At 42.3% G+C, this 72,089-nt stretch overlaps 2 protein-coding genes across 5 annotated transcripts in view; both read right to left on the bottom strand.

The window, feature by feature from the left end:
* zbtb40 (zinc finger and BTB domain containing 40) overlaps positions 1-3,580 on the bottom strand; it is a 33,975-nt gene extending 30,395 nt beyond the window's left edge. Inside the window, exon 1 of the mRNA XM_034224194.1 lies at positions 3,543-3,580. Within this exon, the coding sequence (XP_034080085.1) occupies positions 3,543-3,558 (16 nt within the window). The 5' untranslated portion in view covers positions 3,559-3,580. The remainder of the gene's footprint in view (positions 1-3,542) is intronic.
* Positions 3,581-43,080: 39,500 nt separating this feature from the next.
* On the bottom strand, positions 43,081-64,423 carry usp48 (ubiquitin specific peptidase 48). 4 transcript variants are annotated; one of them, XM_034224211.1, is made up of 28 exons: positions 64,237-64,423; positions 63,613-63,750; positions 63,012-63,132; positions 62,720-62,861; positions 62,469-62,596; positions 62,044-62,168; positions 60,735-60,843; positions 60,370-60,503; positions 60,046-60,131; positions 59,459-59,638; positions 58,781-58,918; positions 58,463-58,612; positions 57,766-57,966; positions 55,853-55,964; positions 55,407-55,546; positions 55,227-55,301; positions 54,846-54,970; positions 53,877-53,999; positions 51,258-51,319; positions 49,157-49,267; positions 47,467-47,600; positions 47,118-47,224; positions 46,897-47,022; positions 45,561-45,743; positions 45,204-45,329; positions 45,076-45,124; positions 44,964-44,990; positions 43,081-43,761 (listed from the first exon to the last, which is right to left on the bottom strand). In XM_034224211.1, exons 2-28 carry the CDS (start codon positions 63,744-63,746, stop codon positions 43,739-43,741), a joined length of 3,171 nt encoding a protein of 1,056 aa, XP_034080102.1. In that variant the 5' UTR covers positions 63,747-63,750; positions 64,237-64,423; the 3' UTR covers positions 43,081-43,738. The 4 variants fall into 4 exon arrangements, 1 of the variants encoding a protein (XP_034080102.1); XR_004569777.1 differs by lacking the exons at positions 43,081-43,761; positions 44,964-44,990; positions 45,076-45,124; positions 45,204-45,329 and having other exon boundaries at positions 45,718-45,743; positions 47,467-47,595; XR_004569778.1 differs by lacking the exons at positions 43,081-43,761; positions 44,964-44,990; positions 45,076-45,124; ... (8 more) ...; positions 54,846-54,970; positions 55,227-55,301 and having other exon boundaries at positions 55,437-55,546; positions 57,692-57,966.
* Positions 64,424-72,089: the final 7,666 nt, after the last annotated feature.

Genomic DNA, 72,089 nt, shown 5'->3' with positions numbered 1-72,089 from the left:
TGCCATTGTTGGCTGCGGCAACAGAGGTGATCGAAACAGGGGGCCGAAGTCATTTTACAGGCTGCCGGCGGTTATTATAACACACCAGGGTGAAGCAACACATGAACTTTCAAAGCGTCGCCAGGAAAAATTGCTCAATAGGATCGGACGGGAGGATCTCAAACCATCCAACCACAACTATACTCGCGTTTGTGGGGATCATTTCACGTCAGGTAAGTGTCGGGTTTTACATACAAACATTCAAAATGAACATATAACCCACATACTAAGACATGGATCTTAACAAGGAAATAGGAATCCTGGAGTCTGTCATCGATCGACATATCAGATTGTGGAGTATCTACAAAGTAAAGTCATCCCTTGGTCATCTTCACACCAGTCTGTCAATCCCCTGTAGTGCTTCGTTTAACTGCAATTTAAAGTAATTCCTCCCCCTACTGGCCATTTGATTATGTGTAAACAGTAAAGGCTGTACAGTCCCTGGCACCTTTTCAGAGGCTTTTGGTTTTCTCAATTATTTGTCATGTTCCAATGTCTTGACACCAGCATTTTAAATATATCTAAAGTCTGACTTGTCCTGTCAAAAGAGGTCAAATTTGTATTAATTAACAGTTCACCCAGGATATAACTGACCTACAAGTGGCACTTTTTGACAAAAATCATCCTGACTGGGCACCGTCTGTCAAATTGGGCCACGAGAAAATTACAGCACCTTCCCCTGCTACACATGCCAGTTATAAACGCGCCAGAAAAAGGTCATCCATCGCACTACTTGATCTCTACAGCATGATGTCTGATATACCATCTTTAGAAGAGCCCACACCAGTCCTGGGAGCCACTGGGGAAGAAGAAGGACTGATTAAACCAGAGACTGGCACTGCAACTCAGACTGATTAAGCTTGGGCAAATACATTTTGAAAAAAACAATTGAAAGGGCAAAGTATTATATTTATTACAGGTTTCCAATTTACCCAGTGAAAAACAGTTAATGGACCAGCACCAGAGGCGTTCCCATACACACAGGCATTGGAGCTGTTCTTCATGAAATCCCAGAAGGATGAAGTGACAAACAGTGCCATCTTTGCGCAAAATGATTATACAGGAATGAAAAGTCAATAAATAAACATGTTGTTAAAAAAAAAACAGAATCATATAAGTACATCAGGTTTCATAGAGCCAAACATTTCAAGTGCTACTCAACTGGCTTTAGATAAGCCAGTCCTTTATTAGTATATAAGTGCTTTGTTAATAGTTCTATTGCTCGAAGTGGAGTCGAAAGAGATGAGTTTTCAGTCTGGAAGGTGTCTAAGCTTTCTGCTGTCTTGATTTCAATGGGGAGCTCATTCCACCATCTTGGAGCCAGGACAGCAAACCCACGTGTTTTTGCTGATGGGAACTTGGGTCCCCTTCGCAGTGCGGGTGCAGCGAGTCGTTTGGCTGATGCAGAGTGGAGTGCACGTGCTGGGGTGTACGGTTTAACCATGTCCTGGATGTAGGAAGGGCCAGATCCATTCGCAGCATGGTACGCTAGTACCAGTGTCTTGAAGTGGATTCTAGCAGTTACCGGAAGCCAGTGGAGGGAGCGGCGTGGTGTGGGAAAATTTAGGAAGGTTGAAGACCAGACGAGCCGCTGCATTCTGGGTGAGCTGTAGAGGTCGGATGGCACATGCAGGTAGACCAGCCAGGAGGGAGTTGCAGTAGTCTAGGCGTGAGATGACGAGAGCCTGGACCAGAACCTGCGTCGCTTTCTGTGTCAGCTGGGGACGTATCCTCCTGATGTTGTAAAGCGTGTATCTGCAGCAACGGGTTGTAGCAGCGATGTTTGCAGTGAAGGACAGTTTGTTATCTAGGGTCACACCCAGATTCCTTGCAGTCTGAGTCGGGGAAACAACAGAGGTGCCGTGTACTTACATGTTCTTTATATAGATTTGATGTAAAAGAAACAAGTTCAATCAAATAAATATATACACTGTCATTCAGATTGATTAGTACTTCTGTTTCTTTTGAGAGGGGACGCCTTTTCCTGGGTAACTGTCTTGGCATCACGTATCCGTATGTTTCTATGTAGAAAAGGAGAGATGCAACATGGGTACATGTTGATCCCAAACCAGCCTTGCAGTTGCAGTTAGCTGTGATGACTGCACCATCCTTCTTCATCAGTACCCACGGACATGTTGACGGCAGCCCAATACTCTGAGAATGCAATATCTGAAAAATAAAATACAAAAATATTATTGGATTGTTGACTATTTAGAACCACCTTGTCATATGCTAGGTAGCACATAACAGAAGCTGACAACCAAGAATAGGTTCACAACTTTTGGAATTTAAATATATTGCAATATATAATAAAGCTTTATTTATAAAGCCCTTTTCATAAAGCACGTGTAGCTCAAAGTGCTTTACAATCACAAGTTAAAAATAAACCACGAGAAATTCCCCTCAGATCAGATGTTAAGACCTTTACAGCTACATAGCAACAACATATACATATAACATTTTAAAAGGTTAAGAGACACGGCGAGGTAAAAGGTATGATAATAAAAATACATAATAAGACACAAGACTAAGTTAATTGATGCAACAATATAAAACCCTATAAAATAAAGTAAACATATAGATACAACAAAAATAAAAGCTGGTGTTTAAAAATGTCTACTGAGTTGGCCTCTGATATTTCTTGGTAGCGTAGTGGATAAAAGCAGCCTCACCCATTTTATTTTGGGGGACTTTAGGGATATTTAAAAAGCCAGCTGAAGAGGACCTCAAGAAATATTTACTCACTTTTCCAGCTATTACAGCCACATCTCCTTGATATGCAACGCAAACGTCGCGGATCCACCCGGATGTGAACTCTTTATGTGCCTAGAGTCCTTTGTACGCCTTCATTTCCTCCATGGTGTACAATGGAATAGGCGAGAAAACCAGGTAGTTCACGATATCACAGTAGGAAAGTGAAGGCCATGAATTTATATCGGTGCTGTAATCCTTAACGGGAATCAAATAAGGGTCCACCGAACCAATCGACGTACATTTTTCTCTGTAAACGGTCTTATCCTCCGGGTTTAGTGATTCGTAGTAGCCTTTCATTTTCGCCATTTTTTAACACTGCCGCTGTTACCGTTTAACTGGTTACACCGGGGAACTCGTTACGTTACGTTAACGGTAGGAATGGGGCGTGTACTTTGAGGAGCCATTGTCGAATAACCAGGAAATACACATTTCGATCGCTTCTTTTGTTATTTACATTTATCTTTTGGTATATTTGGCTCCATAGGAACACTTTGATGCACATTCAGTACCAGCGTGTGAGGTTGTGGTTGCGATGCCGATATCCGGACGCGGACAGCGAGGACTACACAATGACAATGAGGTGACTGGGGATGTCTGTTCAAAACATTGCAAACGTGAATAAATCATTTCAAATATGTATTTGTCTCCGACTTTCATTTGTACATCGTTGTTAATGTGATGTTTAGTAGCTTTGATAGCTGTCCATACCTCCAGACAGCCTAAAAGTAAGACACAAGTTGTTTACTCACAGCCCGAATGCAGCATCGAGATCCGTGGCCAGCTGTGATCCTCTCCGATTAACTTGTGACAGGACTTCTTTAGCTATTCTCCAGCGAGCAAGGTTTTTATTACATACCTCCATCCCTCTCATCACAAGACTCTACACTGTGCAGAAAAAAAACAACATAAATGAAAATAACCTTGCTGGATAGTTTAGAATGAAACAAACAAACTATCTTCCATGGCTGATACTGATGTCACAGTAACGGCTAAACCACAGACAAGTCCAGCGGGGGGGGCACAAGTTGAATCCATATAATGAAATTGTTATTTTATATATATATATATATATATATATATATATATATATATATATATATATACACATGCTGTTATCATATATATATATATATATATATATATTTATTTCTATCCTACATTGTCTAGGCTATATAAACCGGCGGAAGTGTCACAACTTTCTTGGTTTGTGATTATAGAGAGAGAGAGAGAGATAGAGATACTGTAGAGATAGACAGAGACAGATCGGCTGTGCGTAAGTGAGTATTGTGTGTGTGTGTGTGTGGGGGGGGGGGTGGGGGGTGTGTGAGGGAGGGAGGGAGGGGAATATCTGTCGGGCTAACCAAGAGGGGATGGATTCAGGAGTTGTTAAACAACTGATGGATTTTATGATCCACGATATTTATGCTGATGGCTTGAAAAAAAGAAAATAGTTGACAATTATCCTTTATTATCTTGTATGAATATATCTGGTATATTGCTCATTTTCCATAAAAGAAAAACATTTATTTGAGTTTGATGCATACAAATACTGTAGATGATGATTGTTGAAAATTCACTTTTACCATAAAACGCCAGCACGACCAGTTAGTTGAGGCTCATAAAAACAAAACTGTGTAGACAGTAAAAAAAAAAGTAGTTTGTGTCCCATTTGATACAAAAATGCAAACAAATACTTTTTCCATAGATTTTTTTCTTGGTCTGCCAATTACAGGGTTAAGCCTATATGTTTAAGCAATTATGTCTGCCTTCCCCGTCTTGCACCATTAGGACCCACTGATATAAAATGCTTAACTGCCTAAGTTGCAACTATGCACTTTTTGGTGGGCTAAGCGCCAGCTTCACATATTTTTGGCTACATTTAAAGTGCCAAATGTAAGTTTAGATATTATGCAATGCAACGTTTTTCTTGGCCTACATCAGTGTTATAGAAGGAATGCTGATATCCAAGAGAGGGAGTTACAGTCACAAGATGGAGGAATAGAAAGCAGTATTCAATGTTTACTTCAGATTAGCTCCACGTCAGAAATGAGCATGCTTGATGTCAAGCTATCCAGCAAGGTTATTTTCATTTATGTTGTTTTTTTTCTGCACAGTGTAGAGTCTTGTTGTGATGAGAGGGATGGAGGTATTTAATAAAAACCTTGCTCGCTGGAGAATAGCTAAAGAAGTCCTGTCACAAGTTAATCGGAGAGGATCACAGCTGGCCACGGATCTCGATGCTGCATTCGGGCTGTGAGTAAACAACTTGTGTCTTACTTTTAGGCTGTCTGGAGGTATGGACAGCTATCAAAGCTACTAAACATCACATTAACAACGATGTACAAATGAAAGTCGGAGACAAATACATATTTGAAATGATTTATTCACGTTTGCAATGTTTTGAACAGACATCCCCAGTCACCTCATTGTCATTTTGTAGTCCTCGCTGTAGCTACGCGTCCGGATATCGGCATCGCAACCACAACCTCACACACTGGTACTGAATGTGCATCGAAGTGTTCATATGGAGCCAAATATACCAAAAGATAAATGTAAACAACAAAAGAAGCGATCGAAATGTGTATTTCCTGGTTATTCGACAATGGCTCCTCAAAGTACACGCCCCATTCCTACCGTTACCGTAACGTAACGAGTTCCCCGGTGTAACCAGTTAAACGGTAACACCGCCAGTAGAGTGGTACTCCAAGATGTCTGACGCGAAATCCCGCGACGTCATTAGGAAGCCTCTAGTACTCAAACATTTTTACTGATTCTGTCTGACGCTGGTCTGACGTCATCACGTATGTGCTCCGCCCCCGACGTGCCTAGACGTTCGATCACCCATGCCTTCACCACATGCTTCACCAGAGTCCGCCATTAGCCCCTTGCCTCTGTTGAAGTCGTTCAGACTTTTAAGAATACTTTGCTTACCGTGCTCTCACTGCCGGAATCGTGATCCTTTTTTTTGGCCGCACTACTCTGGTGAGTTACGTCTTGCATTTGCACAGTATTTAAATGATGTGTTATTAATTTCTGCATCTAATAGTGCATTAGATTGTGTCGCATGGTGTGTTAGTTTGATTTGAGCTCTTGTTAGCTAGCCTACATTTAATATCTGGCTCACTTGAAAAATGATTTAACTTACGTGTAAGACAGTATTTTTATATTGTTTTAAGTTATATCTCAAAGTGAAACGTTTGTGTTGCAAAAGTTTTCTGGAAAAGTCGAACCTAAAATGGCGGCAGGCGGAGCGTTTTCTTTCTTTTTGTTACCGCATGTTTTTATTAACTTAGAGCAGGGGTGCCCACACTTTTTTGGCTGAGTGGGTGATTCTCACGAACTTGGTGTAACATGAGCCAAAACAGTTCGATGCAGATTTTGAAAATAATTGTTCTCATTAGTATCAACCAGGTTCTAAATGAACTAGCCCTAGTAAAAGAAAAGTTCTGTATATGTTTTAAAACACATTTTTAGAGAGTTTTAACGAGTCATTGACCAAATAAATTCATTACCGTAACACATTTTCAATTGATGATAACTAAATATTTGAGTAAATGTTTGGCATTTTATTTTTTAACGTATGCTGCTGTCAATAGTCACAAGTAGTCACATAGTGTAATAATTCAGGTAAATATATAATAATATAATAATTTTAGTTATTAACTTCATTACCGTAACACAATGTTATGTTCCACACATTGACTTTTACTGTGGTGTAAATTGTACAATTGATTGAAAAAAGACAATTTTAAAATATGAACAGAACATTTCCTGTACAAAATGAAAATTTGAAGGTTTTCCATATTCCTATCAAAATATTAACTTATTAAGGAAGTGTTATGGTAATGAACAGAGCATGTCGGTAATGAAAAGCTTTTGTTATGGTAATGACCTTACATGGAGAAGAGATATACTATTGCTTTATAAATACTTTCGCTTTACGTATATATTCACACACACACAATTTTGAATTGCACCGTTACTTTTATATACTGTCTCTTTACACACACAATAGACAATAGTAACGTTTGTTACATGATACATAATGTACCTGTATAAAATCACCGCTGCCGGCAGGGACATCGCTCCTTGCAGGGTCCTTGGAAAATGCGGTAGTGTTTTTCCACTCTAAACTTTTCCAGGGCTCTGTAGAAGTCAAACTGTTCAATGGGTGGTCCTTCAATGCAGATTCAGTCGAGATTTTCTGCTTTTATTCTTGCCCTGCCCTTGGTCTTTATGCGATTTTGAATGCTGAATCCACGTCCGCACCGCACCATGCTCATTGGAATGACCGAGATTGCAGCCAGGAGCTTTGTGGTTTCAGGTAGGAAGCCAGCATGTTGTGTAGCCATGATCTTCACCAACTCCTGGAAGGAATTGTTGCTGTAGTTTGCATGGACCAGCTCCTTAAAAGGTGACCACTCTGCGCTGCAGGTGTCCGTGTCAACGATAGGTTCCCGTCCCGCTGGGCACAAGTGATCCAGGATGGTCTGCATCTCATCGCGTCCAAATCGCGCACGTTCAGTGTTGTCCCGTGGCAGACGCCATGGGTCAAATATGCGAAAAGCGGAAAAGAGGCCGATGTCGGGGAAACGATCTTCAATATTCTGGATGAGGGTGTCGAGGAAGCGCTGCCTTACACCATCCACGGCCTGCCGCATCGCCCTGGTGGCCTTTATCTTTTCTCCCTTAAAATACATCCCGCCGTTTTTCTCCACAATGTTGGCCAAGAATTCTTGGAATTTTAGGCCGCCTTCATCTCCAATCTGCATGGCTCACAGCGCATTGATCGTTGAGGTTACAGCAGGCTGAACGTCATCAGTGTCCAGGATGACATGCATTTCTTTAAGCCGTGCTTGCCGAGAGCTGCTGTTGGAGAAGTATCCATAGATGCTGCCCACCGTCCTCTGGTAGCGCTGGAGGGATGGAATCGCCACAGCAGCCTGCTGGGCACAGAAGTTTAGCTTATGTGCAGCGCAGTGTGTGCCACCGATGGCTGGGTTTTCCCTTTTTTAAAACGCGCCCCGAACCCATTTTCTCTTCCAGTCATAACCGCTGCCCCATCTGTACGGACGCCAGTTATGTCGTTCAGGTCGATGTTGTAATTTTGCAACTGCTCCTTAATGGTTTGCGTTACGGTAGCAGCGTTGCATGCAGTATCTTTGTGTTGCACAAGTAGTGGGTTTCTAAGTCACCGTCATTTATTAGGTTAACATATGTGCAAAGAAGCTTTTCCACCGAAATGTCCGTGGACTCGTCAGTCATGAGCCCCTTGAATGTTGAGTTATTTAACTTTGCAATGAAATCCTCCTTCAGCACATTACGGCGCACTGCATGTTCTGCACTATGTCGTTGTGAGGGCGTTCTCTGAAACTCGCAGTTCTGCCAAGGTTTCACATCCCTGCAGAATGCACAGTTCATTCAAGCTTTTGTTTTTGTGTGTCAGCAACAGTTCTTTTGCCAGGTAATACACGTTCCTCTTGGCCGCAATTACCGCCTTTGATCTGGCACAGACCATTCGATTAACGGCCACTTGAATGTTGTTTCTCCGTAAATGCTGTGCATCTAGCACTGCTTTGTGATCCACCCCCTTTATGTGCATCTCTATAGTCTTCACCCTGAAGTTGGACGTCCCCGAGGTGAACACGTTGTGCTTTTTTTCCCTTACACATAGTGTGCAATACATTTTATGACTTTGTTTATTATAGCACAACCACGGGAACTTCATTTTCCAGGTCCCGACAAACTTCCTTTTGTTGTGGCTGACCGGTTTCTCTTCGTGGCTTACGGGTGTAGAAGTGACATTGTCAGATGGCGTAGGCTCTGGATGGGGTGGGAGGCTAGATGACGACAACTCCGGCCCCGGGGCACCTGCACGGGCGGGGGATGCTGGCGGAGACTAGGATGGCGGCAACTCAGGCTCGGGCTGAGAGCCAACGGCAAGGCTCGCTGGCAGTACAATTTTTTTTTCCGTCACAAGAACCGGCTTTGTTGGCGGCGAAAAAAATCCCACCAGCCTCCTTTGCCCCTCCAACAGAGGGATGTCATTTTCCTTTTTGTCATTTAAACCAGGGGTTCCCAAAGTGTGGGAAGGTGAGCCTCCCCTCAGAGAACATAATCACAGCCGCGCCCACCCTCCCAATTATTATTGCTATTATTATTGTTGCTATAATGCAGGGGTATTCAATTGCATTGCAAAGAGAAAATGTAAGGTGAGAAAATGTCATAAAATGCTCTGTTTTCGCTACCTTCCTATTTTTTGATTGGCTGAGCGTCACCTCCTTAAAACATTAAACAATAGCTTTTTTAAACCTCTTTATCTTTATGTTTTAAACATGTTGAGGTTAAGGATGGCAGCTTCCTCATACGTTGCACTCGGAGAGAAATAGTTGAGACGGAGATGTCTTTAGCAGCAGGGAGGTAATGAATGACCATAACACTAGCTAGCATAATAGTTAGCATAGCCATGATGCTACAAAAGAAATATTTGCACTATCATTCTGGCTCTATAAAAGCAACTTTTCTATTGATTTTGGAATCAATAACTTTAAAAAAAACATTATATAATACCCCATTACGGTAATGACAGTTAGTAGTGTACACTGGGGTGTCAGTAAATTGAATCTTTAACATATCTATAGCTTGACCTTGAAAGGACATCTTACCTTGTAGCTATCTTGCATCTTCTCTTCCATGCAATGCATCATGGGTAAAAAAACAACTAATTTAAACAAACAGGAATTGTAATGGGGCCAAATAGGCAGTGCATCGGTAATGAACTTCACATGCTCCGGACACACATATTAATCCAAAAATATTTTAATTCATAAATCTTAGACCCAAAATAATTATATTACCAGTAAGAATGTACCATTTCAACAATTTTTTGTATTTATGTATGTATTAAATTGTGCAGATTTATTGTGATATTTTGGGGTTAAATGTAAAAAAATAAACTCCGGACGCATTACGGTAATGAATTTCTACATGGAAAAATGGTGAAAAAAATATGAATTACTACCTCAACTACAAAAATAGCAATAGTACCACATACAATACACAATGCAGTTTGATATAGAATTGATTATTTTGATTATTTTTGTAATTTTGTCTGTCAATTCCTCACAGACATGACCAAAGGTGGTTTCGTGAGAATCACCCTGGTGAGCTACTTTTGAAATGACCAGCTCACCGAGGTCTACCAACCAAAAATAAAATCCCAAATTGCTGAATAACACGTTTTATTTATACATGGGATAACTACAATAGGGCTGCAACAAACGACTCATTTGATAATCGATTAATGAAACGATTAATCGACTATTCGGACTATTACTGTGCCTTGCACAATTTCTCAAGCGCTCTTATTTAACCATCAACTTTTAGATGTAGCTTGAGGTTGTTTTAGGCATGTGGAAACTAACAATGAAGACAGTAAAGATGAATACTTGATTCAAAAATACATATATTATTAAATTAACAAATTGTGAACAAAATTAACATTGCTTTTTATTTAAATAAAATAAATAATATTTCACATCAAAAGAAACAACAACGTTTTAACAAATCGTATTAAATAATCTGATGACAGAACTGTGAACAGAATAGCTGAAACTTTAACAAAATAAAGAGTAACTCAGTTTCCTCTAATCATTAACCCATGCTTGTATAATGTAGTTAACTGTGTGTTGCTGCTAGCATAACACCTGACGTGGAAACGTTACTCGTGGATGGGGCTGCAGAGCTACTAGAAAGACAGTCGAGCCCGGTGCATTCCTCCGTCTGGATGTGGTGCACTTTTGCTAAATGTTTAGATAAATTGCTCGTGTTACCGCCCTTACATGCTAAACTCTCTTGGCAAGGAGCATTGTCCACCTCAAGACGGGTAACATTTAACCACACCTTGGAGCGCTTCTCTCCGCCGTGTGTTGCTGCATGTAGCAGCTGCATGTGTGTGAACTGCCCCGCCCCCTCGCACACAGACGGGAGAGAGATCTCGTCTGGATTGGAAAGGTAGAAAATACACCGACCATAGACGCATTTGTTTGTCTTTTTGCATGTTAGAAACGAGTTGGCGACACTAAGACTGCGAGATAATGTTTTTGTAGCAATAATACATGACCTTTCTCTTTCTCAACTTGCTACTCGGAGGGAAGTCGCTGTCATATGCCTTGTGAACACTCCGATCATAATTTTTATAAATGACTCGCGATCTACCAGCATTGTCGACGTACTGGGCGCCTCTGACTTAGAGGCATAGAGGATTTACGTTCATTTGATCCACTACAATGTACCATAACCGTGCGTTCTGCATGTTTTTAAAAGCAAGCTAACTTGAAACACTAGACTATTCATTTTACAAGGTAATTTATACCCACCAGCGTTTTCAAATACATGTAACTCAGCAAAGGTAATGATCGTGCAGTGATGATACTAATACTTCTAGAATCTGTGGAATCTCAGCTTTAATCTGATATCTAGTATGTGCAGTTACGATAAGTAGCCTATAATAAAGTATTTCCACCGTGAGTTCTGTGCGCTAATTTAGACGCTTCTTGTGAGACTTGTGTTTTGTTTCTGTAAAAATGGTTCGTATCTTCAGTTAGCTGAGTTTCGTTAAGTGGGTATGACACATTAATAGGTTTTTAAATGTTAAGAAGCCCTGAGACAAAGTTTCGTGAACAAGAAGCCCTCGGTACCGGGGACTGCCGGATTTAACAGATTAATAGTCTAGTGTTTCAAATTAGCTTGCTTTTAAAAACATGCAGAACGCACGGTTATGGTACAACGTTAGTGGATTAAAATGAACGTAAATCCTCGTTTTATTAATTTATATGCCTCTAAGTTAATAAAACATGCACAGACATGCATGCTGTAACAAAAAAGAAGAAAAGCGCGCCGCCTGCCGCCATTTTAGGTTCGAAAATAGTGTTTCTCATTTTGTGAAAACTTTGCAACCCTGCTAACGTTCAATGTTTTTTCTCTTAAGGAAACTGAAGCAACTGGCAGATATATGGCTTCTTCAATCTGGTAAGCCTCACAGTATAGAAACTGCCCCTACACATGGTGGCGTGCGTTGACGCTTCTGCCCATTCACTTTGAATGGGGTGACGTCACGCTTAGCCGAACTGCATTGTGGGAGCAAAGCGTAGCTTTCATGTGATTGGTTGTTGGTCTAGCTTCAGACATGCCCGCAGGCAAGCCGTTTGTAGGGTGCCTGTGAATATGGTTACGTTTTCCAATGGCTTGGAGATGCAAACTTTGTGCTGCTGTCTTTGATACAAGGGCAGAGTTACTTGAACATTATAACATTATTATTCCCTTGATTTAAAAGTTAATGCAGACTACCTTTGCCCTGCGGCGCAATGATATCATCAATGATGAGCTACCTGTTGGAGAGATCCTGGAACGCTGGCCTGCCTTGAAAATGGAGTCACAGGTGAAAATATTTTATTTATTACAACTATATAATTATTTTGTGTGCCTTTTGTCACTGATAACTTTGACATGTTTACTCAGATTTAGCATGTTATGTTTCCGTTTATCTCTGCTGCCTTCAGTCCACATATACATTGTACTGTGAATTAAATAGTCATTTTATATTTTGGCAGATTTGTGCAGAGTTTCACAGGATAACAAACCTCAACCTGAAGAACCACTTCTATGCGGAGTTGGATAATCCCCCGTCTTCAGAGCCTGTTCAGGAAGAAGGCGGCAAGCAAAGGAAAGGAAGCTGAAGTTCTGGATCAGCTATTCGCCTCCTATGACCTCCAGGTGAGTCGGTTATGCCTCTTGGTGTTTTATTCTCATACTAGAGTGGATTATTTTTGTCCAAATGTTAATCTCTTCAGTCATGGAAGAGCCCTTTCTTGTGATATCAATTGTTGTGTGGTAATACTGTTTAGCATCCAAAGTAAAACAAAGATATGTTCTCACACTCAAGGAGCAAGGTGACGTCCATAGCCGACGTGCTGCTGTCCTCCGTGCTCTGCCTGCATATCTGCATGAAGATGACTCCACGTTTCTGAGGCTGTGGCATGTAAGTCAGCATAATAACTGTTTTGAATGTATGTGACAGATCATCAAACAATATAGTTTATCTTGTTACATTGTTCAGGAGCTCTATCACAGGGAGACAATTATTTGAATTTTTATAATGAAAAAATTATAAGAAATGATAGATTTAGTTTGAAAAAGTATGAACTATCCTGGTGTCATCAAAGCTTGATTCTGTCACTCAGGTGTTGTTAATCAAACATTATCTCTTGTGTTGCTCACATCCCATTCAGGTTCTAGTTCCAAGTGTTGAATATTGCCATAAGAATTGTAATTATTGTGGAGGTACATAACAATGGACATGTTAAACATAATCTCCCTTTACTTCAACACTTCAGATGTGTTGAATATGATTTCTACTTAAGGATTTATTTGAAATTAAGCTCTAGGTTTCAGTGTAAAAAATGGGCTCACGTGATTTAATAAAATACACAATCAAGAGAGGGCTTTCTTTCCTGCAGCATCAGTGTTCAATACAAAATAATCTCTAGTGTTCCCCATATTTTTTTGTATGTGTAGTAGGGAGAGATTATACTGTAAATATATATTCAGTTGCCAGTTTATTAGGTACAACCTGCTAATAGTAACAGTCTAATACAGTGATAAAATAAATCCTACCCTTATGAAGGTTATAAATGTTTTTTTGTTGAAAGCATTTATGTCAACTGATTGGTTATTTTGGAGGCTGACGTTTCTGGTGCTGTAACATTATGTTGTGCAATGCTAATAGGCGTTTCCTTAAACCCACATTATGCACAAAACATAAGGTTATTTGATGTGATATGTCACTGATGTATTTTTAAGAAAACACATTTCTGAGAGAGGCAATTTGGGTAGCGTTTATCTGTTCTTGTCATCAGGTGGAGCAGTCTGATGATCCAGACACAGAGGACATCTCGGTCGGACTTCTCATGATCAGTGCCAGGTCAACAGACACCACGCTCTTCTGCCCAGAGAGGATCGCTGTTGTCATTGAGGGTAACGGAGTTATCTAACTCCCCACACTGGCTGAAGCATTCATCCTGCTTTTTGCACTGAGCTTTGCCCTGCATCTGAGCTACACTTTCGACTTCACCCAGAAAGTGTTGATGGGCCTGGATGAGGGGAACTTGAAGCCCAGGGTGTTGAGCCTGAAAAAGCTTTTGGCAGTTTAATCCTACCAACAAAGTTGCACTTTAACACACACACACACACACACACACACACACACACACACACACACACACACAGTAGAGTTATATTTGTATTTATTCATGTTAGCAAACTATGGATAAGCTTAAAATGGGAATAATTTGGGTAAAACTGTGAGCTGGATATGGGGCCTGTTGACATGTGTTTTTGAGGACAAAGGAAGATGGGAGAAGGTGAGAGCATGTCCTGATTTGCATTCAACTTAGAACGAGCTACAGTGGTTGTGATATTAAGAGAGGTCCCTTGGGTTTCTCTGGTGGTTATCAATAGTAGCAGTTAAGTGAATACTGTTCAAACAATACCTGTGTTTGTGTTTTATATTGATTTCTCTGTTTTATCCTTTCATAAATGTAAGGACTACAAATGGCTATAAACATTCTGGGCTGGTTGGAGTAAACAGGGTTTTATTGCTCTGTGGGGGAGGTGTAGGTATGCAGGTTCTTGAGACCTTTTGGTTTTGAAGTGAGCCTGTTTGGTTTCCTGCTGGCCAGCGTTGCGTCTCCCAATGAGATGACCGGAAAAGATGACCAGCTGACCTAACACCAAACCCCTCCTTCTTACTCTGGTATATATCTGGTGGATCCCTGGCGTTCGGTCTCTCTTCACATGCTGCCCCGCGCGAAAGGACCTCCGCAGCACGCGAACCAGGGCAGGAGTAAGCCGGCATTACTCCTTAAGCATTACAATATAACTGTAATATATCATGTTGTATTGTAATGATTGTATTGCATTGTCATATTGCCATTAAAGTAGATTATTGTTAACGGTTACTTTGTAGATATGGATTCCTTCCTGTATTATAACCAGCTTCATAGGAACGCGCGGAGATTTGAAAAGCGGACCAGTTATCCCTCCAAATCTCCAACAAAATGGTGACCCGACGTCCAAATATAACGAAGCTGAGGAAGAATTCAGACGCTTTCAAACATCTCAGACAATCGGCAGGACTCTGCAACTCTGCAAATAAGGTACGCAGACGTTATGAAATTCGACTGTCTGTAATTGGATACGCTAAAACTTTAGGATTGTCTGTAGGCGTTTCACAGTGTTTTTAAAGTTTAAATGGAATATACAATGCATATTTTACTATGTTAGGAAAGTTATATACAAAACGTAAACGTTGATCGACAGGTAGACGAAAGTCCTGCGTGACGTAAAATAGAGCAGTTTGGTGCGGATCTGCAGGTAGTTTATTCCTGAGTGGCGTGGAGACGGTGCAGTTTGTTTGGATGCGAGGTTTGATTCCTGCACGACAAAACCTGGAAACTCGATATATCAGATCGAGTCGCCGTTTAAAACTGGGGTTAAATAACAGACCGAGGCTTAAAGCTTAAAGCCAGAGCTCTGTTATATATTAAATCGAGGGAGAGCGTTTCCCTTTGTCTGTAAACTTCTGCTGCTGCCATCTAGTGGCTGAAAGGGGGTATCACACCCTTGAAACTTCTGCGAGCTTAGAGTTTAATCATTACATTGCTGGCCGGTATTGAAGACGGGAAGCACGTTCCCAGTATATTAATTATAACTGATTTTGGAAAACTGGTACAAAACAATAAGGGATTGAACATTTTTTACAACGACAGCACCAGGAGATGAGTAAACTCAAGAATCTGTAGAGTGTAAATACATTGTGCAAAACACATTTTGCACTCGAACTGTTTGCACATCATAGACAAGGAATTTAGACAATATAAATAAATGTTCAGAAAGAAGACATAGGCCTACACTTGATTCAAATTTCATTACTGCGATCCGATTGGTGTGCTCTGCAGGTTTACTATTGTTCGAAGTAACAGTGGGATTTAAAATGAGAGAAGATATGGAGATGTTCTTTCATAGTGTGTGGAATATGTGATGCTGGAAACATGTAAGTATTTCAGAGTTGTGTTGGGTAAATATGTAACAATGGATGAAACAATTTTTGGAGTGAGTTTTTGTAATATATTAGTAGACATTAATTATGTTGTTTAGATGGCATTTAACAACTAAGACAGATAGTATGATTAGAAAGACACAGAGTGGAAAGGATTGGATTTATTTAACATCAGTGGGCTAGACTTCTTATAGGTAATGTGTACCGGGACCTGGACTCCCCCTCTGAGTTAGAAAGGCTTCGATCCCGACCCTCCAAGCAGACAAAAGACCTAACCCAACAGGAGACTCCTCCTTCTCCATCGTACAGACAGAGAACCAGAGCTGAACCAACAACAACAACAAGACTACATCAAGACTGCAGCCAGAACTATCTCCACCTGTGGCATCCAGAACCAAACCAGCATGCTGACATACAGAGAGATACTCTCATCGGTCCCTCAAACAGGACATGAAGTTCCAAACTGCGCCGCGAGATTTGGCACAATGAGAGCAGAATCCGCCCTCCATAAAAACAGCAGAGAGACTGTAAAGGAGGAGTGCAACAACAGTGGCATGATGGGGCTGCAGATGTGACTGGGCCAATGGCTGCCTACAAAAGTTACAGCGGATGGATTCAACAGCTGATGGACTGAAGAGAAGACAGAATCAGAGGAGTTGGCATGGTCGATTAGAAGTGAGGAGGCCGGGGTCACGGCTTGAGAAAACCAGGGGAGGAGAAAAGGAGAACGGGAATGAGTGAGTTACACATAAACACACTTATTCACGAAACGCACATTTAAATAACTTGAATTAACTTCATAAATACGTAAAGACAGAAAGATTTATTAATCATTTGGTAAATTAAAAATAGCAGTAAAGAGGAAAATATTAAAGTAAGATGATAATCATCCTAAAACACACTGACAGAGTAGAACCATATTCTTCAATATTTTCATCATGTTAACAATTCATTCTTTAAGACATTTTTATTCACGTGTGAATAAAGTAGTGATCTCATTGGTTACAATATTGATCACCATTAAAAGGATAGTTTTAGGAACCACTCTATAAGACAAATCTTTATTTGTATTAATAATGTTAAAAAGGGAGCTGGTGCCAAGCCACATATTAAATTCCAATCTAAAGTGTTGATTTCACCATTGTGGCATAGTTATTACCATAGGACTTCGGTTTTAAATCCTTGATAAAGGAGGGAGTAATTGTTGCATGTTCGGACACCCAAGGTTCCACACACTGCTAAAAGACTTTAACATTGTTTTTTTAAGTAGACCAGAATTATAATGAGCTATGAAATGCAGAGCGACACAGATCCTAGTAATGTTTTGACTCAAGATAATAGTTATGTACACAAGTTTCTGAAATAGATCATTAGACATTTTAATACTAATTAGGTGTAAATGGATTGCAGTAGTAGTGGTACTCGAAGGAAGTGAGTTTTGTACCAAGTTTCAGGAAAAGTGGGAGGCAGAAGTCCCAATGACAAGTGAGAATCATCTTGAAAATTATAGTTGAAATCGTGACATATTTTTGTAGACAAAGGATACTGGCCTATGCTGAAATGTCAAAGTCTCTGCAGAGCACGACACATGGCCAAAAAAGATGGAGACCAACTGACCTTTGACCCTGACCGACAGTGTAACTTGACAAGGCACTGTGGATGACTGACTCTGGGGTGAACCTGACCAAACTTCACATGACAACCAGACAGTGTGAGTGTGAATGAATGCCGGCATGTGATCAGTGTAACTGCATGATTCTAAAACAATAACTAACCAAGCATGTTTTTGGACTAACATATTATTTTGGAGCTCCAAGGGAAACGAGGTTTCCTAAAAATTCCACAAAAAGGGGAAACCGCACATGTGATATTTTCCTCTCACATGAGTTGGCGGTTTGCAAATGTAAAACTAAAATCTGAAGATTCTGTTTCTTTTAGGCCTGAAGGACGGAGAGGAACACTTCTTTTCACTGAAGTGTTCACTGTGGAAATAATGATAATGGATGTCAAATTGAAAATAATGTTCGTTATGTCCCTAACCAATTACCTGACAGTTTTTGTTCCCCTCCCATTACAGGGTTTTGTTACACATGATTTCATGTGTAAAAAGGGGGAGTGAGTATAATGTATAAATCTCAACATGGCTGTAAAATTCACAATTTAAATTTTTCTTTTAAGGATTGACGGAAACCTTCCGCCCCAACCCAGATGTTCAAACTGAGCATTGAATGTAATTAACCTGCTCCATATCTGGGGATAAGATACTGTTTGATGAATGTTGAGATGTTTCTAAATATTGATTTGAAGTATAAACAGGTAACAAAGAAGTAGTGGCCAAGGGGCTACTGTGAAACCGAAGAAGTTGACCTGTGATAATGAAACAATTTTGTAATATTTTAACAGCCATTAGAGTAACTGAGGTTTGAAATGTAGAAAGAACATATTAGTTAAAGCTAAAACATAGTAGTGTATTGAGACAGAATTTAATTTAGACAACATCATGTAACTAGCCTGGTAAAGAAGTAAAAGCCATAGACTTTATTATTTAGGTCATTATGGGGATATACATTTCATCTAAATGTATAATAGAAAGACATTTGATGACAGTTTGTTGGAATTCTGTATTCATTTTTCAGCTTGATAATATCTAAGCACTGACAGGTAGAAGCAGTATCACCAGGAAATCATTCACTTTGTTAGTATCGTGATTTTGGTTGTTTTTGAATCCATAACATTAGTGTGTTTCTTTGCCAGAAACATTAGCAGTTCATATTATATTTAGATTTTAAATAGGATTTCATTTAAAAATAAACACAGATGCTTGTCAGAAATTCAGAGCTATTGAAATACGTTATTTAGTTTACCTAAAGATGTTGAGGTTCTTATTTAGTTGGCACAATCCAAGTATTAAGATTCTGAAGCTGCACTGGCAGATAGGAGGTCTACAATTAATTTAGAAAACCTGTTCACAGACGGCTGTTGTTTCAAGACACCCCACCAACAGGCTCCAAGTGGGTCAAAACAGCTGAGCGTAGGCTTGAGGGAGTTGTATCAGATTTCTCCACACAGGTCGCTGGCGCCAAAAGGGGGACCCGAGAAGCACGAGGCCGACAGCAGAGTTCGTCTGGCTGAAAGTCATCAGGACAAAGTGGCTCAACCCCAGGCTCTCCGACCCCGACCGAGTGACCCAGCGGACCTCTTATGCCGTCTGCCTGGGAGAAAAGGGGGACAGCTCGTACCACGGGAGCCAGTGTGCGGCGGGGAAACCACCTACTAGGACCAGGGGACGACATCAGGACGGACGTGGCCCTGGCAGACGTGGACTACTCGGAAGCAGCGGGCCGGAGGACGAGGAGGAGGAAGACATCTCTACAGCATCGACCCGGAAGCCGCCATCAGCGGGCCGGAGGACGAGGAGGAGGAAGACATCTCTCTAGCAGGCAGCCCAGAAGCTGCTGTCAGCGGATCGGGGGGACAAAGACACGGCAAGCCAGGACGGCACAGGGGACTTTTCGAGGCAGCAGAGGAGTCTACTTCGCTCTGATCAGTTCTACCCGTGAAGGGAAAGCTGCATCTCCCCCTCCCTATTAGCTGTCCTTGTGGGCTATTCCTCCGAGGGGGGGGGGGGCTGATGATTCTAGCACTCAGCTACCCCCTCATGGTTCCTTCACTGCCATGGAAAGTGGTGTTCGGTCTCCATGAAGGTTTCAAGTACTCTAAATACCAGCTTCGGATGGATTTACGGACACAGTAGAAAATAATGACAGTGGGTATATTTCAAAATGCCTTGTCTAAGTTTATCTCTGGAGAAGGAGATAAAAAGGGGGATTTGTAGAGTTATATTTGTATTTATTCATGTTAGCAAACTATGGATAAGCTTAAAATGAGATTAATTTGGGTAAAACTGTGAGCTGGATATGGGGCCTGTTGACATGTGTTTTTGAGGACAAAGGAAGATGGGAGAAGGTGAGAGCATGTCCTGATTTGCATTCAACTTAGAACGAGCTACAGTGGTTGTGATGTTAAGAGAGGTCCCTTGGGTTTCTCTGGTGGTTATCAACAGTAGCAGTTAAGTGAATACTGTTCAAATAATACCTGTGTTTGTGTTTTATATTGATTTCTCTGTTTTATCCTTTCATAAATGTAAGGACTACAAATGGCTATAAACATTCTGGGCTGGTTGGAGTAAACAGGGTTTTATTGCTCTGTGGGGGAGGTGTAGGTATGCAGGTTCTTGAGACCTTTTGGTTGTGAAGTGAGCCTGTTTGGTTTCCTGCTGGCCAGCGTTGCGTCTCCCAATGAGATGACCGGAAAAGATGACCAGCTGACCTAACACCAAACCCCTCCTTCTTACTCTGGTATATATCTGGTGGATCCCTGGCGTTCGGTCTCTCTTCACATGCTGCCCCGAGCGAAAGGACCTCCGCAGCACGCGAACCAGGGCAGGAGTAAGCCGGTATTACTCCTTAAGCATTACAATATAACTGTAATATATCATGTTGTATTGTAATGATTGCATTGTCATATTGCCATTAAAGTAGATTATTGTTAACGGTTACTTTGTAGATATGGATTCCTTCCTGTATTATAACCAGCTTCATAGGAACGCGCGGAGATTTGAAAAGCGGACCAGTTATCCCTCCAAATCTCCAACAACACACACACACACTGTTCTCCTCTGTTTACACCCTGCTGCTTTACATCTGTGTTCTGTATTGCATTGACAGATTTGTTACTGTTCAAGTTGAAGAACTGTTCGTAGATGTTGTTTTATACTTTTATATGTATTGGGTCTTTATGGTCCATGTGTTAAATTAATACGCAGAACTGTTCCTGAAAATTGTGTTCACTCATAAGTGATGGTTAAAATACACACGTATATTTCTCAAGGCCCTAGCACTGTTTTTAAGGTGTTTTTATTTTTATTTAAAAGAGTTAAATATATTGAGTTTGTATTGTGCTAAAATGCATTGTTCTTTTATAGTGGAAATGGAATGTTGGCGTACTATTTATTTTCTGTGCACATTACATAGACTAGCTAATATTCTACCTACTGCTTGGGACTTTGAGTCTTCAAAATGTCCAATGTCACAGACTGGGACTTACTTTAGAGTCAGTTGTATTTACATTCAGTATGACTTGTTATGATTCAATGTGAAAGAGTATACTGCTCAATCAATAATGATCACTTCACCACCTCTCTTGACATCTAGGCGCTTGAGAGTGAGTCAGAGGCAGAACACAGGGACAGTGGAGAGAGGGGATATTTCAGTCAAGGGGCATCATGTGGCCAATATAGACAGAAGAGCAACATTTATTTGAACATTTAAGTCAATGATACCATTCCTAGGTCAACTTAACATCTGTATGGAGTCAGATCAGTCCCAATATTAATAAATACTCAGAGAAGGATTCACAAATGTATTTTGCGTTTTATATATAAATGACACTCCACAACAATATCTCTCAATGCACTCACAAATATTTATTGTTGTATATAAATGTACAAAAAATGGGCATTTAAACTGCTTTTTATTAATTCAAAGACGGCTCTGAATTAATAATCAAATATGTTTCCTTTCTTTACTACTGGATGAAATTACAAAATGTACCCATCATTTTCCTCATGCTAGTATAGCCACATAAAAGTATCAAACCACCTGTTAAAATGCACCAGAATACAGGAAAACAATTTTTTTTTTTTGGGGGAGGACCCCACACCCCCCGTTAAAAATGTCCCCTTCACATTCAGGATGCTTCCTACGCCCATGCATTGAGTCATGATTAGATAACTATCCCCCGAGCCTACAGGTGGAAGCTGGGGTGGTGGGGGGGCAGGCAAGCAGCAGCAACATGAAACACAGCAGCAGGAACATGAACGTAGCAATAGCAAGTGAACACAGCAGCATAGTGAGGCAGAGGCAGGAAGACCAGGCAGCTTAAATAGAGCGGCATGTTTATGGAGACTGTTATTGGTTGGTTGTAAGAGGGACGAGGTGCGTCATGTGCTAATGTATCATTGGTGCTAGAGTTGATTGCCTGAACTAGCTCGCAGGCTTCGCCCCATTAATAGAAAAACAAATGGAAACATTTGGAATAACCTGCATTTACGTATACATTTTTTTTCTAAATGAAGGTTTTATCCTCACCTAAGTTACAATAATCATCAAACGCAATCCAATTTTACTAACGGCACACAAAGTGTTCTTGTCCATATTGAAAACATCATTCAAACATTCACAGTGTAGGTTGGCAAAAGTACTGTATGTGAACCCCCAGACTTGAACCAAGACCAACTGAGTTAGGAGTAAGCAAACCTTATTTTAATAATTTAATAATAAGTGTTGTTTGATCTATTTTGACTTGAAAAATATCACTCAAATATTTGGAGTTGGCTGTACAAAAGAAGCATTTGCTGATGTGAAAGACACAAAAAAATCTATATATAAAAAACAACAATAAAGATACAAATAGTGGAAGCTCAGGTGTTAAATAGTCTAATGGCCTGTGGGATAAAACTCTCTGAGTCTGGTGGCTTTTGTCCTGATGCTGCGGTACCCCCTGCCAGACGGCAGCAGACAGAACAGTTGGTGGCTGGTGTTGGGGAAATATTTTCCGAGGACCATAACTTTGACCCACTTTATCAGTTTGTACTGCCCTCACTGAGCACAACCTTGGCTGCTGTGCTCTCAGTGTTTTGTCTCCCTGTTCCTGCCTGTTGGCGTCAGCTGATAGAGGTTATAGTGCCTTATCTTGTTATACACAATGTTGATTATTCTCTCAGAACCAGCTAAATACATGGGTCTGGGGTAGAGTTCTTCAGAATTAGTTTGGCATCTACTGTGTCAACTTGTGGCACACGACATGTCTTGTGAATTCTCCGACCGAAGCTCCAAATAAACCGTCAGTGTTTGTGTTTGCCATCAAAGTTTCTGCTCTCTCTGTGTCTCCCTGAGTTTCGTCTCCATTGCTTTAGAAGTTTCCTTCACAAATTGGCGTTGTCGGCATGATACCAACACATCTTCAGTACTGGTAAGTGTGATTTCCAAAAAAAGACGGGGGAAATAAGCCCCATAGCCCCCGCCGGCTATAGGCAATTTTCCCCCCGTTTTTTTTTCATGAAACTGTGTCTCGGGGCTTCTTAAAAAGTAATAAACTATTACTGTGTCATACATACTCACTTAACGGGAAGAAACTCAGCTAACTGATGATATGAACCATTTTTACCGAAACAAAACACGTCTCACAAGAAGCGTCTAAATGAGCACAGAACTAGGTATACATACTTTATTACTTATCGGATATGCACAAACAAGCTTTGCTAGCATGCTGAGATTCCACAGATTCTAGAGGTATTATTAGTATCATCACTGAGCGATCAGAACTCGCGACAGGGACTGCGGTCAAGCCAGCCTCCACTCGGGAAAACCTAGTAAAGCCAGCCCGCACGTGATATTGCGGTGCGCGAATATCCTATGCATTACGGTAGAGTCCTGGAAACACTGCCTTCAAAATAAAAGCACTTACTCGGTCAATAACATATACACAAAAATAACATACCAAACATATTAAATTAAGAAATATGTATTTCACATACTATATAATGTGATCAATAATTATTTAAAACAAACTACGTATAACTACCACATTATAAATGAGTGAATGTAAAACTTAAGGAGTTTCAAAATAAAAGACCATATATGAGCTATCATCCCTCTGTGTTTAGATGAGAATAAAACAAAAACTGTCCAGTATCAAAGACTCATCTCACTCCAGGGTGATATCAGGACACCCAAAAGAGTTCAAAGGTATTTCATTTTGAAACTGTACATCAGAATGTCCTGATTTTTTCTAAGTGACTAGATGGGATGTCCTGCTATCACCCTGGAGTGAGATGAGTCTTTGATACTGGACAGTTTTTGTTTTATTCTCATCTAAACACAGAGGGATGATAGCTCATATATGAGAGTTCAAAGGTCTTTTATTTTGAAACTGTACATCAGAATGTCCTGATTTTTTCTAAGTGACTAGATGGGATGTCCTGCTATCACCCTGAAGTGAAATGAGTCTTTGATACTGAACTGTTTTTGATTTATTCTCATCTAAACACAGAGGGATGATAGCTCATATATGAGACTTCAAATGTCTTTTATTTTGAAACTGTACATCAGAATGTCCTGATTTTTTCTAAGTGACTAGATGGGATGTCCTGCTATCACCCTGGAGTGAAATGAGTCTTTGATACTGGACAGTTTTTGTTTTATTCTCATCTAAACACAGAGGGATGATAGCTCATATATGAGACTTCAAATGTCTTTTATTTTGAAACTGTACCTCAGAATGTCATGATTTTTTCTAAGTGACTAGATGGGATGTCCTGCTATCACTCTGGAGTGAGATGAGTCTTTGATACTGGACAGTTTTTGATTTATTCTCATCTTAACACAGAGGGATGATAGCTCATATATGAGACTTCAAAGGTCTTTTATTTTGAAACTGTACCTCAGAATGTCATGATTTTTTCTAAGTGACTAGATGGGATGTCCTGCTATCACTCTGGAGTGAGATGAGTCTTTGATACTGGACAGTTTTTGATTTATTCTCATCTTAACACAGAGGGATGATAGCTCATATATGAGACTTCAAAGGTCTTTTATTTTGAAACTGTACATCAGAATGTCCTGATTTTTTCTAAGTGACTAGATGGGATGTCCTGCTATCACCCTGGAGTGAGATGAGTCTTTGATACTGGACAGTTTTTGTTTTATTCTCATCTAAACACAGAGGGATGATAGCTCATATATGAGAGTTCAAAGGTATTTTATTTTGAAACTGTACATCAGAATGTCCTGATTTTTTCTAAGTGACTAGATGGGATGTCCTGCTATCACCCTGGAGTGAAATGAGTCTTTGATACTGGACAGTTTTTGTTTTATTCTCATCTAAACACAGAGGGATGATAGCTCATATATGAGACTTCAAAGGTATTTTATTTTGAAACTGTACCTCAGAATGTCATGATTTTTTCTAAGTCACTAGATGCGATGTCCTGCTATCACCCTGGAGTGAGATGAGTCTTTAATACTGAACTGTTTTTGATTTATTCTCATCTTAACACAGAGGGATGATAGCTCATATATGAGACTTCAAATGTCTTTTATTTTGAAACTGTACCTCAGAATGTCATGATTTTTTCTAAGTGACTAGATGGGATGTCCTGCTATCACCCTGGAGTGAAATGAGTCTTTGATACTCGACAGTTTTTGTTTTATTCTCATCTAAACACAGAGGGATGATAGCTCATACAATAGATATTTCAAAGGTCTTTTATTTTGAAACTCCTTAAGTTTTACATTCACTCATTTATAATGTGGTAGTTATACGTAGTTTGTTTTAAATAATTATTGATCACATTATATAGTACATATTTCTTAATTTAATATGTTTGGTATGTTATTTTGGTGTATATGTTATTGACCGAGTAAGTGCTTTTATTTTGAAGGCAGTGTTTCAAGGACTCTACCGTAATGCATAGGATATTCGCGCACCGCAATATCACGTGCGGGCTGGCTTGACTAGGTTTTCCCGAGTGGAGGCTGGCTTGACCGCAGTCGACAGGGGAAGCAAAACCAGACAACACACAACGTAGCTTTCGGTAGCAAAAAACGGAGATATGCTCACCTTTTGCTGTTATTCTGATCAAAAGTTGTTTTCAATGGCATTAAAACGATAAAAACGCGGCTGAAGGTTAATCCATAGGTTAATCCAATGTGTCAGTCACTTTGAAAATGTTTTTGATAATCCATAATTCCATTTTTAGGTAAAAAAACGGACTTTTCATATTAGCTGCTAATGATAGCTTCCAGAGTGTATGACAGCTTCCAGGCTTCTCAATTCTTAAATTTCCCCTCCTCGACTCCTATCCTTGATACTTAGTCCCGCCCACAGGAGATGCGAGCGGAGGACTGAGGAGTGGAACCGAGGAGAGAGGAGGGGAAGCAGCAGGCGGTTAGAGAAATGAGTTGTGGCAGAACAATGCATCGTCTTAAATTAGGGCACAATACCATCGTTTAAAAAAGCTAGGGAGGGACAGTTCACATGCGCCGTGTTATGCATGGCTGCTGCACCTCGCGGGAGCGTGCACAGCGTCAAGCCAAAACTCACAGACATTTCAATGATTTGTGCGGCACAGTTAGGTTTGGAAACGGTATGATTTCCTTTTTGGAGGGCATGCATAACACGGCATAACACCAGAGCCTCGCTGCGGGGAAACTTTGTCACTGTTCTGAGTTTGTTCTAATCTGTCAAAATGACGGACTGCTTTCAGATTTGTCCGTCATTGTTAAAAAAAATCTGTCATAGACGGAAAATATTCGGTTAACGTGACCTCTGGAATACAGTTACTGTCAAGTTCCGCTGGTTTTTTGCAGACTCCCCACTTGAAAGGGACTCGAGGCATCTACTGGACGTTAATAACAGGATTTCACTCCGCAGCTTTTCTTTTAGACTTTTTATTTAGTAGATTATGCAGCAGCTTAATTCAGCAGCTTTATTCAGCAGCTACCATATATGTAAATAATCTATGTAATAATTTAGCAAATGCTTCTTACCATTTTTATGCAGATGACACTGTTATTTATTGTTCCTCCGCTTCTATAGAGCAAAGTCTAGATTTCCTCCAGTCTGCCTTTGATGTCATACAAACCCATTTATATCAACTAAAGTTGGTATTAAATGCTGAAAAATCCAAAGTGATGATATTTTCGAATGGCAAAAAGTTACCATCTATTCTACCCAAGATTTGTGCTGCTCAAGGGACTGACATTGAGAGGGTCACTACTTACAAATATCTGGGATTTCTTATTGAACAGAACTTGTCTTTCAAGTTACACACGGAAAATGTTGTTTCAAAGCTAAAAATAAAATTAGGTTTCTTTTACAGGAATAAATCCTGTTTCTCTTTTCAGACAAGGAAACATCTGATATCTGCAACGTTTTTACCTGTATTAGATTATGGTGACCTGCTATACATGAATGCCTCTGACCAGTGCCTAAAGAGCTTGGATACTGTGTACCATTGTGCCTTACGATTTATCACTGGATGTGGATATCGAGTACACCATTGCACTTTATATGCTGCTGCTAATTGGCCATATTTGTCTGCTCGCAGACTTTCCCATTGGTTGGGTTTTATTTATAAATCTCTGCTTGGGTTGGTTCCCTCCTACATTTGCACATATATGTGTCAAAGAGAAAGTCTGTATGGCCTGCGCTCCCAAGATTTTATTCAGATGCTGGTCCCTACAGTGAGAACAAAACTGGGTAAAACAGCTTTTGGATATGCTGCCACACAGCTTGGAACAATGTACAGAAGGAGCTGAAACTCTCGGATTTAATCACTATGGGGGAATTCAGGTCCATCTTAAAGGACAGAGAACACGACACCATTGGTAGATGTGAGTGCTCGTATATCCTAAAATAGTTTTAAATTTTGCCAGTTTTGAATGATTTTAATAGTTTGTTTTACTTCGCATATTGACTGGCTAATGTGACATTTTATTTGTGTTTTACAGCTGTATTTGTCTGCCTGTCATGTCTGTGTTTTATCTGTTGTAACTTTGTACATGCTGCCCTTCTTGGCCAGGTCGCTCTTGGAAAAGAGATTTGAATCTCAATGAGTCTTTTACCTGGTTAAATAAAGGATATATATATATATTTATTCAGCAGTTTTATTCAGGTGAAAAACCTTTAAACAAGAAAGGTGCATTTTAGTGATCAAAACAAACAAAACATGTAAATAAACCTCACTATCAAATGCTTCTAACAAACAAAATGAACATGAATGAATAACTTTCTCCCCTTTTTAGCAGGACTCTTCAGTGGGTCAAAACAACAGGATTCTAAGTCAATCAAAAATTAAACTTTCCAAATATAAATCCCTCTCTCTCCCACCTATCCCTCCGAAGATATCCAACAGAGCGTCCAAGCACAGAATGCCCCCCACAACCAGCGCACCACACTGAAACCTACTCTCTGAGCAATGCTGCGCAGAGTTTTGACAAGACACGTGACACACACGCAAACAATCCAAACAGAACATAACATCAGCGGCTCTGCGGAGCTCTTACACAACATTTGTATCTGCTCTTACCGGCTGCCTGTCCTGACTTAGTAGAAAAATGCCTCCTGTCTGCATGCTTCCGTCTCCCTGGATCGCACAGCAACTATTTAAATACCTTCTTCCTACTGCAGCTGGGGCTCTCCGATTAGGGTGATTGCACCCAGCTTGCTAGAGGCAGGACTGCCTGCGATCATTTACACCTGTTGACTATCCCTACTAATTGGTGACTTGTTTTCTGACTACTTGTAGTCTGTTTTTACTCTTGTATTTATTAAAGCCTTAGGCTCTGTTTGACTTTACACCTCCCACTCGATCTTCCTGTCTCTTTTGGAATACTGGGAGATCGCTACTTTGAGGCAAACCATAAACCCTATCACTCTTTCTGTCCTTCAGCAGGTAACAAGACGACCAGCCGCCGGACGTCTCTGTGCAGAATGGTGACAGGGATCTTTTCACTTCTCTTAGAGGTTGGATTTAGTGTCTTCTGCTGGGCTCTTAGCTTGGGGAAATCCTGATGTTGACATCTCTCACTATTCCTTTGCTATCCGGGTTGGTATTGATGACTCGGCCAAGCTTAAACTGTCCTCATAGTGTGTTCTGGTCACACAGCCAGACTATGTCCCCAACAGTGACATTTCTCTGTGAAGTGTGCCATTTGTTCCTGATAAAGAGGTTTGGACCAGCTAGCTGGCTCCAGCTCCACCAGAATTTGGCTACCTCTTCTTGCATTGCTAGGAGTCTCTTGTAGGGATAGCTTGAGAAGTCGAAGGTCCTGAAGTCCCCGCTTTGAGATCCTCGGCCCAGGAGGAGAGTATTTGGGGTGACATAGCGGATAAAGTCTTCTCTGCTCTGTACTCTGGCGTCGATCGGGCGCTCATTCGCCAAGTTAGCCGCTATGCTAAGGGTTGTTTGAAACTCACTATAGCTGAGCCCAGCTCCCCCTCCAAGACTCTGGAGTGCCCTCTTCACAGTCTTTACAGCAGCTTCTGCGGCACCATTCCTGTGTGGCGAGTCACCCGGATGGATTTTCCACATCCATTCCGTTCCATTTCCTGCAGCTGTTTCTTCCAGGGCAACTTTGTTCTGGCTGTCAAGGAACCTATACAACTCTTCCAAGATCGGCTTTGCTCCAATGAAGTTGGTTCCTGGGTCTGACCAGATTTTCTTTGGGTTCCCTCTGATTGCAGTAAATCTTTGATATGCTATGAGGAACCCTTCAGTCGACACTGTGCTTACTAGCTCTGTGTGGATTGCTCTGCTGGCCATGCAACAGAAGACAACTCCCCAGACCTTCAGTGTTGTTCTTTTCTTGACGTCATCTTTCACATGATAGGGTCCAAAGAGGTCTACTGTTGTAAACTGAAATGGACAGGCAGGCTCTGTTCTTTCTGTTGGCAGGTCTCCCATAATGTGTTGACATATCTTTGCTTTGGCTTTTCTGCAGTCTATGCAGCCATCAACAACCTTTTGAGCAAGTTTTCTTCCTCGTATGATCCATGCCTTCTTTCTCACTTTAAGCAAGGTTCCAGCCACACCATCATGTCCAGCATTGTGCGCCTCTCGAGTCAGCAACATTGATACCCAGGAATCATAAGGTAAAATGGGAACACCACTTTTGTCTTCATTGAAACCTTGGAATCTGCCCCCACAAAGCAAAAGCCCAGAGATCTTGTCCCTGTAGACTACGAGTCTGTCTGTGGTGGTGTTAGAGAATGATACACCTGATAGGGCTGACAGTAAAATGTCTCGCAGGGCATCTTCTCGCTCCTTTACAGAGATGACTCCCGAAGAGGATACTGCCTCCCACTTTGACCTTTCCACAGATTTACTGGGTTTGATGAACTTTTTTGCTGCCCTCCAGATCCATGCAACTGTCTTAACCAATCGGCTCAGCACATTGAACTGCTTGACATTCACCAGGTTCTGGATAGCTGACCCTGCAGGTGGTCTCCTCTCTGTTTGGATCGGGTTCTGCTTTTGCGGTGGTTCCTGTTTCTCTGCCTTGGCCCTCGTTAGTGCAGCAACAAATGCCTTCTTTTGCATCCTGTTGATGCCTTCTCTGGCAGTGTCAGCGAGGTCCCTTGCAGATTTGATTGGCCACTCTTTCGCTGGCAAGTTCAGAAACTTTGGCCCATTTTGCCACTCTGGGTTCTCGTCCAGGTCTTGAGGGCTTGCTCCTCTGGTGATTATGTCAGCGATGTTGTATGGACCAGGAATCCACCACCAGTCAAGTATGTTTGAGTTGTTCTGGATTTCGCCGATCCAATTTGCAAAGAAAGTGTGGTAACCAGAGGTGTGGACTCGAGTCACATGACTTGGACTCGAGTCAGACTCGAGTCACAAATTTGATGACTTGAGACTCGACTTGGCAAAATCACAAAACACTTGCGACTCGACTTGAACACCAATGACTCGGGACTTGACTTGGACTTGAGCCTTCTGACTTGAGGTGACTTGATACTTTAATTCAGAGGTCTCCAACACGCCGATCGCGAGCTGCCGCTAGAAGAGCAGCCTCCCGTCGGGGAAAGCAGAATCTTCAGCTGCTCCTACACTTGCTGAGAATCCTTGCAGGCAGGGGCGGGTCTTTATTTAGCTGGGCCACCATGCGGCCAATCATATGCGAGGACACACTAGGATCATACCATTATGTGAAAGAAGGGTGGGGGGCACAGCATGTGTAGTGGTACAGGCCAGCTGCACAGAGCGACGGGGAGACCGGGAGCCGGATTTAAATGCAAGCACGTCGGAAAGAGTCAAGAAATGAGCGAAAACCGAAAAAAGAAGCAGCATCTGGCTGCTTTTCAATGATATTAGAGCAGTGGTTCCCAAACTTTTTGTGCCCAAGGCACACCAAAGGACAAGTAAAAATCTCAAGGCACACCTATTGTGCAAAATATCCCTTATAACACGTGTTATCACTCATATCATGTAAAATATCTGTAAATGTGCATAATTATTTACTAATGCCAAATAAAATGTGACAAAGACAACTATATTACTCATGAAATATTTATTAACGAAATATTTCAGAAATTATTTTGAAACTTTATCAAATTAGGCTTCATCAAAGCAGCAACACACTCATTTAAACCAGACAGGTCACAACATTAAAAATGAGGCAAAGGAAACTCAGCAGAAATTCAGCACAGAGAACTGTCAATGCAAGGAAGCTGCACTGCATGGTCCTGAACTACAAATTATAAATGTAACATTTCAGCAATCAGCATTGAAACATGTGCTATTGTAAATATTTTTGCCGACTTACAAATTAGTGAGATACATGTGCCTGTCGGGGCGCACAGAATTTTGTAATCCTTGGTGGCACTGAGGAGAGGGCCACTCGCAAGTCCTGTTCAACAGAGAGCCGTGACCTCCTGTTGTTCTTCATGTAAATCAGAGTAGAGAACGCCAACTCCAAAGATGGGGTCGTTACTAAAAAAATGTAATATATTACATATTACTTTTTAAAAAAAAGAAGTAATATATTACACTACTTCGTTACTATCTACATAAAGTAACTCGTTACTTTACTCGCCGAGCACGTACGAACTGCGCATGCGTGAGTGGCAATAACTTTCCTTACCAGCAGGCGGCGGTAGTGTGTATTTGTCATTCAAAATAGGCAAAAACCGGAAGACAGAGAAGAAGAACAGACTACGTGATATAAACAAACAACAAATAGCGTGTGCGGTAGCTTCACCTTAGCATGTGTTCTTTGCAGTAGTGTTAATTTTGTCAGCTATTTTTTTATTTAGTTTTAGTCTTAGTCCTGTGTTAAATGTCCTTTTTAGTTTTAGTCATATTTAGTCACCTTCATCCTGTTTTTATTTAGTCAAGTTTTAGTCGACTAAAAGTCTGAGCATTTTAGTCTTATTTTTGTCGACTAAAACAGTAACTATTTTAGTCACGATTTAGTCGACTAAAGGTCTGAGCATCTTAGTCATATTTTAGTCAAAGAAAACTAATTATTTTAGTCTACTTTTTGTCAATGAAAACTGTTCAGTCTTTTTTAGTCATCAGATTATAGAACATTTCAGTCAAAACCAATAATTTGTCATTTTAGTATATATAAATAAATAGGATTATATCTTGTCCTTATTTGATGAAAAACACAGGTTGAATGATTAAGAATGCAGCTTTGCAGAGAGTATCTGGTCAGGTGTGTGGTGTTTTTACCAGCTGTGTTATGGTCACATTGCTTCCCTTCTGATAAAACAATGCATTCGCTTTTTTTCTCCGCCTCATTGTAGCGAAAATGGGCCCAAATATCACACCGTTTCTTTCTCGCAAACAATGGTGGCTTTAGACTTTTTCGTTGTCAGTCATTTTGACGGACAGGATTGTAACATTTCCGTCATAATTAAGGATGCACGATATTGTTTTTTTCAAACCGATACCGATAACTTCCTGCTTCTCAAGACCGATACTGATAACAAAAAAATTGTTACGCCACTAATTATTTTAACGCGATTAACGCATGTGTATTTTTTTTCCTTGGCCGCCCCGTAGTTTCAGAGCGCATCGAGTTTAAATTACCATCTACAAGCTGATGCTGACAGCCCCGCTGATGCTGACAGCCCCGCTGATGCTGACAGCCCCGCTGATGCTGACAGCCGCTCCTGCCGCCCGCTTGTGGCAGGCACCGACTGGCCATCTGGAGGACCGGAAGGATGTGTGTATGTGTGGCCCGAGCGAGCGAGAGAGAGACCTTACGTGCATTGTTGTTGTGAGCATCTGGTGCTAGCTAGCTGCGCTAACGGATATAAGGAGCTGTTTAAATGAAAACAGAGGAGCGACATTTCGCCACAACTGCGCCGAGCACTTGACTTTATGCAGGAAGCCAGACAGTGGGACATTGTACGAAAAGTCAGCACACTCAGCACGGATAGTGCGCAACATGATTGCAGCGTCCAGGCAGCTCCGGTTCGAGCATATGCCTTGAGTTGCACATAGCTCCAACGCCCATACCACCGACGACATGTTTGTTTACTGTCCTGGCTTCACGGCCGCACACCATTTACGTCACAGCCAGGCATGAGTTAGGGAGCGCTGGATTTGTGAATAACTCCCCTCTTCCTAAACCACTAATACCACAGTACTGGCAAAACAGGAGGAGCCGAGTGAAAAACAAGCGCCCCTCATCCCAATCCACCCACACCATTTTTTTTTTTTTTTTACCCAAAAAATATATTGTATATTATCGGGGCTATTAATACTGGTATCGGGTTTATCGGGATGACGTCATAATTCCTAATATCAGACCGATAATTATCGGCCCGATAATTATCGTGCATCCCTAGTCATAATCCATTATTACCCGTCGAGTGCACAATTTATCACTCACTCGCGCTGACGGGGGGCTTTTCGGTTAACGCGAGTGCGACCACTGCTCCCAAGCAGTGGCGCCTCCAGACATTTTTCATAGGGGTGGCCAAATGGGCCACTGAAAATCTTGGGGTGGCCCACCAAAACCAAGCACTTAATTGTTGTAAAAGTATAGACTAGATGAAAACAATGGCAAAGAGAATCACCTACTGATATACTTTGGTTTCTTATTTTACATTTTCTGATACTATTCATCTGAAGTGAATATAATACGGATAGTTAACATTTGACTTCAAACAACATTTAAAAGAACCTTGTTTTGTGTTATGTATACATGTGTTGGTGATTTATTGTTTTGTTTTTTATATAGTTCTTTCCTTTTAAAAAGACAAATACAGCTTAATTTAAATAAGTTCCTTTATTGTAAGGCACAAAATGTTCAGCATTCTCAACACATACAATACACAACAGCAACACAACATGTTCTTCAGTTATATTACGTCTCTAGGTTATAAATAGTTTTAGACTGAACAAAGCTGTTTGTGTCACACTGGGATCAAAGATGATTGACATGACTTTATTAAATCAAGTTTTAAAACATGACTATTTTATTTCAACAGGACCCAAAAACACAAGGGGTATAAAATGGTAAATACATACTGTGATTGAACACAAAAACACCATCTATTATTGACCTTTATAGCAAATTCAAAACATTATAAATGATACAAAACACCACCTTTTAGTATTAGACAGAAAATAGGTGACGAGACATATTTCTATTTTTTTAGATTAGGCCACTGTGGTGAGAGTAATACATATAGCTTGTATTCCATTTGTTTTGGAAAATAATATTTATACTTTATAAACAAACTGGTTACCCTTTTTTAAAATTAGCATACAGAACATTATGAAAACAAACTTGACTAATGGTCGGCTCATAACCTCAGAACACAGAAGAGGAAAAACTGCATCGATTCTCGTTTCATTTTGAAGGAGCTGCAGACCTAAAGTGTGTAGAAGACTTAAAGGATTAAAAAGGTCACAATCACATTAATACAACTGTACTTAGGTTTTAGTTTCACTTTTACAAAACAGAGTTCCACATGTACTTTCTAGCATGTATGGCCATCTCCTCACTAGCCCTATGCTGCTGCTCCCCTGCCAGCTCTGTCTCTCCTTTACTCATCTTCTTCTTAAAATAAGAAGAGATGTCTGTTGACTTTCTCTTCATTTTCTGCAAATTGACATTACACACAGCAGTGATTAATAGTAGCCTACGCATTACACCAGCCCAGCATACCGACATCAGCTAACGTTAGCTTAGCAAGCTAAACTAACGCTAACTAGGATAGCCGCCAAAGTGTGTTTACAGACGAATTATACCTGAAGCCAAGCCAGCCTTTACTGAGCCCCGAGCATGTTTTCCAGGTCTTCTCGTTTTAATGCCATTGAACACACATTTTGATCAGAATAACAGCTTAAGGTAAGCATATCTCCGTTTTTTGCTACCTAAAGCTAACATACTAAAGCCTAAAGTGTTGTGGGGCTTAACAGGCAACGAACGTATACGACTTACCTTCTAGAAGTCTGGTGGATTTTTGTCAAGTCAGTAGAAAGAAATGTTTTGCTGCAACCTGCTGCTGTCTGTGCGAATCTCAGAGTGGTGCGAGCGAGTATCAGAGTGGTGCGCAGAGTATCAGAGTGTTACCATGGTAGCAGAGGGAGAGGGAGGGGCTGCAGTATGAGAGTTGGAAGCTCAAATCAAGCGACTCGCTGGCTGTGTATTTGTTGTCAAATATCAGATAAACTACTACGCATACGTGACTGGCGAGGCGGTGTGTGTGGTGGGGCCAATGGCCCCCCCGCTTCCGGCGCCCTTGCCTCCACCCCTCGAAAGTTATCGCTGACTCAGCCATGTTTATGCAGCACTGCACGTGGAGATGTGGACGCGCAAGTCGCGCAGATTACGTACATATAAACCTACAAAGTACTGATAGTAAATACAAAAATAATTATTTTTGTGTAGTTGTATATTGCAATAATAACGTATAGTTGTCACAAAATCCCACGGCACACCCGGACTTGTCTCACCGTTTGGGAACCACTGTATTAGAGAAAGCAAAGCTGAGTGCAGGATTTCTAAAATGAAAATAATCTTCAGAGCAGGGTTTTTTTTTGGTAATCACAGACAATTAAAAAAAGTTACAATCAGGGTTCCCGCGGGGTCTTAACAAGTCTTAAATTTGATAATCTGAATTTAAGGCCTTAAAAAGGTCTTAAATATGATTTAGAAGGTCTTAAAAGTTATCGGATTTGAAAGGTACTTCTGTGTCTAAATGTGTTTTGGGGGAAATGTCCGGGCTGCAAAGTAACCAGTACGGTAATAGCCTTTCAGTTCCCCCCAACAATTTGTATTGAATTAAATCAACATGGAACCAGTAATCATTAACTTTGTTTCCCCCGGCCCCTTATTGGAGAACACCCAGCTAGTAACCTCGCAACCAAGCTTCAGCTCATGTAGCCTATCTTCGAATCTACTTACAAATTAATATGGGGAAGTGTCAGTTCAACTGTATTTGGTTGGAAAACATCTAATTTAGTGATTGGTTGAAACCAGTGGAGGGGAACGTGTTTGAAGCCCGCTGCACCTTTTGCAAAATAAATTAGCGTTTGTTTTGCTAATGCAGCGTCAGCTAGTAGAGCGTTAGCTAGTGCAGCAGCAGCTAATGCAGCGTCAGCTAGTAGAGCGTTAGCTAGTGCAGCAGCAGCTAATGCAGCGTCAGCTAGTAGAGCGTTAGCTAATGCAGCAGCTCCCGCAACAACACCGGGGGACCTCCAGGCGAAGTTTGGGTCGACGTCAACCCTAAAAGCGGAGGTGCTGTAGACGCTAAATACCGCAGCTAAACACCAATCATACAACAGCAACGATGAAATAGTGTAGCCAAGGCAGCAGAGCTCTGAATATAGCTCTACACACACACACACACACACACACACACACACACACACACACACACACACACACACACACACACACACACACACACACACACACACACACACACACACACACACACACACACACACACACACACACACACACACACAGATTATGGCAATAATCAAGATTATGTTGGTCAATAATTAATATCATGATTATTAAATACGATTATTCATTGATTGAAAACATCCATTTATTGAACTTTTAAAAAAATTATAATTTGAACAGTATCTTTTTAACTGTTGATTACCCTGAACGTATAATTCAACTGAAAAACCAATACAAAAATTAATTAAATGATCCATTACTAAAAAATTAATTAGATCAAATATGTTGTAGTGCACTGTCACAACCTAGCAAAGCAAAATAATCGTTTTTTTCGATGTTGTTTTCGTAATTGTGGCAGGCCAAAATCGTAATTGCGATTAAAATATGATTAATTGCACAACACACACACACACGGGCTGCTCGATTATGGCAATAATCAAGATTATGTTGGTCAATAATTAATATCATGATTATTAAATACGCTTATTCATTGACTTTGAAAACATCCATTTATTGAACTTTAAAAATAATAATAATTTGAACAGTCTTTTTAACTGTTGATTACCCTGAACGTATAATTCAACTGAAAAACCAATACAAAAATTAATTAAATGATACATTACTAAAAAATTCATTAGATCAAATATGTTGTAGTGCACTGTCACAACCTAGCAAAGCAAAATAATCGTTTTTTTCGATTATGTTGTTTTCGTAATTGTGGCAGGCCAAAATCGTAATTGCGATTAAAATATGATTAATTGCACAACACACACACACACACACTTTTTGTCTAACACGCTAACACAGTTCTGTACTGTTATGCTGTTATGTTCAGTCATCGTTCTTATGTTGAACGTGAATACATTTACTTTGTAAGTGATTATGGGACGTATTTCTTCCTTCATACTTTATTGCCGTGAAATAGGTCTTCAATTCTATTCAAAGTGGTCTTAAAAAGGTGTTAAAAAGTCTTAAATTTGAGTTGGTGAAACCTGCAAGAACTCTGTACAATAAAAAGTCCTGCATTCAAAATGTTACAAGTAAAAGTAGAAAAGTATTAGCATCAAAACATAGTTAAAGTACCACCTGCAGAGGGATCTAGACTCAGGTGTTATTTTCCCCATAGAGACTGCCTGGCTGCACATTATCCCTTGCATAAAGATATATTGTGGGTCCCTTATAACATGTTGTACACAGTGGAAATAAACATTCTGGTTACCTTAACATCAGGGATCTTATACATTAAACTCCTTCTGAATCAAACCGTCACGGTTACCTAACTGATCCCTCTTCAAATAGAAAAAAACACGTTACTTTACCAGCAGAGAGAAAATGGATTATTACATTATTAATGTGACTAATAAAGAGCAGTTTGATAATTAAGTATTATTCTGTTGATCAATGTCATTACATTTGGTGAAAAGCACATAATGACTTGTTTAAGACTCGTTTTGTCAAAGTTTAGGACTTGGACTTGACTTGAACTTGCCCATCCTGACTTGAGACTTGACTTGGACGCAAAGACTTGAGACTTGACTCGGACTTGCAAAACAATGACTTGGTCCCACCTCTGGTGGTAACCATAGCTTTCCCTTTGTATAGCACCAAGGACTGTTTGGCTATCAACTAGATGATACCACCTTTTCATACTGTGTAACTCAAAGTACTTTTTCAGGCGAGTGGAAAACACGGCTCCACACATCTCTGCTTTGACTGCATCACCTCTGTGGTCCAAAGGAGTCAGTTTGGCTTTGGATTCCACCAGCCTGACAATCGGGCCTTCGTCCATGTTCCATCTCAGATACAGTACTGCTCCGTAAGCATGCTCGCTTCCATCAGAGAGTGTGATTCCACAGGGTTGCTCTGCAAAGCCTGGGGGGGTTAGTGCCCTGCTGAACTTGACTTTGCAAAGTTGGGCATACTCCTCGAAAAGCTTGATTGCATATTCCCTGAGCCCATCTGAGAGTGCCATGTCCCATGTGTTCTTTACTGCACAACTTTTGCCTCTTGCCTCCTGGAAAGCCCGCCGCACCAGAATGGCTCCTTTCTGTTTAGCAGGAGTTACCAGTCCAACTGTGTCATATAGTCCTGACACTTGGCTCAGCAGTTCTCTTCTCGTCAGAGGGTTTGGTGTCTGGGCTTGGATTTCCTCCTTTAGAAGGTTTTGACCAAGTCGCATCTTTTTCTTTCTCTTGGAAAAGTTTTTTCCAACCATGACATGGAGTTTGTCCTCTTCCACCATGTAGCCCAAACCAAGTGCCTTATTGTTCTCCTCACACATTTGGTTTGGTAGAACCATGGTCTTCCTCTGATCCAATGCCAACTCGTTGCCGCATTTCTTCCTCCCACTTTGACCAGAGAACGCCCATGGCTTGAGCTCAAACCCTCCGGCCTTTAGGATCTGCTTCACATTTTCTGTGATGGTATACAGCTGCTCACGATTGTTGTGTGAAGTGAGTATGTCATCGACGTAGCTGTCCTGATGAAGTACCTGCCGCTCCTCTTCAAGGTGGGTGAAAGGAAGCATGTTAGCTGTCTCCCGCATGGCTAGCTGTGCGATGCACCCTGCAGGTTTATCTCCAATGTTTACCCTGGTGACTGCATAGTCCTCCAGCTCTTGATCTTCGGAGTCTCTCCAAAACCTGCCGACAACCTGTTCGCTTGGTGGAGGCTGCCTTCCAATGACCTCTTTGTCTTGGACAGCAGCTGCCGTCATTGACCGGGCAAAATGTGTCTTGGACATGTGAGCCGACCCAGTAACATCCTCAAAGAGTTCAGGGTGAGTTCCTCCAACAGTCTTCCCCAGAGGTCCGTCCCATAGGACTAGGTCTCCAACAGCTCTGATTCTTTGAGGTGCCAGTTGACCTTCTCTGTGGCTTATCAGAAGACTTATTTCCCTGGGTCTCTTCAGTTCACAGAGTGGTATGTCTGGAAATAGTTTTTGCAGTTGCCCTGGGGTCACACTTCCCTGAACATCTGCTATGCTGTCTAGACCATAACAAACCAATTGATGTGATTTGAGGGTGCCCTTGGGAGTATTCACTCTGATCTTTAAAAGGTATCTTCGGGTCTCCACGAAAACCTTCATCCCTCCAATTCCATGGATGACAAGCGTGATTTCTTCACTCCTTAGGTTCAGTTTCTTTGCAGCCTTGTGGGTTATATAGTTTGTGTCGGAGGCCAAATCAATTAATGTCCCAACTTTTTGTCCAGCATTGGCTGTGACTTCAAGAAGTATCATCAGCACCGGTGGTTCCTTTAATCCACTCTCCTCTAGAAGTCCTAACTGGTCTTTTCTATTGCTGAGGGTTCTTGACGCAGCATTTGAGAAAACATCCTGACACTGTTTTGCCAATTCCGGAGGTAGCTTGTTGAGGAAGTCTTCTTGGTACCCTGTACATCTCCTGCTGTCTTTATTTCCCCCTGAACCAGGTCTTTATTCGGACTTTCTTGGCTTCTCCTGGCCTTGGTGTTGGGACATAGGTAGAAGTGAAGGTCGGGAACATGCTCATTCCTGCAGTCTTGATTCTTACACAGAAAGCCAGGTTTGCAGTATGAGCTTCCATCATGGACCTCAAGACATCTCCTGCATGCTCCCAGCTTCCTCACTGCACTCTTCTTCTCTGTTAGCTCCAGCGCTCTAAACTTTCTGCAGAAGTAGAGCTTTCTCCTGTGTTTCTCGTCTCCACAGATTACACACCCTGCCTGGTCGTCGGTCATTTTGGTAGACCTGGTCCTGGCATGCCTTGGATCCGCCTTGGCCTCCATTCTGCATGGTTCCTCTTCCCTCAGTTGCTCAAGCTGCTCATATATGCTCTCTTGCTCTTTAAGGAAAGTCAGGAGACAGTCAAACCGATTCTGCGTCGGACCAGAACGTTTTCTCTCAGTGCCATAGACAAGCCATTCTTTCTTGAGGGTATCTGGGAGTTTACTCTCAATGGATTTGGTTACGAGTGGATTTTTTATAGCTCCTGTGTCCCCGAGGTCACTCAAATCTTGAAGAGCTTTTTCAACAGTTTGGATCAACTCCACAATTTTACGTGGCTGATATCCTCTGACAGCTGGCATCTTCTGTAACTCCTCCACTATTTCGATGGCGATGGATGTGTGATTGCCATAGCGGTTCTCTAGGACACAGAAGATATCATCTGCAGTGTTGTAGCTAGTGAGGCGAAGATCTCTCGTCATTCTGTCTTCGAGACTGTCCAGCAGTTGGATCTTTTTCACCTCTCTTGATCCAGTAGGCTCACCTTGCCTCTGAAGTGCCTCCCAGTCCATCCTCCATCTGTGGAATTCGCATCTGTTGCCACTGAACTTGGGAAGTGCTGTTGGCTTTAATTTAATGGATGCCACAGAATATCTGGCTGAAGCAGCCGTTTGCATTCCTTCAGTGTCCTTCATTTTTGCGTGAATGAAGTCTGCCTTCCTGGAGAACAATCTTGGGAAATGGAGTTCAAACCGCTGTAGCTGGCTTTGCAGGTCCTCCCGCATTTCTGGAGGGATCCACTGCCTCCACCGACTGTGCATTTCTTTTGCAGTCCTCATAAACTCTTTCAGATGGTTGAGTGTGAAGTCATAGGCCTCCAGATTCCCACCAGGCTCTGCCGCAGCAGCACGTTCGCCTTCAGCCTCCGCCGCATGAAGCGCTACTGACAATTCATGTTCTCTAAAGTTAGTCCACAGAGCTTCTTGAATAAGTCTCTTCAACTCCTCAAGCTTCCGCGTACTCTCCTCTGCAGTTTCTTGTAGGTCGTCTTTTTGCTGACTCGTTAACTCAGCTTCTTCAGCTGTGTCCAGCTCTGCGATGAACCCCGCTTCCAAGTCGTCATTTGCTTCCATGACTTTTTCAACTTCTTTAGTGAATTTCTTGAAACTGTCTCTGAGTTCTTCTTCAGACATGTCCTTATAAGTCCTGGTTATGGTGTTGGCCAGTCGAGAGGCTAACCGCTTTGCCGTCGTCCTTTCCACCTTTAGTTGCTCCACAGCCTTTCCTCTCGCTTGATCCGCCATGATTTCCCCTCTTTTGGGCATTCTGCCCTTTGCCTGGGGAGTGGTGTGATTCAAGAACGAGGAACCTAGGATGATCAGGTCTCAGGTGTCTGCTTGAGTTGTTGTTCAGCGTCTCAGGAGTTCTTCCAGTTCTCCCGGTTTTTCACTGTGAAGTTCCGCTGGTTTTTTGCAGACTCCCCACTTGAAAGGGACTCGAGGCATCTACTGGACGTTAATAACAGGATTTCACTCCGCAGCTTTTCTTTTAGACTTTTTATTTAGTAGATTATGCAGCTTCATTCAGCAGCTTTATTCAGCAGCTTTATTCAGCTTCATGCAGCAGCTTTATTCAGTAACTTTATTCAGGTGAAAAACCTTTAAACAAGAAAGGTGCATTTTAGTGATCAAAACAAACAAAACATGTAAATAAACCTCACTATCAAATGCTTCTAACAAACAAAGTGAACATGAATGAATAACTTTCTCCCCTTTTTAGCAGGACTCTTCAGTGGGTCAAAACAACAGGATTCTAAGTCAATCAAAAATTAAACTTTCCAAATATAAATCCCTCTCTCTCCCACCTATCCCTCCGAAGATAACCAACAGAGCGTCCAAGCACAGAATGCCCCCCACAACCAGCGCACCACACTGAAACCTACTCTCTGAGCAATGCTGCGCAGAGTTTTGACAAGACACGTGACACACACGCAAACAATCCAAACAGAACATAACATCAACGGCTCTGCGGAGCTCTTACACAACATTTGTATCTGCTCTTACCGGCTGCCTGTCCTGACTTAGTAGAAAAATGCCTCCCGTCTGCATGCTTCCGTCTCCCTGGATCGCACAGCAACTATTTAAATACCTTCTTCCTACTGCAGCTGGGGCTCTCCGATTAGGGTGATTGCACCCAGCTTGCTAGAGGAGGCAGGACTGCCTGCGATCATTTACACCTGTTGACTATCCCTACTAATTGGTGACTTGTTTTCTGACTACTTGTAATCTGTTTTTACTCTTGTATTTATTAAAGCCTTAGGCTCTGTTTGACTTTACAGTTACCTTTCTTTTGTATCCTGATTACGTAATCCCATTATATTTAAAAGTAGCAATCAATACATTTCCCAATATAAGGAAGGTCCATTTAAGGGTTAACAGACCTTCTGGGGGTGGGATGTTCCAGTCTGAGTCGAGCTGGGGAACCCTGCTGTGTCAGGACAAGTTTGAGAAAGGAGATGCTTTTTCTCTAAAGCTAAAGTCAACATGTTCTCTGTCCAGGACAGCATCTATAGACAACGCCATTTGTTGAACTTGGAGCCAAACTTTCCAAAGTTCAAATGTTTACTTTTGTTCACTAGAATTGGGCACTTGGTAACAACATCATTCCAAGAGCAAAACTGTGCATCTTTCAGTCATTTTGGTGTGATTCCGTAATACAACAAAAGCATCTTTCCAGTCCTTTACCAAGTCATTTAGAGGACATAATAAGAGACGGAAATCAGGTTCAACAATTAAAAACAACTAACTGTTGGCACAGTGAACATTTCATTACAAAAAGGGTTAGGATGTTGCATAAGGTATTGGCTTCCAGTTAGTCTAATAAACACTATACGGCCCGGCGCCAATAACAATATTTGGCAAGTTGCTGAAACACATAATTACAAGTATGTGAGGAGGACAGAGTGCTTTGAAAATAACTTTATTGTCCATAAGAAATAACAGTGAAAAGAACAGGACATATCACTGCTTGCATTCTGTTTCTCACTCCCAACTCTCACCGTGTAGCTATGTCATTCCAAATGCCACATGGAGTATATGGATATAGATTTGCTGTAGAGGTAATTAATGTTGGAACATTTAGGAACAGTTATATTTGTAATACTTAACAGTTACTCGTGCATTCTTTTTTGACAAACCTGAAAACTCTGCAGTGAGAACACAAGCTTCCACGTAAAGGAAAGAGAACATTGGATTGATTTTGTCTGCCATCATTTAAAAGAGTCCAAAACAAAGCCCATTTTGGAGTAGAAGTTTACTGAAGCCAAGCCTCAGAATAAAACAGATCCATTTAGCTTCATTCAGATTCTATTAGTCAGGTAGCAGCGCTGCCACGTCCTTCAGAATCATTACCAATTTGAAATAACAAAGTCAAGCCTACCCTATGTAGAGAAAAGCATTGGCTTTGCAACATAGTCACAGTTTTATTAAAGAAAGCCTACTCAAAACGTAAAACAAACAAATGAAAGCACTTATTTATATATGGACCCTTGACAAATGTAAACTTTCTTTCCTTTCACATTTCCATCCGTCCAATTCAAGCATAGCTACGTCTGCGCTGTCCTCAGTGCCCGAGAAGCCCAGTGCCTGCAGGAACACAGAAACTCGGAGATTAAAGCAAAAACTAACTTTCACTAAAAATAAAACCAAATCATTCAAACGTATTACATAACAATACTGCACAATACAGTAAAGAGTTAACACGACCAATTGATTCAACCGAAGAGCAGGATCACAAATACAAACATTTGGTCAACTTTCCGTATTCCAGTTGTACTACATGTGGTGGGTATTCAGAAAGTGGCTTCAATGCTAAGGTGTCCAAACAGGCTCAAATCCTTCTCCTTAATAAAGGACACAGTGTGGATTGGAAATGTTATGAAGAGGCAAGACCCGATACAATACTAACATAAAGATGTAGTGTTGGGGACGTCACTTTCCCATTCCTCTGGATCAATGCCTGCATCTCACTTTGTTCAGAAATGAGATGAACTCAACTACATGGTACGGATATCCCTTTACATTGGAATGCACCAATGAAGAGAACAGAGATGCTAGCTTACTACTTGATACCAGTCAAGTTGCCAGCATAGTGAACTCTGAAATGTTGAGCACTCCTACGTTTCATGTATAGCAGGGTCCCCAAATGGTCTTGGCAGATTTGGAACATGTTGGAGTGGAAAGGGGGTTATTGAGGATACTGAATCCATTTCAAGGATCAATAACAGCAGTTTTAACCAGAAGATGGCAATATGTGTACTCTCTGATTCTGACTGCAATGAGTAGTGCTGCGACCATTGGATATAGAGAGCACAAGATTCAAATGACCATCTCTCCTGTGGACAATTGTTCTTCATGAAAATAAGCAATCTGACCAATCCAAATTATACAGAATCCACTAAATCTCCCAAAGTGACCCAAAATTCATCAAAATCAGCCCATAGTGTCCTTTTTCTGTTTAAAACTGCTATTATTGATCGGGAAATGTCAGATATGGATTCAGTATCCTCAATAACCCCCAAAGGCACTCAAGAATTCAGCCTTTTTAAAACTATTCTTTACATAGCCTATAATACTAATTCATGCTAATTAACGCAATATAATGCTCATTTTGAAAATTGCCCAACAATCATGTTAGCATCCGGCAGTTTCATTGTGTTGGGGACCCATACTCAACATTTCTAACATAACACTTTGGTGTAATCAACATTTCCGGGTTCACAATTGGCAAATAAGAGAAAAAGTGTAGAAGAAAACAAACATATCAAATGGAGAGAAAGCATGTTTACCTTTAAATCCCTCTTCAGGCATTCTCACTGTGAAGGAAAGAGATGAGACACAGTATTATTATAGATTATCTTTTATTAATGCCATATCTTTGAGGAGAAGATAATGACATACCCTGATAGACATCATCCATTGCAGCATAGTCTGCTATTGGCTCATCAGCCTGAAAGGGAACAATGAATGAATGTTGTGGACCAAAGGAAAGGATCTGTAGGGCTTGGGATTTCTATAGTAACAGGTACCTTTAGACAGATGATGCTCTCTGGGATGACGCCCAGACTACCCAGAGTTGCTGAGTCGTCCGTCAGACTTTCACCATTGATGGAGAGGTTCTGGTCGAACGGAGCCACGGAGAAGGCATGCATAATCTACGGTGTGGAGCACAGAAATGTTAGTTCTGTGAACACAGAACATTTATTGACTGTGGAGCACAGTCAATAAATGCTTTTGAGAAACTGTTCTGGTTAGCGCTTTCAGATACTTGAGTAGAAGGACAGATTGGGTTTATGTGAACCTACTTTCATCTATTCACCCTCTAGATGTCATTCTACATTCATCTGAATGCGTCAGGCTTGTATCCACTGATGTGGAGCCCTCACCTGTATTTTTAGCTCTTTAAGTGTCTGATTAGCGGAAACAATCAGCGCTTTCTCTCCTCTGAGTTTCCTGTGCCGGGTGCTCCTCCTGATTCCACCTAGTCTGGTCATTTTGGTCACAGGGACGGTAGCTGCTGATGCTGAGCTGCCGTCATCCAACTTTAGCCGCTTTGCACCATCTTGAGACTGAAACCAAGTACAGATTAATAGCTGCTAGTTGTAACCATGTGTTTATTTCTCATCTTTGCCAGCACAAACAAATGCTTAAAGCTTGGGTAGGTCAAAAGCCAGCACCAGTTAGTTACATTTTTTGTAATGATCCAACTGAAAAACCCAGCCCAATGTTGCCAACTCTTTTCAATTGAAAGTACCCGTGATCCAGTGGCGAACCGTGTCTCTCAACTGGACCTTCTGTAGACACAAGATCTGATTGGTTGCTTTCTTTTCTAACACAAAACTACTGAAATGCGTAGTGCATGGTCCGAGAAGGACAAACAAATCAACGTAACACTGTAATATTACAGATCAGCAACACAGATACCATTCTCATTTTATTACATTTTATTTATATAATTAAATCGATTGTTTGTTTGTTTTATCTGAGTGTTCCAGGGTATTGAAGGCCCTGACGGTTCGCCACTGCCGTGATCACAGATCACAGATCACTAGTGAATTTTAGTGAAAAAAATGGCTGAGTTGGCAACACTGACAGCCCGTCCCTCCTAAGCCCCTCCCCTCATTATGAACAAACACATGTCATAGTAAATGTAACCAGTGGACATGGCTATTGTTAGCACACAGCTGTCAAGCTAGCAGCTTGCAACAGTCAGAGAGCAGAGTGCAGGCTGGCCTTCCAATTATTGCATTTGGGGAGAATAAAATCATTTCATTTTGTATTGCCCTTTTACAGCCAGAGATAGTGGATTTGTTTTCCCTTTTTGCCAAGCATTTGATTTATAGATGACTTGTCTGACTATTGTTATTTCTTGTTGATTTATTTAGAATCAGCCTTCACATTGAAAGATAAGGATTAGGATTGAGGATTAGTCTCCACACGGCTTTCAACATGGCGCCTGCTGAGCCGGAGACTAGCAACTAACAGTGCTTACTACCAGCTACGAGGGGAACCAGAGGGGGGACAAGACGCTACTGTTAACAACTCAGGACTGTGTTATCAGCAGTGAGCGCTGTGTGAGCTGCGTAAACAAAACTCAGCCAAGACTTCAGCACACTATATCTTTCCAATGAAAACAGTTGTTTGGAGCTATATCAATGCTCTGATGTAGAATATATATACTTTTACTACTGCTGCTGTTGCTAGTCAGAGTAATGGACTCACCTGGCTGAAGTCTGAGTCTCTCTCTCCATCCACCTTTGGAGGCTCCTCCTTCTCCTCCTTCTCTTCCTTCTCATCCTCTGCCTCAGAGCTGCTGGCAGTCAGCTCCGGAGCACCCTCCTTTATTATCTATGCAGAGGACAAATATTAAGATTGTGGGCATCACATTCTAAACATTAGGTAACATTACTGTTTGGAAGTCCTAAAATGTCATTTTGTCATACCCTCTGGTCCTCCATGACTTTGCGGATGTAGATGGTTGCTTGGGTATACTCTCTGAGGTCCCTCTGCTGCTGGAACAGGAAGCTCTCTCTGCACTCCCAACAGAGATCTGAACACAAACAATCACACACATAAAGGACCATGAGCCAAAGCGTTTAAAGCAACACTCCCACTAAAGGAGCAAGGTATTCACAAAGCACACTTTTTCCCACAGGCAATGAGTGTTTGCTATTTAATAATAGATTTGGAGTATCAGTCAAAGTGAACAGAAAAGCATCAGAATAAACATTGTAAAGCTGAGCCATGCACACGGGAGGAGAAGCCTTTCCCCCTGGGACTGTGCACCCTTACCAGGCTGAGTGGTGTACTGCATGGTGGTGGCACCACTGGGTGTGGTCTGTTTGAAGCAGTGGATGGAGATGGGCTGGTCCACAATGAAAAGCCGGCTGATCACTTCCCACTCGCTGGGCCAGAGCAGGGCTACACTGTGCAGGACAAACAGCACAACATGAGACCACAGCAGAGTCAGTCGCTGTGTAGCGTCCAAAATCATAAAAATATAAGAAAGAAATATAAATCAAAGCAAAGTGCCGCTGAGGCACCCGTCAGCTAATCTTACGCATGGGAAAGAATCAAGATCCGAGCAAAAGTCATTTCAGTGCGATTTATTATACACACATCAAGCCTTTCTCTTCCTTCTTACCTGATGGTAAACAAACTATAAGCCTACCGGGTGCGCCGCTCACTACCACCTGTTTCCCATATTTATAATGAGCAGGTATCCCCTCCCCCGGGGCCCAAAGGCTGCCTTTACAAAAACAGAGGCATAGTACAACTTATTTAACTTAAATAAGAATTAAAAGGTAGATTTACTATAAACAAAAAAGAACAATACAAATAAATGGATAACTATTCAATAATATAAGCTCCTAGATATGGCTTCATCACGCTGATACATCACTTCACAATTATACACAGATACAAATATATCCATTCATTAATCACAGTCCCTGTAACATCCAGCATCATACTAATAATACAATGTGCCATCTTAGCCAATGACTACCACAAACCTTTGCATTTAAACATTTGAATAAAGGCTGAGTGCTTCACAATATATACAGCATCCCAAAATATGAAATGATGTTACTCAAGTGTATGACTATTGGCTACACCCCTTATTATCAGTATGAGCGCCGGGGCGGCAGGAGCTCAGCCTTTAGGGAATCCAATGGTCGCCGGTTGGAGTCGGAACACTCTGAGACATTTCTCTCTCTTCATTAGTGCATGTCTATGCTACCTGTGTCTGTCTGTGTGTGTGTGTGTGTGTGTGTGTGTGTGTGTATTTTGGGCTTATGTGTATAACTATAAAATAACACCAGAGTGAAACCTGGATTAATACAAGTTCATCTTGATTGACTGCAGTGATGTAAAGTAACTAAGTAGATTTGCTCAAGTACTGTAATCAAGTACAATTTTGAAGTACTAATTGAGTATTTCAATTGTTTGCTGCTTTGTTCTTCTACTCCACTACATTTCAGAGGTACATGGTGTACTTTTCCTCCACTACATGTATTTAATCCCTTTAGTTACTTCACAGATGTGGATGAATGATGTGAAATCTAATCAAGTGTTGAATCAGACTTTAGTTCCACCTGGAGTAAATCCACCAGCTACCCTGCAGTATACAAAGTCATTCAAACTAGCTGCACCTTCACCAGCTTTGAGAACACTTTCATGATCAATCATTATAAAACATATCATATATATTATTCTGAGATTAACCAATCTGCACAGTGACTACTTTTACTTGAGTAACATTTGGTTTGCAGGGATTTGACTTCTAACAGAGTATTCCTACACTCTGGTACTTCTACTTAAGTACAATATATGAGTACCCTCCCCACCTCTGAAGTTGAATTGTTCTTCCAGTTGTATTCTATGTCCTTGTCAGAGGTATGATTGTCATGGAAACACGGGTTATCTGGTTTGGTTGGAAGTTGAAAAGCTAATTCTCTTAAGTTGAATAAGCAAAACTCACTGTTGTGCATCTCCGTTGATGAGGGAGTCGTAGGTGAACATGAAGCCTCCGTGAGGACAGAGCAGCAGAGTGTTGCCTACATTAGACACTGGAGAGGACTTAGTGGGCCTCCTACAAAAACACACACACAGAGGAGAGACAAATAACCACTTCAAAACTCAACTTGCAATTACACATATTCAACATAAGTGACTGGCCAAATCAGAAATGCAAGGGACAATCTAAATGCAAACTAAATAAATTGGTTCAAGTCATTACTAAAAACAGACAACTCGTAAACTTCTGTTTTTAGAAACTCATGTTATGGAAGGATGAAGCTGTTCCTGAATGCAGTCCTTCCTTCTTGTTGTGATTACAAACGCACTCATTGCTCGGGTCTTGATAGATTGAGTGGGGAAGTTCATGAGATCTTTCTAGAGGGTTATCAAGAATAACTTTTATCCAATGACCTTTTCCCTCTCTGTCTGTGTCTGTGTATTCTCTTGTTCCGATTAATTATTTATTATTTATTTTGTATCTATATCTACGCCGGGATCCGGAGTCGAGGCTGATCTTCTTGCTGTAGTCCTGTGTCTTGGATCCTCTATCCTGAGTTCTGGATTAAGTCGTGGACTTCGGGTCGCTGCTGAACCTGTCTCTGCGGTCAGTACTCAAGTTGTAAAAAAAAATCAGGGGGGATGGTGGATTTTATCACATGGGGACATCATTTGTGCTGATAACCCACCGAGGGTGGGAGACCAACCAGCATAAAGATCATTATTATACTCCTAAAACAACATGCATGTTATGGATATTCAGATACTCCTGTTAATTAAACACTTCATAAAAAATTTGATTGCAGTTCAAATACAAATATTTTATGTCAACATTCCCAATGTTACTTTTTTTAACAGAGCATTAAGTGCAAATTGAAATTGTTTACAAAATATGAAAATATATTAAAAGATTATACTGATAATACTAAATAGGACCAATGTTGTCAATGGCTGCCTACTCCACTCTCCCCCATCTCATAGAAGTTTCCAAAGATTTTCATAGTCGTGCTTTTTGGTCTCAATTTTTCTGGCTCTTGCTTTCGGATTGTTAGCTAAGCAATGGCTTTGAAGCCAAGTCTTGACATATACCTCTGGTCTGAACTTGTTCAGTGGAGGGCCAACACACTTGATGAAAAGCAAGGCTGACATGCTTTTTACCTCTAGGGAGCTTCTAGTTGTGGTTCAAATGTTCATCTGACTAAACCCACGTTCACACTCAGCTGTGGAGATGACCAGAGTGTTCACTGCTTGAAGGAGGGGTTTCAGCTCTTCTGGTGCTGGTGGTATCATTTCATCAACAGTTTTGAGTCTGACCAGCTAGCTAACACGAGAGAAACACATATAACTCCAAACTAAGTTGTTATTGCTGCTTATGTCCATAGATTCCACCTTTGGTGACTAAAGTAGTGAGTAATGACTAGGGGTGTAACGGTATCTGTATTCGTCCCGTACCGTCACGGTTCGGACGTCACGGTTCGGCACATGCAGTCACACGGCGAAGACACCTTTTTTTACGAGTGGGAAAAAAGTCTGTCACTCAGGGCAGTATTACACTATATATAATCCAGGGGGCGGTATTGCACCTAAAAGCCAGCCGCCCGTAAATAACAAATGAAGAACAAGAACAAAACACAACAAAACGAACAAAATACATGAAGAAGAAAAGTTAGCTATGGCGAGTTCACACAACACACAGGAGCTAGAAGACCCACATGCTTCTTTTAAATCAGGTGTGTGGGAACATTTCGGGTTCCCTGTGGACTACAACAATGATGGGGTGCGAGTTGTGGATCGGACGAGGACGGTGTGTCAGCGTTGTTCGACAGCGGTGCGGTATGCTAGTGGTAACACGTCAAACATGCTCAATCTAAGGACAGAGGGTGTCGTTTTTTCTCATACTGATATTCTGAACAATCTGTGCTGTTGTATTTGCTGTAAAGTGTCTCTACTGTAGGCTATTTTTATTATATGTACAGCACTTTGGCTCGACCAAAAATCATTTATAAATGTGCTATATAAATAAAACTTGACTTGACTATTTCATTCATTTCTGCAAACAAACATACCTTATGAATTTTCTCCATTCCTCCACAAAAAACAGCGGGACTATGTAAAGTACATCGGTGTCCTAGAGAGACAAACAAGAGAGCAGTTGCTGTATTCACCTGAATCATAGTGTATCATGACATTTGCTGGATTGTCACGATGATATTAAAGGGCAATTCATGCTGCACTATAAATATGTGTTTTAGGGTGCATTCACACCTGATAGTCCGCTCTCTGGTGCGCACCAGACCACAGTTTGTTACATTGTTTCATTTTTCAGAAGGTTCGGTTTCCGTTCACACGGGCAAAACTCAAACGGACTATAAACTTTAAACACAAGTCATGTGCACGGAAATGCTGTTCAACCATTGGTCAGACATTAAGGGGGTAAAAACGCAAATCCCGGCAATTTCTACCGGAGCCTCCGCCATGGAGCATCGGCACTCTCGGCAGGTTATTCTCATGCTGCTGTTAATCTGGAGATCAACCGACACTAGCGGCCCGCGCATATGATTATATAATCAGACAACGTCCGTTAAAAAACATTATAACATAATGAGAGACGTTCTGCAGTAAGGAGGGGCGTTTCATCGACGACAGGTGTTCTTACTTTTATGTAGCTGACGGAGAATTTTTACTTTACACGACACTGTTCAACACTTAATTCCGCTTCACTCTTTCACTAAACAACCGCGAATGTCTTCAAAATCTTTAGCGAAAGAGTCTTTCGCTAAAGATTTTTAAGACATCCGCGTTCTTGTGACACGTAAATACTACGCTTCCTATGTTTTGGTGCAGACTGCTTTCACACCAGCAATGAACCGCTCCAGAGTTCGAAAGCAAGCGTTCCGAGACCACCTATGTTAGCCGACCAGAGTCCGGTTGTTTAGTTCACTTCAGAGGTCTCGGACTGCGTTCACACCGACCCAAACGAACCGCACCAAGCGGCTAAACGCACCAGGGTTAGATTCAACCGGACTATACAAGGCAGGTGTGAACGCACCCTTAGTCTAACATGTCCTGCCCATTGAGCCTCTATTGCTCTATTCTTTATACAGGGATGCAAACTCATCAGGTATGAAAAAGGTGACAAGGATTCGAGCCCCCCAACCCCACGGAAGATCGGCTTTAAAATGAGGAATAACAGGATGTTAGCAGTCAGAACAACTAAAGCAGCAGTTAGTAATAACAGAAACGCCAAAGAGTCACATCTAATAGAAATATATAAAAGCATTTATTTTAATTGCAGCAGTCCGTTTATAATTTTGGCAGCACTGTTGAGCATTTTGAAAATATATTTTCATGCCTCTGTTCAAGGCTTAGTCTTTCTATCTTTATAGCCACTGGTGTAAAGTAACTAAGTTCAAAAACTCAACAAGTACTATACTTGGGTACAATTTTGAGATACTTGTACTTTATTTAAGTATTTCAATGTTTTGCTACTGTGTTCTTCTTCTCCTCTACAGTTCAGAGGTAAAAGGTGTACTTCTCCTCCACTACATGTATCGAATCCCTTTAGTTACTTTACAGATGTGGATGAATGATGTGAAATGTAATCAAGTGTTGAATCAGACTTTAGTTCCACCTGGAGTAAATCCACCAGCTACCCTGCAGTATACAAAGTCCTTCAAACTAGCTGCACCTTCACCAGCTTTGAGAACACTTTCATGATCAATCATTATAAAACACATCATATATATTATTCTGAGATGGACCAATCTGCACAATGACTACTTTTACTGTCGCTACTTTCACTATATTTAGATGAGAATACTTTTCTACTTTCACTTGAGGAACATTTTGAATGCAGGACTTTGACTGTAACAGAGTATTCCTACACTCTGGTACTTCTACTCTTACTCAAGAACAAGATCTGAGTACTACTACTTTGACTCAAGAACAAGATCTGAGTACTTCCACTTTTACTCAAGTACAAGACCTGAGTACTTCTACTTTTACTCTAGTAGCCTACAATATCTGAGTACTTCTACTTTTACTCTAGTACAAGATCTGAATGCTTCTACTTTTACTCAAGTACAAGATCTGAGTACTTCTGCTTTTACTCTAGTACAATATCTGAGTACTTCTACTTTAACTCAAGTACAAGATCTGAGTGCTTCTACTTTTACTCAAGTACAAGATATATACTTATACCACCTCTGTTTATAGCCTATGAAAAAAACTATTAGAAAACGAAGGCTAAAGCTAACGTTAGCAGATAGTGACAATGTATGCTAGCTAGCCAGCTCAACGATAATATTGCGACAGAAACACTTTTCAGTGCACATCACGCTCTGCCGCTCCGACAGGGAGCCCTGCTCTCAACACCTGAACGGCCCGTTCTAACAGCTGTTCACCAGCGGTCCAGTCTGTGCCCGGACCACAGTTAATATTAACGAACGCACCCGTAGGTAATGTAGCTGCTGAAGCTAGACCATCATCGCGGCCGCAGATTACTCCGGGTCCCAGACCCCAAAAATATTTTGATTGCAGATCTACATGAATCACACACACGACCTATTTTGGATTCAAAACGGCGAATTTCGCCGAAAGGTGACAAGTTTGCATCCCTGTTTATAGACATGTGTCCTCTTTTCAATAAGTGTATTATGTGAAGAGGTGCTTGGCGGTGTGTCTACCTCAGGCCACTTGTTGAGGATTGGCCGGTTCTTCTCATTGAAGAGGTTGAGCAGCTGGTTCTTCTGGTCCGTGGCCATCATCTTACTTACCGCCTCGTTGTCCTTTTCTTCCTGCTCTAGAGTCTGGACACACAAGAAGGAAAAGCTTTGTTTTTACAACTAACCCAATGTTTCACTCTCTTAAGATTTGAAAATACTTCAAAAAGCTCTAGCCTGGCTATTTATCCTTTTAATCATATTCAAAGACAAAACAAAGACCTTCGGTGAGGCTTCTTTGTATTATTGCGCACGATTGTGGAACAGCCTCACAGAAGAGCTGAGGTTGGCAGGGAGCGTGCATACTCTTAAGAGCAATCTCAAGACCCACATTTTGGATTTGGCTTCCAAATGTGAAGCACTTTGAGTTACCTTTGTGTATGAAAAGTGCTATATCAAATCAGCTTGACCTGATTTGAAGATTAAGAGAACAGTGTTTTTGTATGAATATCTACAGTCTTTATTTGGGCTGATTTTGAGTTCAACATTTAGGTTACAGGGCTTTAACAGAGCCTACGCACATGGCCTTCGTAGCTAAGGTACACTTCCTTCAAAATGTAAATCTATCAGCTTGTTTTCTCCTAACTTTCTGATGCTGGTCCAGATTGTTGATGGTGAGGACAACATGAAACATGTCAAACTAATCTTAGTGATGTTACACATATAGCAAAGCCATCTCCCTTGCAAAACGTTGTCTGATTGATAACTGGATCAACGAACATACAACAGCAGCAATTGACAAACACCATTACTCTGAATAATTAAAGATGGATGACTGAAATGTCCATATAGTGTAGCAGTTGTTCTATAAAGTTCCATCTTTACACCTGCAACCGCTAGGCTTAGAGAAAACACTTTCAGAAAGTAAATGTGTAAGGATGCAGGTGAGGTATCAGTGTGCTTCAGCACTGGGTGTAGTGTCAGTTCACTCACCAGGCACAGCTGGCAAGGCTCTTGGTTTTGGGTGAATTCTGGGGCTTTGGGGAAGTATTCCCTTAGCTTGGCCCAAACTTCAGAGGACACCAGCTTCCGTTCTGTCTCCAAAATACTCAGACCCCCTACAGCAGGAATACACAATTAGGAACCAACGATTGGAGGTTGTTATATAGAATAGATAGAATTGGAGGATGAAGCCCTCTTCAATGGTCACACATGCAGAGCACACAGGGAAATGTGTTCTCTGCTTTGAACCCATCCTAGTACTAGGAGCAGTGGGCACCTATCGTACAGCGCCCGGGGAGCAGTGTGTAACAGTCAACAGAATTGAAGGTCATTGTTAAAGTATTTCATTAAGATCATTCTGGATGTTGGTACCGTGAGTGCAGACAATGTCTTCATTGAAAGTCTTCATGTCATCCTCGTTGCCCTCTGAGAGCTCTGAGCCAAACTCTACAATCAAACAATACATTACTGTTATTTATATGTTTTCTGACAAACCTTTCCAAGGCCAATTGTATTTCAAGACAGAAACAAATTGGCATTCATGTCTCTCACCTTTGCTGTTGCTGTGTGGTCCCTGTCCATTCGTCTGGCCATTGCTGTGTTTGGTTTCCTGTTCGTCTTCGTCCAGCTGCTCTAATGCCAACTGCCTCCAGCTACGCAGAGAGGCTTTGCCCGTCCAGTAGCCCTCACCACTGACGCACATCCACACACACACCATTCATTTAGATATGCAATTCTGGATTGCTCATTGAGGGTTCCATCTTATGAAGGAACTGCACTGGTTCTGAAATAGCTTTCTTTAGCTCTTTTCAGAAAGGGAATACATAACAATAAAGTCTTCTTTACATGATGTTCCTTTTGGCTTGCACAATAAGTGTGTGCGCCAGAGGAAGATATATTGCTGCTGGAGTTTATAGTTCAAGTTCATGACAATTCAAATACATTTTGATCTAAACTTGACTTACTGCACCACCAACTCTTTCTTTGAGTGTGTTTACCTGAGCGTGCGTTTAACCAGGTTGGTGATTTCCTTGTAGTCTTCATGGAGCTGGTTCTTAAGGCGCAGCACTCTGCACCGCTGGCTAACACACTCTCTGCACATGGAGGAAGCTGAACATACACAGATTAGGATACGTGAACAGGTAGAAGACAAACATTGGGGTTTTAGGATGATATGCTTTCAGAACAAAGTGTTTACTAAACATGACAGGAATACCGGCAAGCAAAATCAAGCCCTGCTTTGCTTTCGTGAGACGACTAGTGATGTTAATGATTCGTCAGTGATGCAGGTAAGTCTGCGATCAATCAAGATCAACAAACTTGTTTCTCAGCTAACCTCTTTAGTTTGCTGTGGCTGTTCTTTCAAAAACTATTCATCTAATGTTTATCACTTGTATTTTTTATAGATAAATTAAAAAGAAGAAAACTGGATAAGCTTAGATAGTGCTCACCAGGTTCAGTCTGATGTAGTGTATGGCTGATGCGGCTTTCACACCAGCGCTTTTCCCTTTCTAGCTCCGAGCTAGAGCTTTTCTGGTTCAGCTCCGGTTTCCCTTTTCTGCTCCCGCTCTGTTCACACCGCCCAGCACCCGACTGGTGCTGCCGCTGCTGCGTCATGACGTCACCGTTTACATCGCTGATTTGCTCCCCAACGGCATTACGGCGCTCACAACAACGGGGAACTGCGTCGGGTCGATGATCGTGTTGCTTTTAATCACACGAAGCCAGATTAAATTAAATAACGACTTCTCCAACCTTATACTTTGCTCCAGAGTGCCGTGGTTCATTGTTTATTAATGTGTTTCTGCAGCATTTACCGACCGCTGCAGTGTTGGCTGCTCTTCCACGGGAGTTTATTCTCCCGTTAGCTCCCGGTTAGCTCACACTGCAGCGGCCGCTCTAAAGTATTCACTGTCCGACTCACACAAGCAGCTGATACATATCCCCAGTTCCCCTTAGCCTAAGTGAATGTGTGTCAGTCTGAATTTACGCTGTTTGGTATCACAACGCTGTTATGAAAGTTTCTCTGGTATAAAATGGGTGATGTTAGCATAGCAACCGAAGCTAAACTGACTACTTGCTATTGCTATCCTATTGTGGCATAAACCGTTTTCTACAGGCACATTTTACCGGCGTATTTTTATTATGATTCTACTTGTGATAGTCGGACACGACAACCTGTGCAGCCCATGTATTGATTCCATCCGATAGCTGCTATAATACAAAACAAAACGTCTGCCTCTCTCCACAATGATCAATAACAGTGAACGGATGGTCAAAGTAAGGTACAAATAAACAGAATCACACGAAGCCTGGTTAGTGTTGCCTGACTTTATAAAGTGTGTTTATAAGCACTACTGCTAGTAGGCAGGCATGACAGTCGACCCATGTTCAGGGGAGGAGGGTTTAGTTTCCTGCACGCCTCGACGTAAGAGAGACGTAAGCGACGCCACCTCTTAGCTCCGAAGCTCTTGCCTCTAGACCGACAATTTTTTGGAGCTGGAAGTGAACCGGATTCCGGAGCTAAGAGCCGGCGCCGCTGCGGTGTGAACAGGAAAAACCGGCACTTTTCAGCTCCAGCTCCGAGCCGGTGCTGAAAACGCGTTGGTGTGAAAGGGGCATTACAGGAATACCTTTAAGTGCAAGCTTACTGTTGTATTTAACATTTGGAAACATGCAAAGTGCTATACTTCAGGCTCACTCTTTAAGTCTTAAGCAGCCCTCCTACTACTATAAAGTTGTTTAGAGCTGCGCAAAGTTGATTCCATGCCAACATATTTAGTTTGAAGAATTTCAGAATTGTTCATAGTTTTAGAATAGTGATTATTGATACCTACTTCTGTGTAACTATTGAATTTGAGAGCACTAAACTCTCATGATTTGAGAAAAGATCACAGCCTGTTTGACTGACCGTCCAGTCTGGGCCCTCCGCTGTAGCGCTCGTAGAGGACCTGGGCTGCTTGCAGGGAAACCCTCTTGGTGTCTCCCACCTTGTCTGGGTGCAGTTTGCCGTGAGAACAAAGGAAGCTGGCGTTGTCGATCTCTCTTGTTGCAGTGGAGTCCTCTAGCCACTTCTTCAACCAGTCCATTGGGATGAACTCATATAACTCGCCTGAGGGGGGAAGAGCAAAGAAACACTTCAAACATAAAGACACACAGGAGTTCTGGTTGTAATGGAATACATCCAGGCTGTTCTGTGATAACAGTCTTGATGTAAACAATCCCTCAAATATCCATATTTAAAAACATATGTACAAATATTGAAATCGTAACACAACTACTAGTTTTTTATCAACACCTGACTTCTTTCGTTACTCGGACACTGGAAAATGTAGATATTATTTTAATAAACAAAACCAAGACACAGTTGTTGCTTTTGGCAAACATTCCTAATCCTATTGGTTCATCGGGGTGTTATGTTATGTACTGTACGAATAAAGGTATTCTTAGGTGGTACTTGCAGTGTTACAGGTTAGTGTTGCACAAGTAAAGCAATCTACATCCATTATTCAGCCCTTCCCTTAATTACCCTGTCTTTACTGAAAACAAACATGTACATTTTTGTGTGTTTCTGTTTCTGTGGGTGATTAGGGAATGTTTTTACCGACCGTCTTTTGCGGGTAAAAGCTCGTAGAGCTCCTTCACCTCCTCATGCTTGGCCTTGCCCTTATCCACGCTCTGTTTTCTCATTTCCGCCATCTCAGTGCACCACTCCTCAAATTTATGGTTGTCTTGGTCCACCAACCTCTGAAGGAAGGCTGCAATTGAGAGGTAAAAGAAACCATCAGACCAAGTCACATGGACCATAATAATAAACCAGACCAGAAATGCTTGCTGCTTCTTTTTCTGACTGCCATCTTTGTTTGTGTCAAGAAGTAAGTACATGTTTCTCATAAACAAACTAATGTGAACATTCTTCTTCTCACCTGGCACCTCGACATTGGTACAGGAGGAATCAGACTTCTCCTCCTCCTGGACCTTATAAACCAGCATGTAGGCGTTTCGGGAGCAGTGGTAGCCTTTGCTGCACTTTGGCTTTCGTGTCTGGGACTTCACCGTCTCAGCTGGGGACGAAGGATCCCAAAAGGAAGAGCAACAACTTTGAGAAGGTGAATAGATGCAGACCTGACCATCAGGTGGGTAAAAAAGGTAAGAGCATTGTGATTTTTGTTTTTACCCAAGCCCCATCATGGTGACCAGGGCATGCGGGATATGCACTTTTTAAGGTAAACATTTGATACATTTTATGAATCAAAACATAGCTTTACCATGTCATATGATATTTGTTTTAAAAAAGGGGAATCTGACCTCTGTGGCTTTGACCTACTGAACTTCAAAATCAAGATATACATTGCTGATTCAGTATAAACATTTGGAGATGGAATTGACCCAGCCCGAGTGACTGCTTTTATACAAGTAATCATCATGCTGCATCGTTTTATTTCACCTGGTTTTCAATATGATGTTTTTTAACAGTAAGGAATGTTATTCAACATGCAAGCTTACACTGGATAACAGAAGGACTGCTAGAACCTAATACAGCCTACACCAGCTAAGAATGTCACCAAGGTAGAACCATACAGCGTGTGTTTAGTAATACTCACCAATGTCTTCCTCAATGCCAAGCTGCAGCTTCTTGCCTTCCATCTTCTCAATTTCCTCGTCATTGAACTTGTACCAGTCACCGGTGCTGGCGTCCTTCACATGGGCGATGTAGTGGCCAGAGTAGGCACTGATTCCCCGATGGATCAGCACCGCACTCAGTTCATAAACACACTTCTGGTCTGGAAGAACAGTCCGTCCGAAGACGTACAAAAATCAACACACTTCATTTTCAAAGAGGCATAGAAATGTCTGCTGCTGCTGCTGCTGCTGCTGCTTGGGGAGAAGATGTAATGTAGTCAGCAAGTATTGCAATTGAAATACTGATATACTGTATATTGGAGTAGAGCAGTGCATTCCTTGTGACAGCAATCCATCACCACATAGAGCTACCCTGCTTTGACATTGTGGAACATGTCCCCCAGTAGACTATTGAAAATGTCCCTCTTGTTTCTTTTAATGCAAAGGACATGGTCTCAGTCTTTTGAATATAAAATACATATATTTAGTTTCTTCTGTAGAACTGACACGTCAGTATGCATTGATTGTTAAGGGAAAGTGCAGAATGAGTGTGTCGTAATGCTAATACCTTCTTTTCCTTCCAAGAAAGGCCCCATATCCAGCTGCTCAGGAAAACTGATGAAGGTGTTGAGCTTCTTCTTGTGGCCTGTTAGTCTAGGGAAGACAACATGCTTTAGTTGACCTTTTCCCCTCATACCAGTACAACACATACACTGACGGTAGTGAGGAGGCAGTAGCTCAGTCTGTGGGGACTTGACAGAAACAGAGGGTTGCCTGTTTGTATTCCAAACCTATGAATGGTGTAATGATTAACAATATAGGGAAAACAGCAATTCCGCAAACATGTGAGGAATTGATCAAGTGCTTCTTCATCAGAACTACAATGGCTGACCTATCAAAGACGAAGCGCATTAGCTGCAGGTTGAGGGTTGGAGGAATGCTGTGCAGTCTGATCCTTCGAGTTGCATTCTGTTTACTCTGACAGCTCTCACAGAAGTAGCGGTTGTCTCCATCCAGCTTCTCCTCCTGCAAAGTGTAGAGGCTCAGCAAACAATCTGTGTTTTACATTTGACTGACCAAAGCATTTCAACTCATCTTATATCTCATTCTCAACTACATGAAATTCTGAAATGAATGCTGAGTAAGACATTTGCTTTTGTTTGGATTCAAAGGATCTCCTGGGAAATGAATACAAACATAGGAATTGTTGTCCAATGAAGTTGGCATAGAGGTCTGAATGTCAGGAATGAAAGCTACCTTCAGGAACTCTGTGACACACTCTGTGAGATTCTTATGGCCCTGGATGTTCAGCTCCAGCTCGTAGAATCGGGACGGCAGAGCAGATGATCGTCCACACTCGTTACAGCTGAAAAACAAAAGGAAAGATTCCAGCACAGGATAGAAAATGTATTTTTGTTTTGGCAAATGCATTTGTAATTCAAAACACCAACGATGACTTTTCTAATGCAATTTCAATGAGTCTAATTCAATATGGTGCCAGTCCTCAACTCACTTTCTTTTGGCTCAATATCTAATCAATCCTATTCTTCTTATAAAAGCATAGTCAACCTACAAAACAACTTTCTGCCTTTTTCATCATTATTGTCCAAATCCAAATGATGACTCTTATAAAAGCATTCTCCTTATTAAACCCAGCATTATGAATAAGTGGTATAAAGTCACTTGTATCTAGCTCTGTAAGAAGAACAAGGCCTCGACAACAGACAAGGTTTAATGAATGGCTGTTTGAATGAATGTAACCTTTGACTTGCACCTCATCTGATAAAAGTGTAACAAAAGCAGACATGGAGGTTCATTTCAAACATCTTCTGCGTCACTGCTCTTAACTGAAAAATGTGCGGAATAGGTGTATAATATACATTTTGACTGTGATCATTTGTGGGTGGGAGGAGTCAAAAGCATTGGCAAGCAGGGATAAATGTTGTTGTTGATCATAATTGTATCAATCATATCATATATACTTTTTAGTAGATGATCAGTGTTTTATTTGCTTGAGTCCCTCGCAGTACAGAAAGACCATACGCCAACACTTTTGCTGGAGATCAGATCCAGTGTGAACAGGCTGGTTGATGTTGGCGATGAAATGACGCGGACCATGCTTCTCTTTACCTCACTAACAACTGAGGGTAAACTATTTCTAAGGCTACCAAAGTGATGTTTTTTATGCTTTGAAAAGCATTTATGTAAAGCCAGCACATGTTTTGCATCTGCAACAGATGATGACACATACTATTATATGGGATGTCACAAGTCATCGTCAGTACAGTGAAAACACAGTGAATATGGAAAGTGACGGCAAACACATTCTTCCAGACTGTGGCAATAAGCTGTTATTATCATTTTATCTTGCACTATAAAAAGGGACCTGCTGGCTTCCTTCTCAACATTCTTTGTTGAAAAAGTGCTATATAAAATGTCCTAATCCAACAATAATTAATCAAACGTAGGCCTTTAGTTGAATGTCACACAGTTAATGAAATACAAGTTGTGAAACACTTTGTACTGAAATACAAAGGTGTCAAATTAGAGTGCTGAGTGGTCTTACACAGTAACGTAGGAGAACTGTCCAGAGAACTGCCGCTGGATGACATTCTGCAGGTTGGGGTTCTTTTGCTTAGACAGCGTGTCCTCCAATACAGACAAGAAAAGCTTTGAAAACTCCTGGGCATCCTAAAAAGAGAGGGGTTGGACTTAATGCACTGTGAAAAGTCCCCAAAAACAATAATAATAAAACTAATAAACATGCCAGAAATCCAATTATGTGTGTTCATTCTGTAATCCTGAAATGAATGGTTTTTTTATTGTTAAGTTGCACAGCTGAAATCACATTTTTGACAGTTGGTCATATTTTAAGACATCATTTTGGGCTCTGGCAAAATATCCACAAACATCTTCCAACAAACTGTGAAATCAGTCCTGAATATCTAAAGCATTGTGAAACATTTCTGACAGCTTCATCTAAGGACTTACCTGCTGCTGTCCTGTGTCCAGGCCCAGTGCTTTGACCAGCCCTGAAGGGTCAATGTATTTCCTGTTGCTGTTCTGCAGCAGTGCAAACAGATACTGCAGATGCTCACATATAGACTCAGGCTCGTAATCTGAAAAAGGAAATGCTTTCATCATATACAAAAAGGTACAAAGTGTCAGCTTGTAGACATTGTGTGTTGATAACTGGAAGGGGAATGCACTACTTAAAGTATACACAATAAAAGTGAACGCACCAGACTCAATATTGTGTTCCTGGGCTCTGGCATTGTGGCACTGGTAGAGGCTCCTACGCAGCTCAAGGTTGTGGAACCACACTTGCAGGAATGTGTTGACGTAACATGTTGCACCCAGGTTGGTCAGGCCAACAAATGTGTTCTGGAAGGGGGCAGAGACAGAGAGATGAATCAACTGCTTATTTAGATATCTTCCATCTCTGGCCTTTTGATCATTTCTCAGGACCTCATGACTAAAAATAACACAGATGAGAAAAAGTTTTGCAAAATGTGTGGCTGATTAAATAAATACCTTATCGCGACGCTCTGAATTTGGGTCATCGATATTGTGGAAAGCATTTTCATCAATATCCCCAAGCCACGCCTGTTCACCAATACCCACAAGACAGTTGGGATTCCCTTTGCAATTCCTCCTGAAAGAGCAAATCAGGGTTATCCACCTTACTGTTTCCATTTCTGCTGAGATGTAACTAACTCTTATGAGTTGGGGAAATACTTCTTCAAATCTTGAAGTTTAGTTTAGTCTGTAATCAAAGCTATACGCCCATTGAAGTTAGTTTTTTATAAACAAATGAGAGCACAGATCAAGATAAAATGAGTAACATTTCAACTGCACAAACTAGTGCTCACTGCTTACCATCGTGTTGATTAACTCGTGCTATTTTGTGGTATGCCTAAATGAATATCCCCATGACCTTTCATACTAACTTAACAGGGCTCCACAAGCACGGAAATCAGACACATTATGAACATTAGCATCATTCTGACAATCTGGCCATTAGGCCTCCAAGTTTAAAATGTAATTAAACAACTAATACCGGAATTGTTTCCTGGCCTATTGCTAGCACAACAGACATTCTTCGGTTAAACATGTTTTAATATCGTAACGTTACCTGCAGGTTCCTCTCTTGCAGGCCAGGAGACTGACGCGATATGCTAGCTCGATGTGCTCCTGCCTGATATCTTCTGGCTTCACCGATTCCACCCAACGCCAAGCCGCTTTCTCCAACTGTAAACGGGGCGCCATAATCCTAAAATGTAACGTTAACCACACAGTTATGTATGATTCGAAAGAAAGCAACCCAGCTAATGGTTTAAGGTTAGCCAAACTATTTCATAAATGCTAACATAGCCGGCTAAAAGGCTAAGCGAGTTCTTACAGGTCATAGCTTGGTTCTTACGAAGCAACCTTCCGTTAGCTGTGTGATGCTACTTAACATAGCCAGCTAATATTAGCTTACTTCTTACCATACTATCAAATTAAACTTTAAAAGTTTGCATTTTACTCCAGACATCGCATCAATAAATATAGCACTGAAATAACAAATTACGACGAAGGTAGTTGTAGGGTAACGCCAGGAGTAGGGACTACCCTTGTGCTAACGTTAGCTATCTTGCTAAAAAATGTAGCTAGCCCGACCGGCAGTGTTAGCAAGTCATTTCCCCAGAATTTTCGATTTAACGCTATCTTACGCTAACGTAACGAGTTTATTGTGTAAAGTCAACAAGTATCGAACCTTTCATGCGTGCAGCTGCTTCACCAAAAATATTTAATGTATTTTCACATTTTATTCACGGTTTATTTTAGATTTAGCGCCCTTGCGTCAATTAATAAATAAATAATGTCTCCGCTCAAAATCAACAAGACGTCAACAAGTGACGTAGGTGACGTCTCTTTGTTGTGACTGGAGGGAGGAAGTGTACTGTTTGAGAAGCGGAAACACGCGGAGCCTTCAGAGGACACCTTCCTGTTCGATAATACACCCATGGTGTATGGGATTAGTTTAGTTTCATAAAGATAAAACAAGACTTTCTCAGAATCAAGCAAAACTAAGAGTTTAAGAGAAAAACAAACTCAGTCAAGCTAAATATAATTTAAAAAATAAAACTATTAGTTGCACACAAATCATTTGTGTAATCATGTAAACTATAAGTATTTTTTCCTTGTTTTAACATATCTTTTTGTTTGCAGTTCTCTAACCCTAAGCTAAAGGAGGTTATAAAGGAAGTTTGAAACCTCCTTTCCTATCATCTAGACTAGAGAATTGGAACGACACTTATCATGGCTGCCACTGACGTACTTCCGGCAAAGTATGGAGAGTCGGAGTGACAAAGACCATGACACTGTTCCCCCTGTCTTTACATTTATAATGAATAGTTGGTTGAAAAAGTTCTGATATGGTAAATATTGAGATTTTACAGTTTCTTATGTTAACATAAATAGTTGGTTGAAAAAAAAAGTTGTAATGCTAAATTTGTATTTGTACACATCACATGAACCTTGGTATGGAATATGAAGTCATGAATCAGTCCTGACGTAACTTTTCTGTGGCGAAAGTAGAGTGATATAACTATTTTACTCCAAATTATAATTTACACATTTTCATTTTAGACATGAATAACACATTTATATAGGCCTATAGTGTAATTTTTGGGATTAGTTTTGTATCATAAAGATAAACCAACACTTTCTCAGAATCAAGCAAAATTATGAGTTTAAAAAAACGGAGTCAAGCATAATAAAATACATTTCAAAAATAAAACTATAAGTTGCAAACAAATCATTTGTGTAATCACGTAAACTATAAGTATTTTTTCTTTGTTTTAACACATCTTTTTGTTTGCAGTTCTCTTTGCTTCTTTCTCAATGATCAGACTTTTGCTCTCGCTGCAGCTCTTCTCGTTTACGCTCCCTCATTTTTTGGCCCATTCCCAAACCGCCCCTACATCCTACCCCTACCCCCCCCCCCCCCCCGTTTGCGCGTTCACGCGGAGGGTCCGCCATATTGAGGGTTGTTCCAAAGCAACGAGTGTGGAGGGGGAGTGGGCTATCAAGCCCTCAAACAGCGAGTCTGCAGCGGTGCTGACTTGAGACCGGTCTCTACCTGACCGGAGTCACGCTGTGTGTGTCCGTCAGTAGTTCCAGCAAACATCCACTGATAAATTGCGATGTTAACAACCTCATGATAACCTCATATGTTTTTAATTTAGGATCATACCTGTGTTTAGTCTAGAAAAAGGTAAATGTGTGCATTTTATTATAAAGTTGTGTATATTTACAGACCGTTGCAAAAACTATCGGTTACTTACGTAACCCCAGTTCTCAGAGTAACATGAAGTGAGATGTCTCAACGCGTATGCAAACAGAAGCATCAATCTCATTACGCCAATCCTGATTGGCTGGTGATCTTGACGTCTACGTCAGGGAATCCACCCACCCTTTAAGTAGCTTGCGCTACGTCGCAGCATCATTCAAAATAAGCACCTCTTCTCGCTTCGCCTTAGCAAGAAGGGCCGTCTGGTGAGACATCTCACTTCATGTTACTCTGAGAACTGGGGTTACGTAAGTAACCTATAGTTCTCATTCATAACACTCTGTTCGATGTCTCACTATGGGATATTGAAACTCCCGTATTGCTAGCATGCTTATCTCGAAAATCACCAAAACAACCAGAACTTAACAGGTAGAACCCTGTATCAACACGGGGCCCAGCACTGCGCGGGCCACACTTGGAGCAGAGACATCTAGCCTGTAAAAGCGGACAAAAGTGAGCGGCGAGGACCAGCTCGCTGCTGCACAAATGTCTTGGATGTAAACACCCTTGAACAAAGCCCAGGATGTAGCCAGTCCACGAGTAGAATGAGCACGCAGGCCCGTTGGTGCCTGCAAACCCTGACTCGTATAAGCCAGAGCAATCGCTTCCTCAATCCAGTGGGAGAGCCGTTGCCTGGTAACGGGCTTGCCCTTATGAGGGTTAGCCCAGGATACAAAGAGTTGGTCATTGCATCGAAACTCTTTTGACCTGTCCATATAGGTGCGTAAAGCACGGACTGGGCACAGAAAATTCGGCCGCTGTTCCTCAGAGGAACACAGTGGCGGAGGAAATGCCTCAATGTTAATGGGGGTACATGAGCCAACCACCTTAGGTACAAAGGCAGGGTTGGGCTTCAGCAACACTCTCGTTTGCCCTCGGGGCAAACTGAGTGCATGAAGGATGTACAGAGAGCGCATGAATGTCACTGACTCGCTTGGCAGATGCCAGAGCCAGTAACAACACTGTCTTCAGTGACAGGTGTTTCATGTCAGCTTCTTCCAGGGGTTCAAATGGAGGTCGAGTGAGCCCATCTAAAACCAGTGGGTTTTAGATGGGCTCCAGTGACCTGGAAACAGGGAGGAGCCTGCGAGCCCCTTTCATAAAACGGCAGACCAAGGGATGTTGGCTAGCCGTCTTTCCCTCAAAGCCCACATGGCATGCAGCAATAGCAGCCAGGTACACTTTGATCGTAGAGAAAGCTCTGTGTTTATCAATCAGGTCCTGTAGAAATGATAGAATCACCCCGACAGGACATTGAAAAGAGATGTGTCCCTTTTGAAGGCACCACTCCTCAAACACCCTCCACTTACAGTCATAGAGGGACCTGGTGGAGGAAGCTCTTGCACTCTGAATAGTGTTTATCACCTTCTGAGGGAGCCCCACTGTATTCAGGTTATACCACTCACGGGCCAGGCCCATAGTGCCAAGCGCTCTGGGTGTGGGTGAAAAATCGCCCCCCCCCCCCCCCCGCCTGAGACAGTATGTCCCTGCGTAGCGGAAGCTGCCACGGCTGCCCGCACAGCAGCTGATATATCTTCGCCAGCCAGTACATTGCAGGCCAGTGTGGAGCTATTAGGATCAGTGTGTGGCGTTGTTCTCTCACTCTGGCCAGAGTTGGGGGTATCAGAGCTAGGGGTGGGAACGCGTACAGAAGGACCGGAGGCCAAGCGTGCGCGAGCGCGTCCACGCCTAACGGTGCGTTGAAATCGCGCATTGAAAAGAACAGCTGACATTGAGCGTTTTCTTTTGATGCGAACAGATCCACCGCGGCCCGGCCGTAACACACCCACAGCTGACTCACAATTATTGGATGTAGAGTCCAGTCTGCATATAGTGGTGCACCTCTGGACAGCAGATCTGCCCCGAGGTTCATCACTCCCGGTATGTGTGTCGCTCTCAGAGAGAGGAGACGTCCGCAGCTCCATAAGATCAGTTTACGTGCCAGCATGTGTAACTGGAGAGAACGCAAACCCCCTTGGCGGTTTATATACGATATTGTGGTCGTGTTGTCTGTCCTCACGAGGACATGATGTCCTCTGAGAAAAGGCAGAAAGCGTTTCAGGGTGAGGAACACCGCTAAAAGCTCTAGATAATTGATTTGTGACCGTTGGAGGTCTCTGCTCCAGAGACCCCTCACAGGTCGACCTTCGTATATACCCCCCCAGCCCGTCAGACATGCGTCTGTGGTGACCACCTTCCGCGATAGGACAGCACCCATAGGCACGCCCCGTACTAGAAAAGTCAGGTGCAGCAGTGGCGCAGTGCCATTACGCATTTCATAGTGACCATCACTCTCCGCGCGCCATGACGCACGGGGTCCATTCTGAGGGCAGCTACCCAGCGCTGAAACTCCCTCATGTGTAAGCGTCCCAGTCGTACCACCAGGATGGCTAACGCCATGAGCCCCAGTAACCGCAGACATGATCTGAAGAGAACATATTTGCGTGGCTAGAAATGAGCGAGGCAAGCCCTGAAGGCTTTCACTCTCTCTGCTGACAGGCGGACTGTAAAGGGCACCGAATTCAGGCGTAGGCCCAGGAAGAGTACAGTCTGGGCTGGGGACAACATGCTCTTTTCTGTGTTTATCACGAAACCCAGGTCGAGCAGGTGTTTTACGAGGACATTCGTCTGCGTAATAGCCTATTGCTCCGACTGTGCGAGAAGGAGCCAATCGTCCAGATAAGTTGCCAGGCGAATACCCTGTCTTAACGGGGCTATCGCGACTTCCGTACACCGTACAAACACTCGTGGGCTGAGAGACAGACCGAAGGAAAGTACTCTGTACTCGTAACAGACACCCTGAAAGGCGAACCTCAGATATTTCCTGTGTGGATAATATACTGGGATGTGGAAATACGCGTCTTTCAGGTCGACTGATGTGAACCAATCGTTTTGGCGCACGAGACGCAGCAGAGATGTGTGAGTGAGCATTCTGAATTTGTATCTTTTGAGATATTTGTTCAGAGCCCTCAAATCTAGTATAGGCCGAATCCCGTTCCCTCCCCGTTTGGGAATGAGGAAATACTTGGAATAAAAGCCGCTCTGACTCTGTTCGGAGGGTATTATAGATATAGCCTTCTTGTCTAGTAGCGAGAGGATCTCTTGCTCTAGAATATGGGCCGACTCTCCCCGGGCTTGCGAATGCAGAATGCCCGAAAAGTGAGGGGGGGTGACAGCGAATTGGAGTCTGTAACCCCGTGTTATTGTCTTGAAAACCCAAGCAGAATCTGTGAGCATCCTCCACTTTTCGCTTCTTAAGGCCCTGACACACCAAGCAGTCACCAGAGGACTCGCCGACGCTGACGTCGGCTGTTGCCTGGCCGTGTTCTCCTGCGTCTTGGCCATGTGTCGCACGGGAACACACCGCAAAGACTTCAGTGCGTGAGTGGCAATAACTCTCCTTACCAGCAGGCGGCGGTAGTGTGTATTCGTCATTCAAAAGAGGCAACAACCGGAATACAGAGAAGAAGAACAGACCGTGATATAAACAACAACAAATAACTTGTGCGTTCCATTTTCCCTCTTGTCCATCTAAAACATGTTTCGTGCGGCACTGGAGCTATCAGCCATTGCAGTGTTACTTGTGGAAGACATTCTCAAGCAACAGTCTCCCAAGAAGCGGAAGCGAAGAATTAGGAGAAACCGCACTAAATGGGTGAAGTCATGGTAACGCTGTGATTTTTGGCAACAGGTATGCAAGCTAAAGATGTTGCTATATTTAAATATGAATATCAGTCTGTGTGTGCCTTCTTCTTAGATCGTTTGTTTACGTCCCTCACTTCCGTATCGCTTCTCATGCACTGATTCGCTAGCTGAACAGCCAATCAGAGTGATTGTTTGGTCCGACTGCCAGACCCGATCCATGGCCGATTCAACATGTTGAATCGGCCATGGATCGGGTCAGGCAGTCCTAATAAGGCGTGTCACGGTCGACGGTTCGGGACACACCAAATTGAGTTTGGGCGACAGGACACGCTTCGTCTCCCGACTTACGAGAACAGCCGATATCGGCTTGGTGTGTCAGGGCCTTTAAAGCGAGTGGAGATGTCACATCTCTGCCGTCTGCCCTCTGTGTCTTGATTTGTTGTGTTATGGGGCCCTCTAGTGTCTGAACACGGTGGTACCCCAGGTTGACAACCCCGGTCGACACTGCGCATGCGTGTGGCGGTGATGCCTTCACAGCCCCGTCCATCGTCCGCCTTCTGAGAGAGGTAGCAGCCACTCTTAGAAGGGGGGGTAGACGTCAGACTGTTTATTGTTTTATTGTCTTTCTTTTCATTTTTATTGACTGCGCCCTTGGCTTTAAGCCTGGAAACGACAGTGGAAAATGATTTATTAAAAGACAATAGTGATGACATGTGTTTGTGTGACTTAAACGAGCAGCGGAGCTTGCTGTCGTTGATGTTAAGTCCATTTCCCTCATGGCGCGAACTTGAGGATGACGTTCTGACATCACTCGAGGCGGCGGGAAGATGGGGGCATGGTTGCACCCCGGAAACACATGAGCATCTAACACTGGAACGTGTTCTGGAGCTGGAGAACAGGGAACTTCCAGCTCCTTTATCGAGGAGAGGAGAGGAGGCTGTCAGGCCGCCCTCTTCTTCTTCCTCGTCTGGTGGCTGAAAGTCTGGGCCGGCTGTGCCTGAGCGGCTGCTGCCGGAACCGGAGACTTTCTTGACCAGCTCGTCCTCGCCTCGTGTCTGGGCTGGAGACCCGGGGCGGGCTGTGGCCTCTACTGTTTCGGGATCTTGAAACGGGCAGGACGTGAGGCAGCCTGAGCAAAGGACTGCCGCAGGGCCGTTGAAGGCGGCGGCTGGACCCTTCGGGGAAGACAAAGCTGGAGAGCCTCATCCTCCTTCTTTTTGGATTCACACCGCTGCTGCATCGAAGCTAGAGCGGAGCCAAATATGCCCTCGGGAACAATAGGCATGTCCAAGACGTCCTCTTTTTCCCGGTCTGGAAGGTTCGTCAGGGTAAGCCACCTGGCTCTCTCCTGTACCACCATTATCCCCAGTGCTTTGCCCGTGGCTTGGACTGCACAGCGCTGCACACGGAGGCAAATGTCCGTGATTGCTGCGATTTCGTCCCACTGGTAGGCGGTCAGCAGCGAGGAGACGTTGAGCGCCCTGGCGGACAAAGCTGCGGCTTTATAGGCCCGTTCGGTCATTACTGACTGGAAGCGGTCTGCCTTTGCCGTTAGCGTGGGGTTCCTGCTCGGTGCCGAAACCAGCCGCGGTTGGAGGTGGGCTGCCACCAGCGGTTCCATGGGCGGCATGCGGAGCAGGCCGAGCTTCTCCATGCCGACACAATCCAAAGAGGAGGCACCCTGGATTGGGGCCTTGTTGCTGAAAGGGCGGTCTCTCCACGAGACCGACACCTCGTCCAGCATCTCTGGAAAGACTGGGAGAAGCTGCTTCCTCATCCTCGCTGCTTGGGGCAAGTTCTTCCCCTCATAGCGAGATCTGGAGGTCTCCTTGGCCACTTCAGGCCAGGGGATGTCCAGCCTGGACGCAGCGCATTAGCACACGGCCTGCAAGTCCATACTGAGGCAGGGCGAAGCTGGTGTGCTTTCGCCCGGGGGAGCGGACATCGCCTCCGGCTTGGCAGCCTGGGCAGATGAAACGAAGATGTCATCTTCGCGCTCATCCGAGTCGGATAAGAGGAACTCAGAGGCATCCTCTTCATCCTCCTCCATATAATCCAGCTGTAGGACATCCTCCGCGGGTGGAACCACTGTGAGGTCCAGTTGGGAGCCCCAGCTTGACACAGCGCGGGGCTCCGCTCTCGCGGCTCTTGCCGCCACCGGGCCCCAGCCTGACACGCCGCGGGGCTCCGATTCCGCAGCTACCGTCGTTGTTGAGCCCCAGCCTGACACAGCGCGGGGCTCAATCTCCGTGGTGGTCGCCACCATGTCCCGATTGCCGGCCGGCTAATTAATGGACATGAAGGGGTCCCGTCCCGACAGGCTAGCTTGGCGCGCTAGCCGTCGGCGGAGGCTCTTGATGGTGAAGCGGGCACAATGTCCGCACGAACCGGGGGTATTGATAGCTTCCTGGGCGTGTTCCAGCCCAAGGCAGGACGAGCAGACCTGGTGTGAGTCCGTGCCCGAGATCCTAAACCTGCAGCCTCCGAGCCTCCGACTCCTCTGGTGTGAGGGAGAGAAGGGTCCATCCTCGTTTGCTGGGTTGTCGGCGCGGAGGGACAAGCTAGTAACAGGTATGTTACCGAAAAAAAATCCAACCTTATCGTTATTCCGAAAGGAAAAAACGACGGGG

The sequence above is a fragment of the Gymnodraco acuticeps genome, unplaced genomic scaffold (genome assembly GCF_902827175.1).
Source record: "Gymnodraco acuticeps unplaced genomic scaffold, fGymAcu1.1, whole genome shotgun sequence".
NCBI classification, from domain to species: domain Eukaryota; kingdom Metazoa; phylum Chordata; class Actinopteri; order Perciformes; family Bathydraconidae; genus Gymnodraco; species Gymnodraco acuticeps.
The sequence above is the reverse complement of the archived record's forward strand: the minus strand, read 5'-3'. Positions and strand labels throughout refer to the sequence as shown.

Bases quoted from the DNA above. Each gene is read 5' to 3' on its own strand.
- usp48 (XM_034224211.1), bottom strand. From the start codon at position 63,746: ATGGCGCCCCGTTTACAGTTGGAGAAAGCGGCTTGGCGTTGGGTGGAA. The intron at 55,965-57,765 runs GTCAGTCAAACA...GTGTATGTTCAG, and splicing joins CGGAGGGCCCAGACTGGACG to CTTCCTCCATGTGCAGAGAG. The intron at 44,991-45,075 runs GTATGTCATTAT...TTTCCTTCACAG, and splicing joins AATGGATGATGTCTATCAGG to TGAGAATGCCTGAAGAGGGA.